Source organism: Ixodes scapularis, unplaced genomic scaffold (assembly GCF_016920785.2).
Source record: "Ixodes scapularis isolate PalLabHiFi unplaced genomic scaffold, ASM1692078v2 PGA_scaffold0__279_contigs__length_252992795, whole genome shotgun sequence".
Lineage (NCBI taxonomy): Eukaryota > Metazoa > Arthropoda > Arachnida > Ixodida > Ixodidae > Ixodes > Ixodes scapularis.
Window position 1 is genome coordinate 44253870 of NW_024609835.1, and position 72089 is coordinate 44325958.

Here is a 72089-nt window from a genome sequence, read left to right on the forward strand (position 1 = left end):
CCAATAAAGCGCAGCAAATGCCCTTAACCTTGCGCCATTAGTGTGTGTGTTCGCGATTGTATGTGCTTGAGTCTTCGACTGTGCTCTGACATAAGATGAAACAAACTATGTGGTCGGTAGAGACGTTGTGAAATACATGATTGTACCATTTTCGCTTCCGTCCTTCTCTGCATGTTAAAATCGAAAAAAAAAAACATTTTTTTTTTTTCTCGGCGCAGGTGTGGGACAGTTTTTAGCAAAACGGACGCTTTGGCGCAAGATGTAGCAGACTTTCCTTTGTGGCGCAAATGGCGCAGCACTTCCATCACTGCGACTATTGTATAGTAACTATCGGTGCAACAGCGACAGGCACGCACCGACAAAAGAATTATAAGAAACGTAGAGAAGTCGAAGGCTTTGTTGAGGTCGCAGAAGCACGGAGGTATCCCTGCACGAGCACGATTGTCTGCAGACGACGTAGTCAATCAACTTTACGTTCGCTTGCCTCGCCCCTCTTTGTAAATGCCATTAGACGTTATCCTAATGCATATCCAAAGTATAAACTTGCTTACTTAAATTTATGTAAATAATAAGTAAACTAGGCGTCACTTTCAATTACCTACGTTCGAGCACTCGTGCCACTATTACCTCACGTACACCAAAATTCTACTTCAGGCAAACCTTACAATATGTTTGTTCTAATTTTAAACAGCAGCAAAACATTCGTGCGCTCTCTTCGATCGCTCGGGATCTGTTCACAAAATGTTTACAAATCCACACTTTACGCGCTCTCTGTTAGCTTACACAAAGAAGTATGAGCAGCGAATACACTTGTTTCATACATTAAACAATCGTTTCATTACTGGCATGATTCAATATGTAGCCTAAACTTTAAAAAAAGTCACATAGGGTGTTATTTTTATTATAAATACCTATAGGGAATTCAATTTAGACACAAAAGTATTTTAAAGGAGCTGTGCAACAATTTCAGGGCTTTGCTTAAATTATTGTGGAAGTTGATGCTTGACACGTCTGAAGTGAACTACAGAAAACAGATTTTGCCTGGATACCCTAGTTTTTATATTTTTTTTAAATGAAAAAAAGATCCAGGTTTTTGCCGCCTCTGAACTCGTACGTCGTCTTCCTAGAAGAAAAGAAAAAAGCTAACGCAAAAAGAACATTTCTGGCCTCAAAACTCAACGTCCTCCCTCGATCTTTCTGGTCAAGGCATTCAACGAGTCGACAGATAAACAATCACCTGATAGCCGATTCAACAGATCATTCAGTCAAGGGATCGAATATGGGTCAAGAGTTCCAACGGAGGTCAAGAGGTCCAATATCGGTCAAGTGGTCTAACGAGTCAAGGTATCCATGGATGGTTAAGAGTCAATTCCACGGCGGGTTCTGTACTTCAGACACGCTCACTATCGGATAAGTGCGATGAGTCAGATTCATTTCCGCTCGTTTTATTTTTTATTTTCTTCTTTTGGAGTCTTAAAAAGCAGTGCTGTAAAACGGTGTTTCGAGTTCTCATTCGCAGCTTTTGTATTACGATACACGCAACTGTGGATATGTTTTGAATTATATTTTTTAAGCACTGCAGCCTGTCATCTGTTCTACTCTCGGAGCCTCGAGCGCGACCTCGCTGGCTTCCGCAGTGCTTTGGTTGCGCCTGCCAGCGCGTTCACACTTGTGTTAGCCCAGGCAGAAAGCTCGCACTGGAGGCGGACCTTCTAGTCTCAGTTAGGCGAGTTTTGAGACGCATCGGGATTTTACGTGTTACACCCGGCTCCGGGAATATTTCTGGTAAGCTGATAAAAAAATTCGACTTTGTTACTTGTTGCTGTTTGTTTCACCAATTTGTATTTTTCACGTATCACTTATGTAATGCCCTCGATAGAGGGCCCTTAAAGGGGTAGTGAAACGAAATTTTAGCGCAGATCTTGTTGCATAAATATGGGCTAGGGACAGGCACCACCTCGGAAATATAAATATTGCGCTGCAAAACACAGGAGAATTAATTTTAAACATAATTAAACGATTTCAAATTCTCATCTGGTGGATGGGGGGAAGTTCTCGTGACATCACTTGTGCCAAAATAGCAGCGCCGTTCTGCGGCAATACGGCGTGCCGGCAGAATTCGCCTAGGCCTGAACGCGTTTGCAAAGCCTTGGCGGAGAAAGCCAAAGCGTAGTTGGCCACAGTGAGCTCGTTCTCGTTGCGGCTCTTTGCACGACACGGCCCGAGCATGCTTCTGGCACGGCCGGTATTATACTATGTTTCATACTTAGCGTGCAACGCTGTCAAAGCTACTGGCGCGAGCGCGTGGTTTCATCCATGGTTTTGTTTGCGCGAGATCGCGTGCAAATGATCTGTGAGATCTAACCTCTTGCTCGCGCCGGCAGCTTTGACAGCGTTGCACACTAAGTGTGAAACAGAGTATAGTTGCTGCGAGTCGCGAGCTGCAAGCCTACGTTAAAAAGGATATGTTTGAACTACGAGGGTGTCAGCAAGAGCCACGCAAATGCCAAATACCTGTTCACACTCGGAGCGGACACGCGCGTTTGATCGAAGTGCTGGATTCGCTCTGTTAGACCGCGTTTCGGTAAGCGCTTCTGGACCGATCTTTTACGATTGCAACTCGATACTGACATGACACTCGGCAAAGAAAGGTTAGACCGACATCGCGTAGCTCCCACGAACTGCTATAGCTCGACACTGACGTAGCGTCGAGTCAGAATAAAAATGGCATACTAATAACAGAGTGTACATACCGAGTTGCCAAGGTAATCCGTATGGCGTTTATTTGAGTTCTATATCACACAAAAAAAGGAGATAGAATCAATGAGAGTCCCTTTTCGACGACAGCGTTCGTCACCGCTGTCTCGGAAAACAAGGAGATCGAGATGACAGGGGGGAAATATTGACCTCTGAAATTTAGTTCAGGGATCAAACTACTCATCCGGTAAGGGTCCACAAGGGTCGCGCGGGCATATTCCATTCAGCAGGCCAGCCGGTCATGGACAGACGGTCTTGGCCAAGGACCGCCGGAGCAACGGTGCGCCGAGTCGATGTTGCTGCTAGGCCTACTATATTCTGCCGAGCTCGCTCGGTCGGCAGAATCGTGGCTGTTGTGGCTCTTCTCGTGTGTTTGTGGATCCTGCGTTCTTGATCGTCGTGGTCTGTTTTAAGTACTCCTTCCTTTTTTCTTGCTGGTTGAAGTCGGGACGCACGAGAAGAGCACGAAGAAAAATAAATGTCCGTTGGTGGCCGATACCAAGTAACTGAGCGGCGCTGTCGGCCTTGTTGATTTGATCGTAAAAAGTGCGTAAGACAGCTTCGGAGCTGTCGTAGGATTCTGTCGTAACCTGAGCAAAGGTTACGACAATTTCGTTTCGAGAGCACGGGTTTTCTCTCAAATTTGTCGTACGCACTTTTTTCGTCGTGAATTCGCTTTGAGAATCCGGCCTCAGAGCTGGTTTTGTCAGTGCTGCCGTGGTTGCCGACTTGCCGTGGTCCCGTGGTGCAGCGTGCGTGCAGCCCTTGCACATCTCAAACGGCCACGTTGTCACAGGTTGGATGGATGGATGAATACGGCTGAGCCCTTTGGATCGGGCGGTAGCTTACGCCACCTAGCCATTTTGTTTTACAATTTAAGCTTAGAATATTTAAATGTGAAATCTATATTCACTCCGCAGTGCAAAGAAAGTGAGGCTATGAAACCCCCTTGCCATCAGTGAATAGGAAAATACCTAGTTTTCTCTCGATTTCTGCCACCATTCACTTAATCTTTGCTTGGTAATCTCTACAGTCTTGAAATCCACTCTCCCTTCGCTGTCTCTAAAACCCAATGACTTTATTAAATCTATGTTGTCTTCGGTAGGCATAGGGTGAAGCCCTTTACAGTAGAGTATCAAGTGCTCAGCCGTCTCGTCCTCCTCTCCACAAGCAATGCACACTGTATCCATTTCCTGGTACTTCACTCTGTATGTTCTGGTTCGCAGAACACCCGTTCTTGCCTCAAACAGCAATGAGCTTCCCCTAGAATTGTCATAAATGCTTTCTTTGGCAATAACTCTTTTGTTTAATCTATAGCTTTCCAGAGCAGTCTTTGTCTGCATTCCCTCTAGCCACCGATCCCTTTCTGTGGCCTTAACTTTCTTCTTAACTGAGACTTGCTCTTCCGTATCTTCGCTATAGCCCAAAAACTTTCCTCTTAATTTCCTAGTGCGCTGTCTCCACTTTGTGTCTACACTCCTCATGTATAAATAGCTGAAAACCTTTCGTGCCCATTGCTCCCCATCCATTAGCCTCAACCTATCCTCAAATTCTACCTTGCTCACCGCTTCCCTGCTCTCAAATGATGCCCATCCCATGTCTCCTTGTACTCCCTGGTTTGGCGTTTTGCAATGCGCCCCCAAAGCCAGTCTACCTACTCCGCGCTGTTTTATTTCTAGTTTCGCATGCACTTCGGATTTCATGCATAGCACTGCGTTTCCAAAAGTCAAGCCAGGCACCATGACCCCTTTCCAAATCTCTCTCACCACCTCATACCTGTTGTAATTCCAAAGTGCTCTATTTTTCATTACAGCTGCATTTCTGTTGCCCTTACCTATTATATACTTTTCATGGTCTCTGAGATATTCTGCACCATCACATATCCATACTCCTAGATACTTGTATTTACTAGCTCTCTCAACTGTAATATTCTGTATCTTCAGCCTCTCAACTTCATCCTCGTTAAAAATCATGACTGCCGATTTTTCGCTACTGAATTCTAAACCTAATTCCTCTCCTTCCCTACCACAGATGCTCATTAATTCCTGCAACTCTGTCCTGTTGTTAGCCATTAGTACAATATCATCCGCATACATCAATCCCGGTAAGGATTGCTGAATTTTTTGGCCTAGCTTACTGTAAGAAAGGTTGAACCCAAGCCCACTCTTCTCTAGTCTATCCTCCAATCCTCTCAGATACAACATAAACAGCAAAGGCGATAACGGGCACCCCTGCCTAAGGCCTCGTCTTATCTCTATTTTCCCTGTCGCCTTTCCTTCCCATGTTATAATCACCTTGTTATCTTTGTAAATGTTCCTTAATAGTGCTGTTAGTCCTTCATCTAGGTTTAAGTTCTCCATTATGTCCCAGAGGTTTCTTTGGTTCACATTGTCATAGGCACCCTTGATATCCAGAAATGCCAGCCAGAGCTGTCTGTTTTCTTTTTGCGCTATTTCTATACACTGTGTTAGAGAAAATAAGTTGTCCTCCAACCTTCTTTGTTTTCGAAACCCGTTCTGTAACTCGCCCAGTATGCCCTCGCAATCTACCCATTCCTCCAGTCTGTTCTTTATAATCTGCATTACCAACCTGTAAATAACCGGTGTCACGGTTATAGGACGATAATTTCTAATATCAGACTTATCTCCCTTTCCCTTAAAAGGTCGTAAATCGTCGACGCGCCACCAAGTGGCAACGCTCGTAACCACAACATTCACGCCGTAGCCTTTCCCGACCGGCACAAGTGACGTCACGAATGCGCCCAATATCCCAAGACGCATCGCGCTCTCCGATGGCCGATTTTTGAGCGCGCGCCCAATCGGGCCCATCAGGGTGAAAAATATAGCCATCCATTCAAAATACAAACGCGCGATTATGATTTATGAATATCATTGATCATATTGAACCTATTTCTGACCATAATAGGTGTATTTCAAGTTTCGCTTCAGTATCCCTTTAAGAATAATATAAAATAAATGGAATGAAGAAAGAGGAGCTGAGACGTTAGTTTGGACGTAGGCAAGTACGGAACTCATTCTTGTGTTAGGTTCTGCCAGCCCGTTTCACGCATTTATGGCGCTTAGACTGCATTATCCCCCGAGCCATTCCCTCGTGCTTAATCTGGGTCACACGTCAACAAATCCCGCGAAAAAGAAAAAAAAAAAAAAAAAAAAAGAGAGAGAAAAAATGTTTCGGGCCGGTTGTGTTTTTAGAAGAGCGAGGCTACACTGCCCGTCAGCTGCAGCCTACCCGAGCTATACGGGCTATCTCGGAAAGTGTAGATCATGTTTCGTGGAAATGCCCCAGATCGGGTCGCGGATAGGACAAAACCGCCGTGGGCATGCCAGCCTTCAATGGCGGAATGAGAGCTGCCACTACGAGTTTCGTTTGTGCCGCCTCCAGCGCGGCCTTATCCTGCCTCGGCGTCTCGTGACGTGAGCCTCGATCGAGAGTGCACGCGCAGCCAAAGCACGGTGGAAGGCAACGAGCGCGTGCCGGAGCTCCTGTCACCTTCATCCTGTCAATGACCGTAGTCATGGGAAGACTCGTCGCGGGCCAACTGGCCAGAGCGGGCAACTTGTCATTCGTAAACCAGTAGCAAAAAAAAAAAAAAAAAAAAGTTAAAAGGTATGTTTGGGTTAGTTGGTTGGTGAGCATCTTGGTTTAAAACAGCGCGAATAGACAAAGACAAAGTAGAGATTCGGATCCGAACTCACTCGCACTTTGGGCGCTTTTAAAGACAGTCTTGCACCCTCGCAACTGACGCACGAATCGACAGTCGACAATTTCATCAGTCTTTTAGACCTAGGCTTGTCAGCCGGGCATGTGTGAGCTGCCAAGCCGATCCTCTCGTTCGCTTACCTCTGCACATTCAGAGACTGTGAAGACAGGAATCGTGAATTCATTCCGCCCTTTCTAGACCGTGGGCACCACCGCATGTCGAATGGCTTCTTAACACAAGTAGAGAGACTTGCGAATGCCGTCTACCCACAGAAGATCCCAATTTCAGTGGCCGAAAAACCGCCGAAAAACTTGAAAGCGTCCAACAAACGACGAATGCCCAAAAACCCGTAAAAAAAAAAAGTGTCCGTCATTTTGTATTTGCGCAAGATATTCCACAACTTAAAGAGAATAGGAAAAAGAGCAGAAGTTGAAGTCGCTTTCTCTGCTGCATTGTCTGCCCTGTGCAGGAAAGTGAACAAGATCGGGGAAGAGAGCAAACATTACACAAAAAAGCACCGATAGCCTTTCGTTAGCTGTCGAGAATGCGTCGTGCATTCTATTCCTCTGTCGTGCGACAGGGTCTGCGCATCGGACAGACCAGACGGTCCAATAATGATCGATTAAAAGGAACATTAGTATAATGTAACAAAACAAATATCCGGTCATCTGGGAATTCAATGCCGTGACTGTGGATGCACCCCCGACTACCAAAAAAGAAAAGTATACTTCAAAGGAACGGTGACAAACTAACTCGAGATACAATAGAAGCTTACGAAATAAATAAACTCAAAGACAGACGAACGAAGCGTGGCCTTCGATGGTCTGTCCGACGAAGAAATTTGTTTCCTTACTGGTGCATGTTAGGGACGACCACGACATCACTGTATAATCTAACTAATAGGATGCTAAAGCTGTATTTGTTTTTTTTGTTTTTTGTTTTCAAACTTTGTGTATTTGGCTGCTGCCCATGTGTATAGTATATACAGGGAGCGGTGGAAATAAACTTCAAGTTGATAGTCCGCGCTATCGTCTGTCTCGTCTTTAGTTTATCCTTGTCTTGTCGCGCTGTTTTAAACCAAGTAGGAAGAAGTGGTCTCATGTTTTTCTCTCGTTCGCAGCCAATCTGTATAACCGGATTTAATCCGAACACGACTTACAAGGGTCTCTTTTGTTAATGTCAATAAAAATTTAAAGAAGACGCCACTGTTTTCCTTAATTCTGCACTTTGTCAGTCCACCAAGTTCAGAACATATGGCGGGCCATCACGTGGCACAAGAGCTCGACCAGCGCTCGTACACCAATACGTAGGTTGTTCGTACACCTGTAACCATGAGGACCGCAACGTTACGTGCTGGGATCGCAAAAGATCGATAAAAGTTGTAAAGCAAAACTGATGAAAACATTAATGCGAAACTTGTACGGGGGAAAAAAAAAGGGGGGGGGGGGGGGAGGGGGTGAATACGTTGCAGTTGTCTCCAGTTGTAACGGGCTTTCCTCTATCATAAATCACACGCCGTTCCATGTACTTCATCGGCCATTCCCAGTCAACTTATTAAGTTCCAAACACGGAACGGGCGGGCATTTTGTAGTTCTTGATAAATTCGTGGGGTAGCTCAGTTGCCGTACTAGCCACCGCCCAATGCAATAACTCTAGCTTGTCTGCCCTGCATTATTAATCCAACACTACGGAAAAAATATTTTAAAAAAAGAAGCACACATGAGGTTTAAATGTCAAACAGAAGTCGGTAATTGTATCCTTGTCGACCGGCTTGCAAGTTGACATACTCTACAAATGTCACGCAGACACAAGCTCGATCAGGAAGCGAGCAAAACCCGACACGGTGACGGTGTTGTAATTTATACGTACCGGTAGGCCGGTTACGGAATTTATGTTCCGCAGCCAACCTACCAGGATCCCATCATCAGTTGTTCGTCAGTTTAAGAATTCACTTTGCCATCGATGATATAAAATGCAATCCAAATGACCTTAAAAAAAGAAAACGAAAAACTTTGCGAAATCAACTATACCCGTATCTATGACAAGCTGGCTGTAACCAGTTCATTTCTTTATTTAACAAAACCGTTTCCCTCCACTGTAACATCATTACAAGATATAAAAGAAAATTAAATACGTATAGTCGCACCAAGTTATTACTTTTAGCAAACACCGCTCAAACCCCCCCCCCCCCCCCCCCCAAAAAAAAAAAAAAAAAAAAATCCTATACAAATTTGCACAAGTATGCAAGAACGTCATATTCAAAAAGTAACACCGACGTATGTATTCATTTTATTATTATTATTTTTGAAAAAATAACTCTAAAGATTCAGAACGAAGCACATTTCTGAAAGGGAAATCCGTTTGACAAAATATGAGCATTTAAAAAGACGCGTGTCATACCGTTATACGCGGTTGCATCGTTTTATCGGGATTTAATCTGCACACGCGCGAGATCGTTTTATGCGCGTCTTTTAGATTCAGCTCTCGGGTTCAATTTTGATTGTCCGTTATAAACTGAGAAAAACATGTTCCTCATAGTATATAATGGCTGAAGACCAGACTAGCATTTTAGTCACCGAGTCTGTTTGCACTTGGAGAGTTTTTCTACAACCATTGGACCGAATTCGCGGAAGCGATAAGGAAATACCGAGAAAAGCCCTCGACCCACTGCCGACTGCTTCCACGAATTTAATCGGACGATTACTCCGTCAAAGAAACGCCCGCTCTTACGCTGCCTTCATCTCAAACCTTTCTGGGATCTCCAAGGGACCAGTGATGGTGGAGACAAGAAGATTCTTCGTCGAAAGAAACTTTAATGTAAAAAAAATATTTTTAACGAAAAAAAGAAAGGTTCTGTAAACAAATAAACAGACCACTTCTTGAAAGAGCAAACAAAAAAGTATATATGTATATATAGTTTTCTAAAGAATAACTGTCGTCCACTAGTAAAAAAAAAAATTGTAAACAAGAATAGGTTCTCTTCTATGAAACAATGCAGAAGCAGCTCCTCGATTAAATTGCCACCAAAGGCACCTTTGATAATGGAAACACCCCAGAAATACGAGCACTCAGACTGACAGGAGATTCTAGGAATAAGACCAGTATCCTTCCCGATAGCGTTCCTTCTGCAGGTTCAACTTCGCACGCTAGGAGTCGTCGGCCTCGCCGAAGTATGAAGATGTGATCCGCGATACGGTAATACCGTGCCGTATGACGTCACCTGAGAGTCACATGTACGTGACGCAAGGAGTGTGCAACTATGTGAAGAGAAGCTTGGCTGCTTTGGCCTGGCTGCGAGCTCATCTCACCAAAGTTGTAATGGAAGACCGTTAGTGTATATCATGGTGATCACAAAGAAATCATGACTACGGTTTCAAAATGATGTATAAATACTGTAAATAAACATTTGGTGAAGTGTGCGTCTCTTGGTGATTCATTTGAGGTGCGGTGCTCTGCAGCTTCGCTGGCCAACCACCTCCACAGATGGCTCGCAATATTTTTCCCCCTATCGCAATTTTTTTAAACATTTCTGGGGTAGGGAAAAAATCCTTTCCTGCAATTTTAGATAACTATTCAGCTAACAGCACCAAGATGGCTGAAGTGGTGTGTTCTTCCAAAGGACCCAACAACGTGGAACCTGCGAGTCCCGCTGCGGCTCGTGCCCTAGGAAAGGGCCGCCCGGGGCCTATCCGTTCCCCAGGTAACCGGCTGGCCCGGTGCCCGCGGGGCACCCACGGCATTCTCCGGTCTAGACGGCAACAATTAGCCGACGACGCAGCCCTTGAAACAGCCGGGTCTCGGCGTCGCCGCCGGTGCCTTCCCACGGTCCGCCGGCGCGGAATGCGCCCTTCCTGTCCGTTATTTACAAGGTACCGGTGGCCCAGTGTGTTATACGTCCGGACGCAGACGACGCAACAAGCTGATGGGACCGCGTCAAAAGCGCGACGACACGGTGTTCTTTACGCGTCCGTACGTTTTCTTTCCTCGCCGAACCGATCACGTACAGGGAAGTGACTCGCACTTTTGAGACTTGAATTGGTCTCATCAACTCGTACCGCCGGCTGCGTCTGGGCATCAAGTGAAACGAGGCACAACGCATTGCAGCTGGGAACACGTGGAGCGAAAGCTCGCGCTGCCGAGCACTCGGATCCTCGGTTCACTCCCCACTGTTCACCCTCAAGCTGAGACTACAGAAGCTCCGCCTTCAGCGCAAGCTCGCTGGCTTCCGCAGTTGCTGTGATTGCGCGTGCCTGCTGCGCGTTCGCAATTGTGTTAGCGAGGGCAGAAAGTTCGCGCTGAAGGCAGAGCTTCTCTGGTCTCACTCGTCCGGGCCGTAAGAGGTTTTTCACTGGCGTCCATAGCTGTGTGCGCGACTGCTGAGCGCGTGCTGATGGCGAGCTTCCACATTTCTTTTGTAACGTGCATTCCGCAGCCTCAAGATTGCCGGTCTTAGCAGCCTATTAATGTGGGCTCGTTCAGAGCATGCGCTCCAGACATCACCCACAAATATGGCTCCCAGTGAATACTCCTTATAGAAAAGGGACCGCGGGCTCATCTGTGGATATAGAGCGGGATACTGCTCTAATGGCGGCGGGAATGTGGAACGAAGTTGCCCAAATCATGCATTCTCTATTTCGTGAATTGGACGCGACGTATATACGTGTGCCAGTTTGGGAAAATTCAGTCTCCGCCCCCCGCTCCCGGGGACGTTCAGTTGTGGCGATGTGGAGAAGCCGCTGTACGCTGTACCTGGAACGTAGATTGGACTCGTCCCTCTCTGAATAGAGAAACTTTTAGAAAAGAGTTCATCGCGGAACATACCTGCCTTCCTCTAAAATGTATTACTCTATTGCAACGCGTAGTAAGGTCTTTTATTTATTTTTTTCTTTTCCCCTCAAATCTTAGAGGTAACAAACAACACGCACGATGTTAGGACGCGCTCGGGAAATACGCCTGCCAATTTGACCATGTTCGCCCAAAATAGACATTAAAAACCAACGAAAAGGCGCTCGATCTGTCCATTCCTCCCTTTGTGGACTGTTTGCGCGCTGCTACCAGGTTGTAGTTATAAACGAACTCAAAAAAAAAAAAAAAGAAGAAAATAGACACCTTTCCCGTACAGCTCTGGAGCGCTGCGCAAAGCCAATCCCCCCAAAACAACTACGCAAGCAAAAAGGGGCCGCCACGAACGTCTCATGAAATCACATTTACCGTAAGCAATCAATTTGAAAAGAAACAGGAAATAAAAGTACGTGTATGTACCAAAAAAAAAGAAAGAAAAACACCTCACGATGAAAGGAGGACAGACATTCGCCTTTTACGTCATTCGTAAACGCACTCGCGCTTGTCGCGCGTAGACGTGGAAGTCTTCCGATGAGAGACGCCGGCTTGCCTTCTCCCTTATCGCATTCGCTTAGCGGACGCGCCCTCGCTGTCGGAGTTGGGCAACATTTTTAATCACCGAAGAACACGCGATACGGTCATTGTGCAGCTAGGCCACGACAGTAACGTTTCAATGTCGGAGTGTCGTCTTTCGGTGGCGTTGATTTTGGTTTGTGTCAAATCTCCGTCGAGTGCGCATAAGTCGATAATATATTACGAAAATTCTAAAGACATGTTGCTGACCAGTTTGCCGCCTTGCTTTTGTTTCTTTGGGGGAGGCGTATACGTGCATGCGCGAGCACGCGATGCTTGCGCTTTAGTTTCTTATTATTAGGATAACAAACATTCAATAAGTGCCAATTAATTCATGTACAACATGTTAAAAAAATAACGGATTTAAATATAAAGTGGGTTGGGGATGTGGGAAATAGCAGGAAATATGATAAGCCGAAGCCGAGAATATTCCTTCGTATTTATATCAAACTATCTTTTTATCGATTTCCTACAATTTTAAAGGGGCCATGAAGCGAATTTTGGGCTGGGATGAATGATTTTAAATTGGGACTTTACTAATCGCATATCGTTTAGCTGGCCAAAAGAAAGAGGGTAGAAAGTCAAAAGCCAGCTTTTCGGTACGAACATTTGAAAATATAGCGGACTATTTTGTACCTTCTTTCCTTCGGAAGCTCTCCGCCTTTTTCCTACGATATATCCGCGGTTCCCAAAGCGCGTCAGCGGTGCCAACATGACGTCAGCCGGGCCCAGCTCACGCATTGGACACGAGAACTGCGTCACTCGGACGTATGCGCTCGTCAACAATCACGATATATTCGGATTCGCGTTCGTGGTTCAATAAGTGCCCTGACGGAAGTTATCGTCACTGGGGAATGACAAGTTATAAAAAAGCACGGTGGAAGCTAGGAGTCATCGCACCGGTGACGAAGAATGTCACGACGACGTGATTTCACAATTTGCATTTGAGTTGAGAATTAAAGCTAAGGAGGAAAAAGTAGGGAAAACCGTTTCATAACCCCTCTCAAGTCAAAGAAAACGTCACTGACTGTAAGAAATGAATGATCCTGAAAGTTACGAAATTTTACGGGTAAAAAAGGAAAAATAAAAATAAGCTTAGAAAACCATGGAAGCTTCCATCGAGTCAGACGGACCATAACGGTCATATATAACCGATCGCTCGTGCTGTCGTTAGTCACGGAGTAGTAGAGACGCGGATAGTTGCAGCGGCAACGAACACAGGCAAGGGGCTGCTTTTGTTCATCGCAAATCCTGACCAGATTTTGCGGTAAAGGACCAGGTAGCAACTGTAATCGATCGCAGTTAACCGTGCCGACTCCTTTCAATGTAAGTTTTACGCACGAAGCAGACTTAAAATCAATGCCCGAAATAGAAAAGGGAAAAAAAATTACGTACCTGAGAGTTTATCAACGTCGCAGTCAGACTCTGCATCATTTTCGTCGGTTTCTCTGCCTTCTAGCTTGGCGACGTTCATTGCCTGAGACAAAACGCCAGCGCTGGCGTCGTTCATTGCAACGTTGCGGCTATCCTAACGAAATAACCGCACATACAAAAACGCTCCGCGAAATTACTATCAGTTCACCAGAGCAACTTGGCAAGTACCGAGCACGAGTCCGATACACCTAACATCTGTAGAAATTGGCACTGCTGCAAAGACTGCAAACCCGCTGTTTATGGGCGGGCTTGAGCGAACGTTTCAAGTTTCGCCGCTTTGTGATCGGGGGCGGTTCTGGCGCTGTAAGTCAATCGGTTATGACTGTCGTACTTTGTCGTGTTTTTTTTAATATACATTTAATTTTTGTAAAATCTGTAATACTTAAATATATCACAAACTTTTATACGTTTCTACAAAGTATTGCGGCACTTCTCCTGTCTTGTTTGCATGCACCCAGGGCACTCCGAAAAAAAAAAAAAGTACCAAAACGACCGATTTTGATTTGGTTCGGTTAACCCTGTGCAATCCAATCCAGAAGTCAAATTTTGTTTTCTGGATTTGAAGCCAAGCGCCAAGCCTTTCTTGCGTTGGACGCTTCTCGTGGTTGTGGCGATTTCACGTGTTGCTGCTGCTTGGGGTCTTCCATCCTAATTGTAGTTGCGTCCTGTAACCCGGCGAAACATGGGGAACGCCAAAACTACAAAGAAAAGAAAAAACCGCTACAACTACAGCATAAATCGTAAGAAGAAGCTGAAGAAGAAGGCCAAGCGTAGGATCAAGATCCAAAGTGTGCCCGTGAAAGAGGCCTGGGAGGAGACCAAAGGCGTCTACGACAACTTGCGGGACATGGGTCTGGCCGCCGACCCCAACGAAGCCCTTTCGATCGCGGGCAGCAGAAAAAAGGTCAAAGCACCCAAGCGAATCGTCGTGAAGAAACTCGAAGAAGAAGCGTCGCAACCGACGGCGAACACGCTGCGTCTGTCTGGCGACAACGTCAAGTTCTGCGTCTACATGCTGGAGAAGTACGACGAAGACTACGTGGCCATGGCTAGGGACCGAAAAAACTATTTCCAAGAGACGCCCGCACAGATCCGGCAGAAGATCCAGACGTTCAAGAAGATACCGGAACAGTGGAACGCTTACCTGAGGGCGAAGGAAATGGTGTGAGGCGGAACGCAGTGGCTGAAATACAGGTTTTATTCTGGGGCTATCTGACGATTGCTGAAACACCTTATTTAATGACTATCTGCGCGTTAAATTTTGTTTTTATCTAAGGTTTCTTTTATTAGACGTTACGTGTTTTTTAGCGGTGTTCTGCAAAACATCGCGGTCTTGTGCAGTTTGTGCGATTGCCATGCTGTTGAATGAACAATGGCGAACTTCTGTTTGGATAGCGAGTTTTATAGAATGCAAAAATATTCCATAGAATCGATTCGTCGAGGAAGCACTCCCATAAGCTGAGAACCGATTTGGTAAAACTTGCTATCCAAAAATTGTGATTCCATTTCAGTAAGAAAATAACAAACAAACCTATCCACAAGCTCGTGCAACTCAACTGGAAATGGCTAGTTGTCTGATGCATATGCAGCGAACCCAAGTTCAATCCCGCAAACCTTTTTTTTTTTTTCTAACATTTATTTTTTTAGTTTTTGGTCGAGCATTTAACTATATTTACGGCATTTCTTTTTTACAACCATCACTGAACAAAACAAATGTTGTCGACGAAACTTCGCAGAACTAAATTAAATGGGACTCCCTTTCCGGAGGTGCAATGAAGGACAGCGGGGCTTGGTTTGCCGGCTGGACGCCGCGAAGTGGCGTCCATAAGAGGCCAAGTGGGTTAATAGGTTTGTAATTAGCAGTTGCAGACTATCGCTGCGAAGCGGCGTGAATGCAGGTGGGGGTGGGGGGGTTAAACACGCTCCCCAGTGATACACGTGCCCTTCAAAAAGGGTGACCCATACGGCATGAGCTCTATGTGTCGTGCGTATAGCCATTTCCAGTCAAGTTGCACGAGCTCGTGCATATAGCTATACTCAAAACAATATCCTCTTTCTTGCTGAAAACTTTTGTGCTCCCACAGTGTCCTTTCTTAACAATATTAGGCTTAGGTGGGTGTCGGCTCATATTGAAATTTTGTTTTTCTCAATTATCTTTTGATCAAGGCAACATCATTTTCTGAAACTTCGGCGTTTTATCCCAACCGCCAGCATCACATTCTCACGGAGTTGGAGCCCTCTGCGATACATAGTTTATTTACCCTGGCCAAAAATCATGGTTCTGGCTTCTCGGAAACTCCCTGTACTACTTCAAGTAGGTTCATAAAACTTTTACTTTATTTGAAGTATAGGGTGTATGAAATAACCAAGCCCGATCTAAGATGGGCAGTAGAAATCGGTGCCTGCACTTAGCAATCTAAATTTTCGTCAAATGTCTATTTCATAGGTCAGTTTAATCTTGAAAAATTACAAAGCGTAGCTCCCTCTCTGTAAAAAATGGGGCTAAAAACGTGCCAGGGTCAACGGCAGACGGCGACGCAGACAACTAAGTCAATTGGCGGGACACGTTTGGCGCACATCAGAACGACACCGAGCTTTGATTGATCGATTTGACATCAGTGCTAGATGCCCTAAGGTCTACCCACTATTTTTTCCAATGAGCCAATAAGAGCTCAGCGTTCCAACACCATCACACACCCTGTACAAGCAGACGAATTTGCGCTCCACATGAGAGCGTGCTTGCAAACGGCAGTGCATCACCGGCAGCCACAGCGGACCAATGTGAGTGTGCGTGCCTGGATGTGGGATATGCCATGAGCCAAAAATGGCGACGCGTAGCCAGCATCCAATAGGAGCGCCCGCGACATGATCAAACGGTGGCGGTACTTGGAATAAGTCAGGATAACCCAGCGCTTTATTCTGATGGTACTCCCAACGCCATCTATCCATAAATGTGCCCTGCCCCTCGACTCTGTTGTCTGCATCACCGTTGACCCTGTCAAGGAATTTGGCCCTATTTTCTACAGAAAGGGAGCTGTGCTTTGCAATTTCACAAGATAAAACCGACCTCCAAAATACACCTCTGTCAAAAGAGCAAATTCGGAAGACACCTAAGCACTTCTTACGAGTTGTGAATTCGCCAATAAAACGCCGCGAGTGATCCACTGAGTTTTGTGGCACGAGTAATGTTTTCGAGTTGTGGCAGAAGCACCGGTGACGATGTGGATGCTAGAGGCGGCGCCATGTTCGTCGGCGGCGAGATAAGCAGAAGCACCGCCGATGACGTGGATGGTGGAGGCAACGGCATGTTGGTCGGCGGCGAGACGAGCAGAAGCATCCGAGCGCGCACCAACGTGTTCGTTTTAACCGGCGCGGGTTGGCAATTACTTTTACCGGCACGCTGGCGGCACGGACATGCAGTGGTCGTTGAAACTGACAGGCGCAACGGCCAATGGAAGCCTCGTTGCCGCGCACCAACCAATGGGACCTTTGGGATCAAGGAAACTAGGTGCCGTTTTCACGCTTCAAACTGATGACATCGGCCTGCTTTATATGACCCCCAGTTGATGCTTTCGCATTAAAAAGTTTATTGCTACGTGCAGGCGCCGATTTTTATGGCCCATTTTAGATCATACCTGGTTATTTCAAACACCCTATATATTGTCGCAGATGGAAACAGATCGACAAGCACATAACAGAAAATGAAGATTTAATCGGCGAAATTGTGCCTAAAAACGAAATGATAAGCGTCGACGGCTGCAGCAGCGAGCGATGATGCACCAGGGTGACAGCTCTCTGCAAGTCGACACAGCCACGCTCAGCTCCTTATCTTCTACACTTGACATCTTGAACATTAGACATAGAATGTTTGCTAGTGATCTAGGGCGAGACTAACTAGTGTCGATGACAGGTTAAGAGATCAGGGCAAGGGAAAGGAAGGCTGGGAAGAAAGAAGCAGGTGGAATGATGAAGCGAGAGGGATGTTTCCTCCTCTCCTCTTGAGCAATCCATCTGCTTCTTCCTCCCCAGCCTTCCTTTCCAAATATGGGCATGGTCATTTTGGCCTCCTTATTTTTGACACTCGGGGTAAGAGTAAACTCAAATCTTCTAGACACTAGAGGCACGGAGAATTGTTCCCTCTGTCATGCACTCTTGGGGTCTTACTCAGTGTTGCCAACCTATTTTTTGAAAATACTCCACGTTAGCGTCCAGAAAACCCTACATTACCCTACGATTGTTTCTTCTTAGCCTACATTTTACCCTACGAGGCAAATATTTGCTTAAATAATACTGTTGCATGGATTATGATGATACAGGGTAATATTAATACAGTACAAAGCGACAGGGCACGCATACACGCGCATACCTACATTATCCTAGAACACCAGCTTGCATGTGCGCTGTACAGCATCAGCACAACAGTGATGCAGCGAGCGCACAGACATCACCAACCAACATGTTTAACCAATTTGTCGCAAAATTAAAAACTGGGCTACGTGGGACCAGCACTCGCGGTGACAGACAAGGCGACTCATTGCAAAAGAAAGCTAATCCGAGCGGTATATTAGCTTCTTTGGATGTCCCGCCTAGGGATTCTATTTCGACAAACTAGGCTATTACGCCAAAAGGAGGATAGGAAAGAGGCGACTCTTCCGTATTCGCTAAAGTGTCATTCGATGAAACGTCATGGTTTCGGCTTCGTTCGCTCAAGTGAACGCCTCCAGTCCCAATTACTTCTGCAGTCGGTAAACGGTCTTCAAACTGCCTACCGACTGCACAACGTGCCGAAAGCTCCGCAGGAGCTTTGAAATCGGTCTCCGTACTTGTCGATCATCCGTGATCGACGCTCTATGGGCGTGGTAAGGAGAGTTAATTGCAATGCGCCATAATGAAAAAGCGCCCAGAACGAGGGGTAGTTCCAGCTATGGTTATTTGCAGCAAGCACATCTTACGTCAGCGCGTAAAAAAGCCCACAAAGCCCAGTTGAACAGGTGGCTGCCGTTTCTGGTGGGCTCGGGGTGGTTCCGCCCGCGGTTCCACGTGTTTCGCAGGTGTAACAAGGACCACTGGATGGACCAGAGTTATCAGAGAAAAATTAGCAGGACCATTTCCACTGGGAAGATACCTCTTCTGGCTCCAAACTTCCTAAGTGCAACTCCACGTCCTCCCACCTCTCCCACTTGCTCCAGCTCTCCAATACTCTCAAACTTGATGTGTGGTGCTCTTTGTTAGCACGTCTTGCAACTTGCATACTTTCGTTTTGCATGATGTGATGTGGGAGCACACCGGTTGTAAAGCTATGCAAAGCTTGCACGGAAACTTTTTTTTTTTTTTTATATTATTATGCTTGTTGTTGAAGAAGCAAACTCTGAAAATACCCTACTTTTGGCGGGGAAATGACCGGACGGCCCTACAACCCTACGATGTTCCAAAAATCAAGGGCCGGCGTTGGCAAGGAGGATAGAAGGGTAGGAGAGGGCATGACGTCGGCCGCGTTGCCTCCACAAGCCATGCTCCCTTGACGCCTCGCCTCTTTCTCATTTTCCTCCTTACTCTCCTCACTTACCATGCCAATGTGACCACATCACGTGACCGTAGCTAGCCTTCATCTTGCTATGGGTACTATAATACACCACAGTGTAGCCTTCGATCTGATAAAACCTACCGGACGGAGCGCGCGCAAGCCTGCAACGAGTCTTTATACAATCAACCATCTATCTCACACGTGACACGTCACGCGCACCAATCGCCAGAGAGACCTGCGGTCACGCTGGGCACAAAATCGTTTAAACTTTTTATGACTAGGCTTCACCAATATTGCAACGTGCCCCCTCCTAGTACTTCTAACCTCCTTGGGCGTTGGGTCGACCCGGTCGACGCAACCATAGAGTTATTATAATGTACGCTAGAGCTTCAAGTGGCGCTAGTGTGCTGACGCAAATTGAAGCAGACAGCAACCAGTCGGAAATTGACTTCCGGTAATGCATTTCTATGGGAAAAAGTGAGTGCATTTTCTCTCTGCGCTCAATCATAAGAGCAAATATCCCGAATAATTCATACGTACTAGGTAGCTTGGAACATTTCTCAGTCAAGCCGACGAAATAATTGGTCAGTTACGGTGTTTTTCTTTCAACTTCATCGCATTAAAATATGGTGCTAAAACAGCTTCGTACGTGTATTTATGTGCCTGTCGGACACTGTTAGCGCGAACACGACGTCGGAGCTTTTCAGCGTGGGGGATATACGTGCCAAACGAACGAAGAACATCTGGAAATTAAGAAAGACGGCAAGAACTACGCAGTAACACCGGTGCATAGGTCGGTGTTGTGGGCACAATAGTGCATGGGCGTCAGCCTTCCCCCAACACCAGCACGCTTGTACACTTCTACTTGTCAAGTGCAATAAATAATATCAATATCAATCAGTAACTACATGTGCATATACGATCAAAATTAATTGAAGGCCACGTAATCTATTCCTATTTTAAATAAGTAAGTACCGTTTTATTCTTTCTGCTCTGAGCGAAGCTGCTTGTTCTACGTTCAAAATATCACTCGCACGCTTGAAATCCTTGAGAACAAGTGCCCGATAAAAGCTGCCCGGCAGATAAAACAATACGAAGAGACAACTTTTATAGCCCACGGACTTTATTCTCTACGTTTTGAATGTTTTTATCCACTCATGCACGACGGGGTCATTTTGGGAGGCACTCACTTGATCGAATGACGTTTTAGCGAACGCCCGCGTTTCATCGAACGACACTTTAGCGAATAGTCGAACGCCGCGAAGCGGCGTTTTCGGGTGGGCCAAGTGAGTTCATATTTTTGTAATGAGTTGCCGCAGACTGTTGCCGCGAAGCGGCGTAAAGCGCACCGCGACGGATGGGTTAACGCGCGCCCCCGTTATTCGCTAAAACGACCATTCGCTCAAATGTCGCCGTTCGCTAAAATGTCATTTGCTCTTGTGACATGGACCCGGTCATTTTTATATAGTGACAGGACTGGCATAATATCAATATATAAGCGTCACCGGATTGCTGGCGAGCCTTGAACACACTCTACATTCCTTTCGATTGTAATTTGGCTTCGAATCGTCGCTTGTTTCTACACACCTGCTGCGGAACACACGTTTGGGACTGAAATGTAGCGAAGTTAAACATCGGTCGGTGATGAAGAAAAATGCTCTAACTAAAGCAATCACACTTTTACAGTGTTAATCAAGGCACATACTATTCGGTACGACCCAAATAACCAAAGTGTTCTGTGTTATTTTCCGGCGAAGAGACAAAATGCACGCGCGCTTTCCCATAGGAATACACAGGAAGACTGGAAAAGTAGACTGGTTGCTGTTAGGGGTGTCGCGAACCGGCCGAGGTTCGAGTTCGACCTGGTTCGACTTTTTCGAACTTTTCTTGGAAATTTCGACGAACCTTGTATTGAGGTTCGACTCGTGTGCGCATGCGCGACAGGCTGGCCAGTTGGCTTCGGATTGGATGGTAATGGCTAGTGGATGAATTAAGGGCACCGCTGGTCGGTTATTTCAGTTATTACAGTACAAAAAAAATTAAGTTATTAACGTCTTTAGTGATTAATAGTTTCTTTTAATTCTAACTGTTCATAAAATAAAATAACCATTTGCATAAAAATAAATTCTCCAAACCTAGACATGCGTCTATCAAGGTCTGGCCACACTGTCTGCAAAGTCGAACCGGTCGAATCTGTTGAAAAGTTTCGAAGGTTCGTTGACCGGTTCGACCCAGTCGAACCCCGAAAGTTCGACCTAAAAATACGGTTCGACAAAAGTTCTCGACACCCCTAGTTGCTGTCTGCTTCAATTTGCGTCACGGAAGTCGCATAGACACTAGCGCCAGTTGAACCTCTAGCGTACATTATAATAACTCTATGGACGCAACGCTAAACGTTGCGACGACCCAAAACGTCATATCCGGTTTTTTACAACGCCTGGGTCGCAAAACGTTTACGTACTATATTGCTAATAAACTGTTTTAATGTCAATATATTATTAAGTCATCAAGAACCCATTAGTTGTTCAACAAAATAATATTGTTACTCTGATGTCATATCCGGCTTTAGATTTACTGACACTTTGCTTTACTTCGTAATCTTTTTCTGGAATGAATGAATGAATAAACTTTATTGCAGGTATGGGTTCTACAACACCCAGTTGGAGCCCCTAGTCCAGGGTGTAAGATGAACAGGTGGGGAAACGGCCCATAGAAACCTACCGCAGTGCCGTGACCCGATTGTGTACTCGTCTGCTAGCGGGTGGCTTGCGGGTACCCCTGATTTGCGACAGATGGCGCTGCGGCGAGAAGAAAAAAATTGGAATCGAATTTGCATGGAACTCTATGGGAGAGTGCGAAAAATAAACTGAGAGCACGACAGTCCTCCATTGAAAATCTATGAGAAACCTTCTCCGTCAGTTTAACTCACTGATCTCTATGACAATTGCTGGATCGCGTTTGCCCGCTCCGCGAATGCGGTCACTGGCGGCCATCTTTAGGTAGAGTTATATCACCTCTAGCCAATGTAAGCTGCTGCAGCCGCTATCATCCATCCATGGCAGATAGCGTTTTGGCAGGTGGGTTGGCAGGCTGCGGTCAAAATAGCGTGGGTGATATTGCGTGCTTGATTAAAATTATTTGACGAAACATGTTTTAAAACCCGGCGTGAACAGTAGTCCGGTTTTTGAGGACCTGGTAAAAGTTTCACGAAATCGCAGCACCGGGAGAAAAGCAGCACAGCACGTATCGAAAGAAGCATCGAAAGCAGACGACGGTACGGAGTCTGCTTTTGATGCGAGCTGCGCTGCTTTCCCCCGGTGCTGCGCTTTCGTAGAACTTTTGCCGGGCCCTCAAAGATCAGGCTACCGTTCACGCCGGGTTTCAAGAATCTGCTTCGTCGAACAACTTCAATCAAGCACGAAATGTCACCCACGGTACAGTGTACTAGATCTACGGCTATTTTTATGGCAGCCTGCCGCCATTGCGCTGTCCGCCATATTACTATGATGGCTAGATATGATATAACTCTACCTAAAGATGGCCGCCAGTGACCGCATTCCGGTCCATAGGAGGAGCTGGTCAAACGCGATCCAGCAAATAGACATAGAGATCAGTGGTTTAACTGGTCGCCAGCGTTCGCCCACCCGGAGTGAAAGTTCGCGGTGCTCCACATAGATGGCGCCACAGAAAAAGAAAAACCGCGGGGGACGCAATTTGGTCGCTCATTTGGCTCTCGTTCCCCCCCCCCCCCCCCCCCCCCCCTGTCTATCTTAAGGCCCGTTCACACTCTTGCGACTGCTTGCGACCTCTTAAACCTGGGTTCCTTAAAACTTCTTAAACCAGAGAACACACTGGCGCCATCTATTGGGAAGCAGTGTAAACTTGGCGGTCCGGCATGTTTTTTTTTTTTATTTCTCGCGCAATATCCTTTCTTTTTTGGCTCGAAAAGCTTTTGTCAATGCTATAAACGAGCCTTTCTATGGGTATTACGCACATTTGACCTCGGAAATCCCGCAAAACCTTCGCTATTGTGAAATGCAGTTCTAGGGTCACCGCATAGATGGCGCCACAATGGCAGTGTGTCCCCTCATTCTAGAAACATTTAAGAAGTTGTAAGAGATCTCGTCTCTCTCAAGGCCCGTTCACACTCTTGCGACCGAGTACGACTGAGAGAGGCTCTGGGACGGGCCGGCGTAGCACCGTGCTTTGTTTGCACAAAAACGCGGCAAAAGAGCACCTGAAGCTGCCCGTTCGAGTCCGTGCCTTTCGCCAATGCTGCATATAACTGGAGTGTAAACGTATATATAATCATCACCGTTGTCCATTCAGTGAAGACGGTTGTCTCCCACCGCATATGCAATCGCGAAGGCAAGGCAACAACAATCGTGCGAAGCAGACGAATAAAAAAATTCCGTGTTCTCTCGACAAACGTGAGATTCCCCGAGACGACGCCGCCCTGGGGTGGTCCTGTGTGACTGCTTCGTATTTTACGACGCCGGCGTCGACGTCGACCGCAACGCGCGTTTTTTGCTGAGTGTGAATGCGCCTTGGTACGTTTACACTTGCGGATCCGCCAGCGGATCCGCCAGCGGATCCGCCAGCGAATCCGCCCAGCTTTTGCCGCTGGGGCGAAACGCTGGGCGGAAAACGCGGCGGCGAGGCGTACAGATCCGGGATCTATTTCTGCCGCCGAACGAGGCGTTTCGCTGACCGGAAGTGACAATCTTGCGCGGCGCGACGCTGCCTACGTCACGAGTACGCGTTCTTCCGGGAAAAGCGGGAAAAGCAACGCCCGGGAGAGAGAGAGCCGAGGCGGGAACTCTCGCGCCTTCTCGTCATATTTGACGAGATGTTACGGGAACCGCTGCCGCAGCCGGCGCTGCCGCCGCCGCTCGAAGGAAATAGATGTAAACGCAACCCGCTCGTCGCCGCCGCCGCCGGGAGCGGATCCGCTCCCGCGGCAGCGGATTTCTTCTCAGGTGTAAACGTACCATAGGCAGTGTCTGCGTCGACCCGGTGTCCGCCAATTCCAGGGCGCCGCCATGTTTAGCTAAGCTCGCGCCACCACGCGGAAAGAACTGGCAGGCAGGGAGGGGGTGCTGCATTGGCGGCGTTGCTTTGGGTAGCTGGATGCGGCAGGCTGTCCGAATGCACCGACACATCGTGAAAGATGTCTTCACCAGAAGCCTCTGCGGCCCGTTCTTCAACAGGCAAGATGTCGTGAACATTCGAGAACACATCTCGATCAAGGAAAATAAGGGAAAACCTTTCTTGTCTTAGATGTTCTCGGCAGAGTGTCGAACCGATATTTTTATCGGTTCGATTCGGGTTCGGGTTCACGGCTTTCGGTTCAGTTCCGGTTCAGTTCCGGAGCGCAAAATATAACGGTTCAAACCGGTTCGAACCGGTTCGAACCGGTTTGAACCGCTAAATTGAGAATATATTTTCCGCGTTGTTCTGTCAATAGGCACTATTTAAGCCGTGAAACTAATTGCTGTAAACGACCTGATTTTTGCGAGGATCTATTTTTGAGAATTTCACTAATCGCCTACAATTCGCGAAAAATGGGTCCCGCGAACAATTTCGGTAAAATGTAAACACATCAAAATTTATATTGAGATTCCACCGCGTCGAGAAAATTACAACCCGCGAATTATTCCAAAACTTCAGCTTTGACCTAAATCGCGAAATATTGAGCCCACGAAAAAATAAGTCGTTTACAGTACAGTAAAACCTCGTTATAACAAAATGGGATATAACAAACTAATGGATATAACAAAGCAATCATAATTCCCCTTGCTTGCTAATAGTATGGAGAAATGGACATTGGCTATAACAAACTAATGGTTATAACGAAATAACTACGACCGCTCCTTCAACTTCGTTATAACGAGGTTTTACTGTATATAGTTTTCGTTTCTTTATCGTTTGTTCAATCCAGTTTTATTTTCAGGTACCAAAATTATAAAATTCTGTTATTTATTCCTACACAACAAGAAAATAAAATCTAGATTAACATACAAAACGTCGTGTTTATACGACTCAACATCCCTTCGTTTACCAGAGTCACATACATTGTACCTGAATCGAAATGTTTTCGCGAAATGAAGTAGGTTGCCTGAAATACCCGTGATTGGTACAACTTTGTATCGCAGTATTAGATGTTGAATCGTGGTTTTTCCCTTGAACTAAGGAATTAATTACAGTTAAAAAAATCATGAAATGGGCACCTCGGTGTCATATCTACCATAAAATGTGTTTTACGGAATACGTTTCACAATATATATATATGATGACGAGACGACTGAGGTTAAGGCAATATAATTTTCAAAATGTCAAGAAAGTCACGGGACAAGTCCTTCCAGTCTATATTTTATGGAAACACTAAGCGACAATCGCAATGCTTGTTTTTCTAACTAGCATTGTTTGCTCTCAGCACCATGATGCGGGCGACGAATCATGCGAAAAGAAATGGCTGAAATGGTTCACTCTAATCTATGAGCACCTTCGTACTGAGATCGAATCTCACCTAAAACAGTGCTTACCCATGTGAACATTTTCTTATATTGGATAAACTGGCATAGCCTGGATGTTGAGGTTTGCTCTTCACAAAATGCCGGTCCATTTAATTTGCAAATAAGCATCACCCTCGCTAACTGATGATTTTTGTTAAATAGAACAAAGTGGGATTTCATGCTCTACTCAATTCGGAAGCTACTTAATCGGACACTTTCTGAGAGTTTAAGTGTGCAATCGTCATAGTTCCACCATTCGTTCCAGTGAAAAAACGCGATAATAAAAACACATACAAAACGCGATAATAAACTTCTATATATTTGAGAAGTTATTTATGCATGAGGAGCACATAGTTATTTAAATTAGCTTCAAAATAAAAAAAAAAAAATATTGAAAGCTTTTCCAAATCACCTATAACGTGTCTATAGAGGATAAAAGCGCCGAGAAAAATTTGCAGAACATCTTTCAGATAATTTAAAAATGCACTTACTTATATATCTTTGAGGTGAGGATCTTCTATTTATGCTGCCAATTCTTCAGACAGGAATTAAGTATATTTTTATTATCATCGATAAATTTGACTTTATGAAGTTCACATAAACGCCTGAGACGGACACGGAAGGACGATACTCGAAAATACGCCAGCTGTTGAGTCTTCGGCAACGTGCTTTTGTTAGCTGTTTTGCAGTGTAAAATACTGGGTTGCAGGGTATGCGAAAAAACACTGTGGTCACACGATATATCGGAAGGCAAATACACGAAAGGGGCAGAAGTAAGGAGATGACACGCAATTTTTTTCTAAATAATCCCTTACACAACGCTTTACTGCAAAAAGAGATGCATAGAAATGCAGAAAATGATATTCCTAATTAAACATAGATTCCGCGCAGGGCAAACGAAGATTTTTAGAACCGTAATATAAATCACTTTTGGGCATCAGCTTGCCTCAGCTCGAAACGTCGCGAGATACTACCTCGGGAGGCTAATGTTATCTTAGGCTTTACGTGCACTTGTTTTGGGACCTTACCTCACGACTCTGTTATCAGTCATGTGCTCCAACATTTCATTAGACTGCCGTATATCATGGCGAGACTGCTATAAATACTACAGAACTTTACACCTTGGACGTCTACTGCTGGTGTTGCGAACGTCGCACTTCACCAGAAAGCTGAAGTATTTAACATGGTTTGCACGTGACGTAGTCACACTCTGGTTGTCATTGCGAGTTGTTCTTGCTGAGAAAATCAAATCCGGTGGGGCAAAATGCACGCTGCAAAAGTTTCGCGCTCAGTGCAAGCTATGTATTTGAGAGGCACACATTTTTCTTGTTGGTGCATCGTCGTTAGGCACGGCGCGAGTATCTGGCACGACAAAAACGTGCTTTCTGGCAAGAGTGTTTTTACAAATAAGAGTGTTACCAACTACCGATCTCTCACTATCGTTTCCAGGCCACGCTTTCTAGTCTGCGCCGAAAATGCGTTCCAGAGGAATCTACGACACAGAATGCTTTAAAACTACCCCCCTCCCCACTCCCCCTTTTTTTAGTTGCTCCTCAAGATACTTTTTATTCCTCAGGGATTGCCTGCTCCGTATTGAGTGGTGTTCACTCGACAATTATATTTGTGTCACTTGTTAACAGTAATTCTTCCTTGCTTTTCCTTTGCACCAAACTGTGAAGGTTAAACAAAATACAGGGCGGTCGAAACTTGGAGAACTTGAGAACGACGCACCTGTGAGACTTAGAGCGGCTGCAAACGTTCGGCTATCCCCGTGAGGCCACTAGGACCTTTCTTCTCAAGTATCCCTCCCGTACACACTAATAGTTCCATGTAACGTCGGACTAATACGTCATATTTAGACCCTTTAACACTTCTATTCTCGGGACAACTTTCTGATGCAGTTCAGCAATAACGAAAACATGTTTGGGAGCCTCAATGGTGTGCATACATGTAAAATGGGTCGTGCAGCATTTTTTTTTTTTTTTTTTACCTTAAGTTAAAAAAATACCGCTAAGATGTAATCCCTGACGTTGATATTTTGCAAAAGCATCCATTAGTTTGCCCCTCGGCGAAATGGCAGACAGTCGAAAGAAAGAAATGAAACAGCTTTCCCCTCCTCAACCCGCAATTAGAACTATCAGCCACGTGATCTGATCCTAATATATACACCGTCAGTGTTTATCATAGTCGTACGCAGGGTTGGCAAAGCAGAGAGCATGGGCTGATCTTCAGATATAGGTAGTTTTAGTAGGGCTATAATGCCCGAGCCCCCCTAAAGCGACAAACAGAAACAAATGACAGCGGCTAGCCTTAAACCAGAGTATTTCGCGATTTGACAGGCTTTGTAGAATAAGGGAGGCTATTCTCAAACACGAGTATCATGCACACGATGGTACCATTTGCAGGCTTTAAACGCTCGTGCAAACTTCGCGAGCACCGAACAACTCAAATCCGTATAGAGGTACCATCGCGAACATGCTGCATGTGTCTGAGGCTTATCGCTGTTGTTTGTTTCTGTTTCTAGCTCTAGTGGGACTCGGGCCCATCATAATCTTTGAGTTGGAACACGAGCCGTTACCCGAATGTTTGGCGATGCTGGTTGTCATGAACCAGAGCATTCAACTCGGGATCATGACAATAGGGTACATCATGGTGTCACGTTACTCTCAGTGCGAAGTTGTGATGTCATGTGACGTCACGGTATCAACAACGTTAATAGATCTAGCGACGTCCTCAATTTGAATCGACTTAACGCGGTGAGTCACGTGACGTCACGGGGTCACGTGATGTGACATTACTTGACAGCATGCCTTGACATCATGACGTCACGTGACGATGTGACACATGGCTAATCATAGTGCCAATAAGAAAGCGCCGCAGAAAACCAGGATTTATTATACATTGCAATACTGTAAACGACGATTTGATCAATACGTAGAGGAATACACGTGCCAATTTTTTATTCCCAAATAATAAATTTGTAATACTAACAACAAAAAACATACCGTGAACCGTTTTGAACCGGTTACCGTTATATTTTTTTCCGGTTCAGTTCCGGTTCAGTTCCAAGATGGCGGCGAAGATTTCGGTTCGGTTCAGTTCCGGTTCGGCTAAATATAACGGTTCTGTTCCGGTTTTCGGTTCGGTTCGGTTCCGGTTCGACACCCTGGTTCTCGGTGTCTGCTGACCCTTGACACCCGCGTTTCAGTCCGGGTTCATTGCGTAGTAAATATTTCGCTACCGCTTTCTTGTAGCTTTCAAATGCTTGATTGTTGGCTTCTTGTATACGACATTACATTCGTGGCACGTTTGAGACCGATTTTCGCGATCTGCTTGCCTTTCTGCGGCAGCGCGGCTCTGCCGAGCTGAAATAAGTGGGAGGCGTTCACTTGATCGAACGCCGTTTTAGCGAATAAAAACGAGACGACGACGTTTCATCGAATGACTATCGAATGGGTCTAGTTACATAGACAGCTCGGATTAGCTTTCTTTTGTAATGTGGCGCCTTGTCTGCCGCTGCGAAGCGGCGTAAACGAGGGCTCCGAGTAATTTAGCACGCGTCCCCCCCCACACACACTGCGAGCGTCTGGGTTCGAAACTATTAATTGCCAGTTCTAAAGGATGGTACTTACTTGAAGTGGAAGCTGGAATTCTACGAGGCACTAGGAGACACTTACTATCGGGCAACGAAGCACGGTGCCTGTGGGGGCGGAGTCTAGGAACGCTACTGATTAATATTGTGACAGGCGATCAGTTACGATAGCAGACGAAACTTCGACTCGTTTGTTCAGAAGTTCGCGGTGATATTTTATTAGCCCTCGTTACAGCACACCAAGGATCTTAGGCAGTGAAATTCACATCACGCAGGCTCGTCCGTCGTAGTCAAATGAGCGCAGTCGACGATGAGGTGTAATGAGCTACTAAGCTTCACAAGGAAACTGCGCGTGAGAAAGAGTTTTGAGGAAGTCCAAAACACCGATCCAGCAGACGCACGTACGTACGTTTACTCCGGACTTCATGAACCCAACGGCGCAAGATCAAAGAGCACCGCCGCCATCGCCACCCGGTTTTCTCTGCACTTTGCGCGACGACGGCACTGCAACGGAGGGCACTCGCCTCGGCGTTAACAATCCGCGAAATAGATTAATTTCCCACTCTTGAAGCCATTCCAAATGATAAATGAAAATACCTCGGCGTTGTTGAACATCTGACGACACAACCAACACAACTGTGCCGCTGGCTGCGTGAGCCTGACAACAACGGCGCCTGCTCGGCACCGTTGTTGCTCGTGAAGCATGGGCGTACCAACCGGGGGGGCAAGGGGGGCACTTGCCCCCCCAGTTCTCAGAGTGGGGGGGCAAGGCATGCGTTTTGCCCCCCCTGAAACGGCCGCCACTGGGCAGAGCAGACACAGGCCGGCGGCGCCCAAGGCATACCAAGGGCACTGCCCCCCGACCCGCGCGGGCATATTTTTAACGCGCAGGCGATACAAACCCTAGCAACGGTGCTCACGCACGCCGGATTGGCTGGTTTGTGGAGCCTTGCCCCACGAACAAGGCTACACGGTAACCTAACGGAATCCATCCGCGAGACATGGGCCGGACGGGCCGTCCAGACCAGGACGTAGGCCCTTACACAAAATAAAGTTTTGCTTGCTTGCTTGGAGATAGGCGCTGCCGCCGTCAACATAGGCAGCGGATGCAATGCGAGTTTCCGAAGAGGTAGCGTAACTTAGTGGTGAGATGTCTGCCTCATACGTGTCAGACCCGGGTTCTATTTATGGTGTGGGCCGGCTTACTTCTTTTTATTTTTTTTCTCGAACATTTTGTTTTGTCGAGGCATTTGGCGATATTTACATTTCTTTTTTACCATTAACACTAAAAAAACGAATGTTGTTGACGAAACATCGCTAAACTAAATCGTATCGACTCTATTTACGGAAGTGCATGGGGGGCAGCGGGGCTTGGGTTGCCGACCGGACGCAGCAAAGCGGCGTGTACGGGGGGTGGGGGGGCTAGGTGGGTTAATAGATTTGTAATTAGCAGCCGCACACCGTCACCGCGAAGCGGCGTGAACGCAGGCGCGGGGGTGGGTTAACGCGCTTCGAGTGATACACGAGCAGCCCATCCGGCGTGAGCGTCGTTGTTAGGGGTTCTATCGCCTGCACCGTAAAAGGAGCAGTGTGTGCACCTCCTGTAGTGGGCAAGAATTCCTACATTGGAGAGAAGCGGGGACAAGCCCTTTCTTTAAATGCGTCAAGTCTCCTTGAGCTTCGGAATACAAAGAAACGCCACTATTCGGAGCTAATCCCACAGTTAGTCGACCTCTCTTGCGTCGTGTCTGTTCGCTCCCCGCGCCTCGTAGCAGTGTTGTTGCAGTAGGGGGGCTCGTTAAAATTTTGGGGTTTTTTGGACTATCTAAATCACTTTCTTCCTTCCCATCCCCCCCTTTTCTACTCCGCATGCTTCCCCCTCTGCAAATATCAGCTGACCTTCCGACATCTTTTCTGTGTTGATAGGCAAAACAACCACTAAAATTAGAAAGTAATTTGTAATTTGAGTGGAAGTCACTGGGAAAAGTAGTTAAAGTAAACTACGAATTACTAGAATATAAATGTAATTAAAAGTTACTAAACTACCCAGAAAAGTAGTTAAACTACAGTAACTTGAGTAAAGTAGTTGAACTACGTACAAGTCTGGCCCGGCAGGCGCTCTGCGTAAGGGTTTTCACCTATCTGCCTAGCCCCGCACACCATCACATGGGCCAAGAAAGGTGTAGTTTTACTGCAGAGGAGAAATCAGCAGGGTCCAAGATGGTGACAATGGAGGATGGGGGACTGTTCCAGTGGCTGATGGCTTGAGAAAGGAATGACCAATTGAAAGCGTTAGTAGAGTCAGAAATGTGCTTGATGGTGCAGACGTTGTTGAGGCGAGAAGATGTTCGGTCGGGGGGTAATAACAAAGTGGTTTTGAGGTCGGGAATGTGGTAGTAGATTTTGTAAATAAAGCACAGCTGAGAGACTTTTCTGCGAAGCTGCAAAGAGGACATGGTTAGTTCAGTTTTTAGCGCTGAGACACTGAAAAAAAAAAGTCATAAGTGGATGAAATGAAGCGAGCAGCTCTGTTCTGAACTGCCTCTACAGGGTATTGATGAGGTACAGTCGATGGGTATTCCAGATGGTTGAAGCATATTCTATTTTTGGTCTGACGTACGTGTCCAAGGTTAGCTTACGAACAAAGGGTGGAGCCATTTTTAAGTTACGTCTGCTTAGTCCAAGAGTTCCAGATGAATCGGCAGTAATGACTTCAATGTGGTTATTTTAGGGAAGGTCAGATGTTAGTCTTACACCAAGGTATTTATACACAGTAGCGGTCTCAATCAGATCGGAGTACAAGAAGTAATTAAATGACAGTGTTTTTTTTTCTTGGTGAAGTGGATTAGTTTGCGTTTATACTTGTTTAATGACATAATCCACTATTTGCACCAATTGTTAATTTTCTCTAGATCTTCCTGAAGCTGGTTATTATTTTGCACACAAGTTACTTTGTTATGGATGACGCAGTCGTCGGCGAAAAAGCGGTTTTTTGAAGAAATCCCAATGGGGATGTCATTAATAAATATTAAAAAGAATAAGGGCCCAAGTACGAACCCCGGGGGAACACCAGGAGATACATTTATTAAGGAAGATTCATGATCATCAGGGACGTGACCTGTACACGGGAAAAAAGAAAGTCACGAATCTATGCAAACGGTTATTTGGTCGAGGCAAAAAGATGATAGCTTAGAAAGAAGGCGTTAATAAAAAACACGGCCGAACGCTTTGAAAAAAAAAAAAAAAAACTGCGTCAGTTTTTTTATTTTAAGGTTCAAGGTTCAAGGTTAGTGTGCAAGTCATGGATGAAGTCGCAGAGTTGTGTTTCGCAGGAAAGTACAGTCTCCGGTGATATGAAAGACCCACTGGGAGCGCGTGGCCGAGGCGGTGGCTGGTGGGGGCGCTGCGAGCGCTCCGGGCAGTTCCATTCTGCTTCGAGGGGAGGACGCTCATTCGGCACTCGGCACAAACTGATAAGCGCGTTTCGCTTTATCGGAGCCCGAGTGAGCGTCCTCCCCTCGAAGCAGAATGGAATTGCCCGGAGGGCTCGCAGCTCCCCCGCCAGCCACCGCCTCGGCCACGCGCTCCCAGTGGGTCTTTCATATTGCCGGAGAGTGTACCTTTTTGAAAACCGTGCTGCTGTTTAAAGAAAAGAAATGGGATGATAGGTGCCTCATGATATTGGAGTAGAGGATATGCTCAAGTAGTTTGCAAGAAATTGAAGTCAATGAATTAGGGCGATAATTAGATGCGGAAGAGCGGCTGCCCTGTTTAAAGACTGGGAATTACCCTTCCCACCTTTTGGTCAGATGGAAGGCACCTTTGAGATAAGGACTGAATAAAGATAAGTTTTAAATACTCACTCGAAATAACACTGGTGTTTCTTTTAAATTTTAGAGTTGATGTTATCGGTTCCAGCGGACGAAGTAAGTTTTAGTTTATCAATCAATGTTATAATACCGGCGGAGTTAACGTTAATAGGATGCATGCGCTCGTAAAGCTCTTCAGGCAGAGTGGGGACGGAGTCCAAGCACTCGTTAGTAAACACTGATGAAAAATATTCGTTAAACACAGAACTATCATGGTCGACGTTGCACATCCGACCATTCCTAACTCTCCCCATCTTCCTAAACGTCCGTGTGTGTCCGAACACCAGAAACCGGAATTTTAAAGGTTAAAAACGGCACGTTGCGAATATGGAACGCGCACTTTCATGCAAAGCTGACGTCAAGTGACTCAAATCGAAAAACATGCATATTTACAATATTATTATCTCTTCTGGTGAAGGCTCAGCAACCGTTGCATCCGTTTTCGCGCACGAAACGGCGACTACCAGAGAAAGTAAGAACGCAGTGATTGCCTTTATTTTAACAATGTAAACACACTTGCAGGCGTGCGCTGATGAAGCCTCAAAATCAAAGCTCTCGTAGTGTGATTCGTGACTGTGCCGGCTACTACCCAACCTCGTTGTCACGCCACTTTGTGGAAGCATACACCAAAATTACAAGTAAACACACAAAAGCGACATCGATACAATTATCTTTTAGAATATCACCTTATTTAGTCATAACTCTTTCAATAGGCATTACAAGTTGTATTTATTTTAAGAAGAAGAAGCAAAATTTTTTTCGTGAGAAAAAACAAAATATCAATGTTAAGTCTGGTAACGTTGTAATTTTGCCGAATCATTGCCAAATCTTTAGAAAAGTTGGACAAAAGTTGCGCCGAATTTTCGATTTGGGGGGGGGGGGGGGGGGGGAGAGGGTCTGGTTTGCCCCCCCACTCAGAAACAAGTTGGTACGCCACTGTGTAACGTGAAGGCCTGCTTATTTGTAGTTGAGACGATGATTCCACATCTTTCGTGGTGCTTGCAATAACTTCGAAGGGCAGGGGAACCTTCTCACGAGGACGTTGAAGACACTCAACACCGGAGCCACCAAAGCAATCGCACAAACCATCGCCATGTTTGCTTCTTCTTCGTCACTCGCGGCGCGGTCAACTCGTCGCGAGATGTTTTCTGGCTCGGCTAGATGGAAACCAACAGCGGCGAAGTGGCGTATGGACACACGGCTCTCACATTACGGGCACTATGCTCACATACCGCGGTAAACAGGACCGATGCCGGCGAAACGGCAGTCGGCACACCAGCGAAGAAGCCCTCAACGGGAAGCGGCCGGCGGCGCACGCCGACGCAGCCCCCCTCCCCGTGAGCGCCTGGGTTCGAGATTATTGTTCGCTTTTGCTCCTTGCGGTGCTTGCGGTCGAGGCTAAAAAGAGCACTTCCGGACAAAGGTCTATAGGAAGAGTCCGCCGGTTAGTCTTACTACGATAACATGGCGACAGCGTTTACACTCTATGTATTTACGCGAGGCTCGAGTATTTGGGGATAATGCTGCCGGTTGGTGTGCCCCTTTGTGCCTGATATTATCGCCCGTGACGCCAGCGAGTGAGATGGCGACAGGCATGACTGCTCAGTAAACAGGCGTCGGCGGCCATGTTTTTCTGGTTGAAGCGAACCCCCTTGTCCTTGACAGCGAGCGGGGAAATGCGAAAAAAAGATTGTATCGGCCGTTTTGCCAGAACTAGCGACGAGTGTCGTCTGCGGTTTCCGGCAACTATTTTGCCATAATCGTAAGCTTAGCGAGGAAATGATTTTTGCTAGCCACAGAACACTACCACGCAGAAAGGGAATGCTTGAACATGTTTTTGTTCTGGATATATATCAGGGATATATATGAGAGAGAGAGAGAGATGAAGGTAGAGCGGAAGAGGGAATAGCATATAGTGTCGCAGGAGAATAAAGTAAACAAAGTTCCTAGTGGCCGATGGCTGCATGATCTTTTCTCGGATCACTAGTCCGTAATATGATACCTCTTTGTACACAGTAGTTTCTCCTTAATTTAAGTGTGTGAACGATTTCTTTAGTTATCATTGGCCTCATCTGAATAAAAATATATAAAAGATGTGTGTTGGTTTCATGAAACTGGAACTCAGAGTCAGTTCTTGTATAAAACACTGCTAAGTGTAGGCTTTGAAAAAGGACCCTACTTTGGGGAGTTGTATCTTCTTTCTCAATAAAATGATGCAACATGTTTTTAATGGAAATGAATTCCGAAATAGAGTATAACAGGTTACCTAAATTTAAAAAAAATCGAGGGTGGTGTTTTGTTTTTATTCGCATCGCAATTTTTCTTTGTTTGATTTTTTTTCTATGTTTGACTAAATATATCTTAACTATTGTATCACACAAATACCTTAGTTATTTTTTAAATATTAGCTATATATTATTAGAATAATATCTGCAAATTATATCATAATGATTAAATTATTTCATGAGATACAGACCTCCAAAGTTTGCGATTTGTCGTTCGAGCAGGCATGTTTGTCAATTTTTAGAAAAATAAATAAATTTTAAATAAATATGATTACTTTATATTACAAGCAAGCTATACCCATAGTTTGCGCTTAAAACGTATTAGAGTTCTCCTAATGTTATCGCTTTAGTTATTCACTCTCAAACGGGCCCCCTCCATCAGTGCGCGTTAATGCAACTGTCCACCACCTCATGCCTTACGATTTTTCCTGTCCCCAAGTATTTTTTTTAGTCAAAACTAAGTTTGGATTCGTTCATACCAGACACTAGACAATAACATATAAAAACATCAGTTGATTTGAAAATGTCGACTAGCCATCCTTTGGTCGATCTTATCTGAAATCACCCATATGTATGTACGTGTGCTGGCATTGTATAGTAGAATTTGTGCCAACTTCCACAGATAACATAAGCAAATATTTCTTAATTTACTGAAATACATGTCATCTTCACGTTTCTAGAAAGCGTGGATGGGTTGTAAGGTCTCTTTAGACACGTTGGTTTTCGGTGAAAATGAGTGCATGCTGTTGACATAGAGCGTAGCGTACGCTACGGGTGATCCCAGTCAATCCAGCTGCGGCCCATCGTAAGGTCAAACGGAGTAGACTAATTAATTGGGACGACGGACATCTCGCTTTGTTCAGCAAGCCGGCGGTTGGACAAGAGTCAGAAATGGGTATATACATATATTGTCACGGGTGGTGACCAAAAACAATAGATGAACAGGAAGAAATAAACGTTTAATGTGGCGAACCTGTGCCAAAAATAAAAGAGCACAAAAGATAATAACAAAGCGTCGCGGGCGTCGAAGTCGGCGAAACCGCAGGATCGAGCGCTGGGGCGAGACTGACTCCGCTCGCTTTGCGGAATCCCTTATGTACACCCTCGTGGGTTTCTGGATCGTTCGGCGTAGAAGGTTCGGCGCGTGGAAGATGCTAACCTCGAATCAGCAAGACGGTTCTCGAATTCACCAGAACCTTACATTACAGTGTCAACAAAAATGCGTCTCCGCGGCCAGGAATCGAACCCTGGCTTTCAGCGTGGGAAGCAAGCGCGATAACCGTTAGGCCACGCGCGCGCTGCCTGCTTGGCCAGCTGCGCGCGCGGCATTACTCCCCCCTTTAAAAAGTGCATCGTCCCGATGAAATCCGAAAACAAAACAAATAAAAATAACGGAAAACTAAAGAGTCATTTGGAACACATAAGGTCCACAGTCCTATCGAGCGTAGTATGGCTTCAGTCGCACGACGTGGACGACTTCCGGACGTGGAGGGCGGCGTGACGAAGTCCGTGTTCCGTCGGGCATCACTTCGTAGTTCAGATCCCCGAGTCGACGAAGCACTTTGTAGGGTCCAAAGTATCGTTTCAGCAATTTCTCACTGAGGCCGCGGCGACGGATGGGCGTCCATACCCACACCCTATCTCCGGGCTGGAAGTGGACGTCCCTGCGACGAAGGTTGTAGCGGCCTGCGTCGACGCGTTGCTGGTCTTGAATCAGGAGTCGGGCGAGCTGGCGAACTTCTTCGGCGCGTTGAGCAACCGCCTGGGCGTCGTCGCTCTCGTTGTCAGATGGCTCATGGGGCAGCATGGCGTCCAGCATGGTCGTTACCTTCCGACCATGTACCAGCTGGAAAGGGGTGAATCCAGTGGTCTCTTGAACCGCCGTATTGTAGGCGAACGTGACGTAGGGCAGCACCTCGTCCCACGTCTTGTGCTCTACGTCGACGTACATAGAGATCATATCGGCGATTGTCTTGTTGAGTCGCTCCGTCAGCCCGTTGATCTGCGGGTGGTACGCAGTTGTACGACGATGGCTGGTATGACTGAGTCGGAGGATTTCTTGGGTCAGTTGTGCCATGAACGATGATCCGCGATCTGTAATCAGAACTTCTGGAGCGCCGTGCCGGAGGACGATGGACTTAATGAAAAACTTGCAACTTCCACAGCAGTCCCCGAAGGAAGAGCTTTCGTTTCGGCGTACCGTGTGAGATAATCTGTGGCGACGATGATCCAGCGGTTCCCCGACGTCGAAGGCGGAAAAGGACCAAGTAGATCCATTCCGATCTGCTGGAAGGGTGCAGTTGGAGGAGAAATAGGCTGCAGGAGTCCGGCCGGCCTCGTCGGAGGTTTCTTGCGTCGCTGGCACTCGTGGCATGATCGTGTGTACAGGTGGACGGTCTTGGGGAGCTTGGACCAGTAATACTTTTCACGAATACGGGCCAGTGTCCGGCTGCATCCAAGGTGTCCGGATGTCGGGTTGTCGTGACATGCTTGAAAGATCTCCCCTCGAAGGTCGGTCGGGATTACCAGCAGCCACGGCGAGTTGTTGTCCCCGAAGTTCTCTTTAGAGAGTACACCTTGTCGAATGGGGGTCCATATCACAAGAACGAATGACATTTCAGCGAACGGCGACATTTGAGCGAATGGTCGTTTTAGCGAATAACGGGGCCGCGCGTTAACCCATCCGTCGCGCTGCGCTTTACGCCGCTTCGCGGCGACAGTCTGCGGCAACTCGTTACAAAAATATAAACTCACTTGGCCCACCCGAAAACGCCGCTTCGCGGCGTCCGACTATTCGCTAAAGTGTCATTCGATGAAACGTGGGCGTTCGCTAAAACGTCATTCGATCAAGTGAGTGCCTCCCGTCGAATGGCGAAGGTCGACACGGTTCGTGAGAAAACACGGGGTACGGTACCGCCGTGCCCTTCCAGGTGCTCGATTAAGGCTCGCAGTTCCGGATCGTCTCGTTGACGTCGTGCCATGTCATCGGTGTTCCCTGCCCCTAGAAAGCACTCGTCATCATCGTCGTCGCTGCTGCCGGAAGGTGTTTCGACAGGGGCCCTGGACAGGCAGTCAGCGTCGCTGTGCTTGCGTCCTGACTTGTAAACCACAGTCATGTTGAACTCTTGTAGTCGGAGGCTCCATCGAGCGAGGCGTCCTGACGGGTCCTTGAGGTTCGCAAGCCAGCAGAGCGAGTGGTGGTCCGTGACTACGCGGAACGGGCTTCCGTACAAGTACGGACGAAACTTCGTGATTGCCCAGACGACCGCAAGGCATTCTTTCTCAGTCGTGGAGTAATTTCTCTCTGCCTTGGACAGTGTCCGACTTGCGTAGGCGATGATTCTTCCGGTGCCTTCTTGTACTTGAACTAGTACCGCGCCAAGTCCTGCGTTGCTTGCGTCAGTGTGAATCTCGGTGTCCGCATCCTGATCGAAATGTCCAAGAACCGGAGGCGTCTGGAGTCGTCGCTTCAGCTCGTCGAATGCCTGCTGCTGTTCCTCGGCCCATTCGAACCTCTCGGCGTCCTTCGTGAGGTTTGTGAGTGGTGCTGAAATCCGTGCGAAATCCCGAACGAAGCGACGATAGTAGGCGCAAAGTCCAAGGAATCTTCTCGCGGCCTTTTTGTCTGTCGGCGCTGGAAATGACGCGACGGCGCGAGTCTTCTCAGGGTCTGGGCGCACGCCTTCGTTGCTAACCACGTGACCTAGAAACTTCAGTTCGTCATAGGCGAACCGACACTTTGACGGTTTGAGGGTGAGTCCACCGGTCCGTATGGCTTGAAGAACAGCTCGGAGTCATCGCAAGTGCTCGTCGAAGTCGCTGGAAAACACCACGACGTCATCGAGGTAGACCAGACAGCTCTGCCACTTCAGTCCTGCCAGTACGGTGTCCATAACACGCTGGAAAGTTGCTGGAGCCGTGCCCAGTCCGAAGGGCATCACCTTGAACTCGTACAGCCCATCTGGCGTGACGAAAGCTGTCTTCTCTCGGTCCCGTTCGTCGACTTCGATCTGCCAGTAACCGCTCTTCAGGTCCATCGATGAGAAGTATCGAGAGTGGCGCAGCCGGTTTAACGTGTCGTCGATTCGGGGGAGTGGGTAGACGTCTTTCTTCGTCACCGTGTTCAGCGGCCGGTAGTCCACGCAGAACCGAAGCGTTCCGTCCTTCTTCTTAACCAATACGACTGGAGAGGCCCACGGACTGCTTGATGGTTGGATTATGTCGTCGTTCAGCATCTCTTGAACTTGCTGCTGGATCACCTCCCTTTCTTTAACAGAGACTCTGTACGGTGATCTATGCACAGGGCGCGCGTCGTCCTCGGTAAAGATGCGGTGCTTCGCAACGGCTGTTTGGCGTACCTTCGACGACGTCGCAAAGCAGTCACGGTATTCGGCGAGGAGGTTAATCAGCTGCCGTCGTTTCGGGTCCGGAAGCTTAGGGTCGATGTCGAGTTGCGCTGGCGACGTACCGTCTTGCTGAGGTGGCGAGGATTCATCAGTAATGGCGGCGATTTCGGCGGAGTTTCGGAGATCCTCGACGTGGCCAACGGCTGCACCTTTTGTGAGGTGTTGCGTTTCATTCCGGAAGTTCGTCACGAGGACCACAGTGCGGCCATCCTGAAGTTCAGCTACTCCTCGTGCGACGCCTATTCCTCTTCCCAGGAGCAACTGGAGGTTACCTTCCAGAAGAACTTCGCTACGGGTAGCTGCATCGGTCACGACGGGTACGACAACACTTGATCGCGGCGGCAGATTCACGTGGTCGGCAGCGACTCGGATGGCGGCTGACGCAGTTTGGAGTTTCTCTGAAGGCGGAACAGGCGTCCGCAGCGTCAATCTGTTTTCTCCAAGGTCGATGACGGCGCCGTATTCACACAAAAAGTCCATGCCGAGAATGACGTCTCTGGAACAGTCTTGTAGAATGACGAATGACGACGTCTCTGGAACAGTCTTGTAGAATGACGAATGACGACGCGCCGTGAATTTCGACGCGAGCGGTGCACCTCCGAACAGGTGTGATGAGGTGTCCTCCTGCGGTTCGTATTTGGGGTCCATCCCACGGCGTCGTGACTTTGCGAAGGCGGCGGGAGAGCCTTCCACTCAAGACTGAGTAGTCTGCTCCGGTGTCCACCAGTGCCGATGCGTCGTGGCCGTCGATGATGACGTTTAGGTTTGTTGGACACCGTTTCAGGAGCGTCGTTTCGGTCTCCGGTAGCGTTCGAGTGGGGGCCCTCAGACGTTCGTGGAGGATCTTGGCGTCGGTCGTCTTCGGCAACTCCACCTCCAGGGGTTGCCGCGCCTAGTTTCCCCGGCGTGGAGCGAGGGGCGACAGGCTTTCACGTCGGGGTCGGTGCATCGGCGAAGCTGGACGTCGTGGTGAAGGCGATCGGAACGCTCGGCGGGACGCAGGCTCGGGGGACTGAAGTCGTCGCAGATACTCGTCGATCTCCCGAGGGCGTTCACCATGCCTGGGGCGCGGGTCGCTTGGGTGGAATCCGCGCAGCCCGAGTCGTCGGTATGGGCATCGGCGGTACAGATGGTCAGCTTCCCCGCAGTGGTAACACAGCGGGCGTCGGTCGGCCGTCCTCCAGACGTCTGTCTTCCTCGGCGCAGGTCGGTCTGGGTGAACGTGCGCCTGATCTTCCTGTCGTCGGGGATACTGCGGCGTTGGGGCGTCTCTTCCGGGTGGCGCCGCGGCTTGGCGGGGAGCTTGCGGCAGTCGTCGGGCTATGGCAGCGTAGCTCAACGTCGGTTCCTCCGGTGCCACCGTGGTGACGGGAACCTCTGGTTGGAGCGCCCATTTTACTTCCTCGCGCACAGCCTCGGCAATGGAGAGTGTCGCTGGACGACTTGCGGCTGGCAGCAACTGGCGGAGTTCCTCCCGGACGACCTCCCGGATAATTTCGCGGATGTCCGTACCAGGAGCGTTCTCGCCGCCAAGCAGCGCGGTTGCAGCGACACTTGGATGTCGCTGGTAGTGTGAAGCGCGCGCTTGGAGGGCGCGCTCGATGTTTGTCGCCTCGGTGACGAAGGCTTCGACGGTGCCCGGTGGGTTGCGCACGAGGCCTCCTAAGATGTCGTCTCTCACCCCGCGCATGAGGACCCGCAGCTTCTTGTTGTCTGTGGCTCGTGGGTCGGCATGGGCGCTCAGGCGGAGGACATCTTCTACGAAGCTTGTGATGCTTTCGTCGGGGCCCTGCGTTCGAATTCGGAGGAGATCTTCTGCCTTCTCCCGTCGGTGTAGGGTGGCGAACGTCCGCTGCAACTCGGCCACACAGATGTCCCACGACGTAAGCGAGGCCTCGTGATTCTCGAACCAATGCCTCGCAGTACCCTCCAGCGAAAAGTAGAGGTTCTGGGGGCACTGCTCCGCAGTCCATCCGTTGTGCCGCGCCACACGCTCGTAGTGCTTGATCCAGTCTTCGACATCCTCATGGATCTCGCCGTGGAGGGGAGTCGGCGTACGGGGAGCGGCGGGCAGGTAGACGACAGCGGCGGGGGTCGGCGACTGGTCGGCCATCGTCGGCTTCGTTGGCTGCTTGGTCCTGGGCGGCAGAAGTCCGAATTCCGGGTGTAGGCCTTGGGTGCGACGACTGAACCAAATCTCGGTGTGCCTTCGTCGGTTCTTCGTGGGCTTGGCGTCGGACTTGCATTGCGAACCCTCGGAGGGGAACGCTGCACGGGCATGCGTTACCCCGCACCTCCACCAATATGTCACGGGTGGTGACCAAAAACAATAGATGAACAGGAAGAAATAAACGTTTAATGTGGCGAACCTGTGCCAAAAATAAAAGAGTACAAAAGGTAATAACAAAGCGTCGCGGGCGTCGAAGTCGGCGAAACCGCAGGATCGAGCGCTGGGGCGAGACTGACTCCGCTCGCCTTGCGGAATCCCTTATGTACCCTCGTGGGTTTCTGGATCGTTCGGCGTAGAAGGTTCGGCGCGTGGAAGATTCTAACCTCGAATCAGCAAGACGGTTCTCGAATTCACCAGAACCTTACATTACAGTGTCAACAAAAATGCGTCTCCGCGGCCAGGAATCGAACCCTGGCTTTCAGCGTGGGAAGCAAGCGCGATAACCGTTAGGCCACGCGCGCGCTGCCTGCTTGGCCAGCTGCGCGCGGCAATATATATATATATCAGGGTGTCGAACCGGAACCGAACCGAACCGAAAACCGGAACCGAACCGGTATTTTTTCCGGAACTGAACCCGAACCCGAACCGTTATATTGTTATCGCGATGAACCCGCACCGGAACTGAACCGGAAAAAAAAAAATAACGGTTCCCTGCTCATGTCAAAACGGTTCGGCCACGCGCTGTTGACAATGAATGTGCTATCAATGCCATTTGTTTTTTAAGTGCCGTCAACTGACACACACCTCGCTTACATATTTTTCTTCTCCACTCAGTCTTAGGAATATAAACGCTGCATCCATGAATCTTGACAAACGCTGCATCCATGAATCTTGACAGAACCAGTATTGCGCTGGTCGCGGCTTGCACGAAAGAGAATTGGAAGGCTGTGCAAAAAAAAAAAAAATCGCGTCACGGGATTTTGTTTTCCTACAATCTCGTAAATCCTAAATGCTGCTCATTTCATAACACGTTTCTAGAACGCGCGAATTCTTGAAGCTTGCTTCCATCGGAATGAGACAAGAAAAGGCTGTTGTTGTTGTTGAAAAACTTTATTGAGTTGAAAGATTTAGGAAAGGGAAGGGGAGAAAGGGGAAGAAAAAGGAGAGAGTGGTTGTGTGCCCCTATTCCGGGGCTCCAAGTGCGGAGTGAACTCGGAGTGCTCGGGCCACGAGCAGCCTCTGCTCGCTAGCCGTCGCGTACTTGAGTCCCACTTTCCACTCCTCGAGTTTGGGCTCCTCGACTGGAGCCAGTCCTGGGAGGTTCTTGCATGCCCAGACAACGTGATAAACGCCCACCCAGGGCTCACCACAGAAGCGACAGTCCGCCGTGGCGTACCGCTCTGGGTACCACAGATGTAGCTGGATCGGTGTGACGAACGTGTCCGTCTGAAGTCGTCTCCACGTGAACTCTTCTTCTTTGCTGAGACCTTTGGCCGGCCCAGGATATTCTGCCCTATGTGTTCGTAGAGCCTTTAAGGCCTCACTGTAAGTGAGCGCACTGTCCAGATCCCTCTGGGGCAGAACCGAGTCCCGGTATAACGCACCTCGGGCCGCAGCATTCGCCGCCTCGTTTCCGACTTGCCCCATATGGCCGGGGGTCCAGATCAGATGTACTCCCTCTACTGCGGTTTTGCGGAGGAGCCTTAGAGCTGGTTGACCCAGGACCCATCGCGCAAAGTTTTGACAAGCTCTTTGTGAATCCGAAATTATCGTCGCACGAGGATTGCAAACCACCGCCAATGCTATGGCCGCCTCCTCCACTTGTTCAACCGTGTGCGCTCGTATGGAGGCGACGCGTCTGATCTGCCCTTGCGCACTGGCCACCGCTACTGCAGCCACCCCCAGCACCGGACCGGCCCCATCCACGTACAGGGTTCCCTCTCTGCTGTCCCAGGAACGCGCTAGGGCCACCGCTCGCGCTTGTCTCCGTTCCGCATTCCTATCCGGGTGCATGTTGCGGGGGATTCTACTGATCGTGAATCTCTGCCGGGTCTCAGCCGGCAGCTCTTCCCCCGCGTCTCCGGGCCCGTGAGAACCGCCGGGTACTGCCATTCCCAGTTTGTCCAGAAGCCACGCTCCATTCACTGTGGAAGAGAGTCGCTTCAGCTGTGACACTAGTTGAGCTTCATGAAGTTCTTCTATGGTGTTATGCACCCCAAGTTTAAGCAGTTTCTCGGTCGCCGTACGCTCCGGTAGCCCCAGCGCGTTTTTGTACGCTCTCCTTATCAGTACGTTTAGCTTTTCCATCTCCGCCTTGTTCAAGTTCAGGTACGGAGTGCCGTACGTCAGTCTGGCAATAATGAAGGCCTGGACCAACTGTATTGCCTCTTTCTCCTTTATACCGTGTCTACGGTTCCTAATTCGCCTCATCATACCGCACACCTGCGTGGTCATGGCGTCCAGTCTGTCGATAGTCGACTTGTTCCCCCTCCCCTGTTGTAGAAGCTGGCCCAGAATCCGAACCTCCGCTGGTTTTGGGACCCGGACCCCATCTATCACCACGTCAATGTGATCGACTAGCTTATCGCGAGGGTTTCGGAAGACAAGAAGCTCAGATTTCTCCGGGGCGCACTTAAGCCAGCATCTCATAACGTATACTCTCCGACGATATCCGCCGCCGCCTGAAGCTTCTCTTCTATTTCCGCGTCACTGCCCTCCCTGCACCACAGGGTGATGTCATCCGCGTAGATGGCATGCTCCACGTTCGGAACCGCCCTCAGCGCTTCTGGTAGACCCCGCAGCGCAAGGTTGAACAGGAACGGGGAAAGTACTGCCCCTTGCGGCGTACCCCTGGAACCCAGTCTGTATGTCCCAGATTGCATACTTCCCAACGTCAACGTGGCTGTCCTGTCCGTCAAGAAACTGCGGACATATTCGAAGGTTCTTCTCCCGCAGTTAACTGTGCTGAGACCCCTAAGTATGCTTTCGTGCGAAACATTATCAAACGCGCCTTTCAAGTCTAAAGCTAGAAGGCATCTCGTTTGGCCGCTCCTCGGATTCTCCAGTATATCCTTATATATCCACAAGAGTATGTCCTGCGTCGATGTGTGAGGTCTGAACCCGAACTGCGTGTTCGGAAGGAGTTGTTCCTTGTCTAGATATTTCATAACCCTGGAGTTTATGACTCGTTCGAACGCCTTGCCCAGGCAAGATGTAAGCGAAATCGGCCGCAGATTTTCTAGCTTGAGCTCCTTTTTGGGTTTTGGAATGAAGCGAATGTCAGCAACCTTCCAACTATCTGGAGTAAGCCCGCGCTCCCAGAAATGTTCGTTGAAATGGCGTACCAGCTCTTTCAGGTCCCCTTCCCCTAAGTTGTAGAGGAGTTTCGCTGTGAGGGAGTCCGGTCCGGGTGCTGCGCCCTTCCTCATAATCCCGAGCTCATACTCCAACTCCGCGACAGTAATTGGCCTGACTAATTCAGGGTTTTCCTGCCCTTCATACTCCACGATTTCTCCTATGGATTCCAAACACAAATACCTTTCCGCCAGCCGATCCATGATCTGCTTGCGGTTCCCGGGTAACTTATGTATCAGTTCCGCTAAAAGGCGGTGACGGGCGGCCGCTAAACGGCCGCCCGTCACCGCCTTTGCCCTACTCGGATCGATTAAGGCCCTAAGCATCCTCCATGCCTGAGCCGTGCCTAGGCTTCCCCGTACAGAGTCACACAGGCCATACCAGTTCTTCCTAAAGAAAAGGCTGTGGAGTTTGATAATAATGCATCCGGTTTCGTGAAGGCACTTAGAAGCTAACATATTTGTGAGACAGCGAACTCTTCTATTTTAATATTTATCCTATTAAGTCCTTCTGGCGTTACGTTCGGTGAAGTGTTTTTCTCCTTGTTTAATGAAAACTTCTTTAAGGGTCTAATTTGAGTTACCGAAGGCTAGTTCAAATAAAGAAAGCTGTATTTTCTCCCCACTGTTCCTTCAATTGCTTACACGCCGAGGTGGCGGGATAGTTAGCGAGTTCTACTTGTAAGTGGGTTTGTAAGGAGGTCGCGGATTTTACAGCTATTGCGTCGGACCCAATTAGATGAAGTCCGAATGAGTAAACGTCGGTGAGGTAACCTTTGAGTGCACATAAAGAAACCATTCCTGGTAGAAATCCCTGAGCCTTACACTACGATGTATCCCGTTTCGTATGTGCTGATTTCAGATGTTTTATTTGTAATTTAGTTTGATGTTGGAATTTGTCATTTATAATTTCCGAACCGGTTCGCGAACCGGTTCAGCGCTCCGAACCGGTTCGCGGATCGAATTAATCGAACCGGAACTGAACCGGAACAAAATTAATTTACCTGAACCTGAACCGTAACCGAACCCGTATTTTTTTCGGTTCGACACACTGATATATATATATATATATATATATATATATATATATACCGGGTGTTTTTGCGAAGACTTTAAAAAATCCTAAAAATTAGGGCGATTGAAAAAAGGAGAAACTCTCTTCGGGAACAAACTACCAGCCACGGCGGACGTCAGGAATTGCCAAAAACCTACTAATTAGCAAGATAATTAATTAAAACTTGTTAATTAACTTTTTAATTAGGGAAAATAGACATATGGTTCCAATTAGAAACTTGCTGAGCGTCAACGAAAACCACTAAATCAGTCATTTTCAGAAAGACTTTGAGCGCGCGAGACGAGTAGTAGTGCACTAAAGTTACCACTCGTGGAGCAGGTACAAAGCTAGCGGTTGCGGTAAGGCGCCCCGCGCGATTTTTCCGTCCCTTATCTAGCCCCAGCCCTGTACCTGCTCCACGAGTGGTAATTTTAGTGCGCTACTACTCTTCTCAAGCGCTCAAAGTCTTTCTGAAAATGACTGATTTAGAGGTTTTTGATAACGCTCAGCAACTTTCTAATTGGAACCATATATCTATTTCCACTAATTAAAAAGCTAATTAACCAGTTTTAATTATCTGGCTAATTAGTGGGTTTTTGGCAATTCCTGACGTCCGCCGTGGCTGGTAGTTGGTTCCCGAATAGAGTTTCTTCTTTTTTCAATCGCCCTAATTTTTAGGATTTTTGAAAGTCTTCGCAAAAACACCCGGTATATATATATATATATATATGCAGCCGTTAGCCACTCCGGTCTCAGTAAGGTAAGGGCGCGCGGACGGTAACAACAACATACCTGGTTAGTTTAAAACGTTTGTTCTATATGAATATATTTCAGGTCGAAAAATATACGGGGGCTCTTTTCGACACCCGAATTATACTTAACAATTACCGCGATATCGGATGATTGATGCACTGAAAATAAAATCCGATATGAAATTTCAGTTTTTTGTGCCCTTTTTTCAGCGTTTGGATTCTGCAAGAATGATGAAGTTAGAAACAAAAGCGTATTATGCATTATCCACACCAGCGATTACGTCGAGTCTGCATTATTTAAAACGAAGAAAAACGTTCCATGGTTCCCTTGGGCGTACTTTCCCCGTCGCGCCGGAGAGAAGCCCGACTACGCGGTGCACGGCCGCTGTATGGGAGCTTTCTGGATTTTCCTAATTACTAAACTCACCAACTCAGGCAAGAAACATAAAAAAAAGTGCAGCTACACGCGCACGTTTTTAATTTAATGGGGACCAGCGGGATTGGGACAATAACGGTGGAGCCCCTCTCCCTGCTACTTTCCCGCACTGCTTGCCTGCTAAGGGAGAAGCTCCCTTGTAATTATGCAGGCACGTAGGGTTGGCAATCGGGTCAGCTGAACACGAAAAAACGGGACACCAAGGAAATGACTGGACAAATGGACCGATGTTTGTCCAGTCCTTTCCTTCGTGTTCCGTTTTTCCGTGTTCAGATGACCCGATTGTCAACAGTATGTACCAACTAGCCCAACTGAAACCCATAGCACGAAGGGTGTCCGGTTTTATTTTCCTCCCCGACTTAGGTCAGTGTTAATTTTATTGAAGGCGGCTAGTGTGTAAAAGAGCGAAATATATTTACCTAATTAAGCAAGAAAGTAGGAAACGGTGCAAAACTGCCTAACTAAATTTGGAAAATGTTTTGATCGTTTCAGCCTTTGCACATTATCAAAAAGGCAGCAATTTGAGAACTTGTATCTTGTCTGGTACTTGCCAATAGAGAAATAAAGGCTGAATTAACAATGGTGGAAATCCATACTTAAAAAAATAAAAAGTGCAATATTTGTATCCAATTTTTTTAAAACTCGATCTTGAGTTGGCCATTTCACACGTTTTCTATTTTTATCCGTTTTCCTTTTAAATACCTAATAGCCTAGGCATGTGCTGTGAAGCCTAAGCTATATGTATTTTGATTTTTTTAACATACATCTGTTAATAAAAGAAGCTGCAGGTACTCTAACCAACTGTGTTTATATAGCCCAACGTTTTGTGGCCTGCTTGTTCACGGGCGACTTATTTGGCTGGGAGTTTGTATTTCTCTCCTCCTTGTCGCTGCCGTTTAAATCAATCTCCTCGCTTTGTTGCACCCTGAAGCCCGTGGATATAACTGCTTGGGATGGTACCGATCAACCTGTTCTGGTTGTTCTTTGTATGCTGAATAAGCTATAACTATAAAAAAGTCGTTTTTTCAGTTCCTTCCGAACCTGGAAAAAATGACTCTTTTAAGAGTCATGGCATATTCAGCATACAAAAAACCTGAACCTTCCCAAGCAGTTATATTCACGGGCTTCTAGGCATCACAAAAAGGAGAGATTGCTTTAAAGGCAGCGACAAGAAGAAGAGAAAGACAAACACCCAGCCAAATAAGTCACCCGTGAACAAGTAGGCCGCGAAACGTTGGGCTATTTAAAAACTGCTGGTTAGAGTACCTGCAGCTTCTTTTATTAATACTCACCTAACCAGGCAGAATTTTGCCAAAATGTTTACTTTTCAAACATACATCTGTTGAACGTAACTATTGTTATTATACTGGAAGATGAAAACCTTAGTCCTCCCAGTCCCAGAAAGCAACAGCTTAAGGCTGAACTCCATAGAGCGAGATATGCGACGAATAACTGACGAACGTCGCCCTACGGCATGCTCACTTTGCGCGGGACGTAGCAGCCACTCTGCCGATTCCATGCGCAGAACAAAAGCCGCCGGGAAAAATTAGATTTTTCACAGCATATTCGTCCCATGGAGTTCAGCCTCTATGGGTCATAATGCATATGCAAGTACAAAAGTTTCCTTGTAAATAAAAATAGGCTATCCCCCTTCGACTTGAAACTGACCTCCTAAGTTCTCAGGCGCACAAGGGACTAGGAGGAGGTTCACAAAGCAATACATGTAGTTTACAGGCGTGAGCCCTCACAATTTTCCATGCCAGCGGCAGCTGCCAGACTGTCAAATTTTACTTTGGGAACAGTACATACTTTATGGCATGAAGGATCATAAATGGATGGATGGATGGGATCTTTCAATGTAAATAATTCTCATTACCTACAAAAACAAAAATACTGTCACAACTTCAACAGTTTATTTACACAAACACACTGCACCCTTCCAACTTTTATTCAAGTGGTGACTAGCAGGCAGGACCAATGCCTTTGGTTCCGAGATGACGATAAACTGGGTGACAGAAACTTTGTGCTACAAGTCACAACTGAAGCAGCTTATTCAGAGTGGTGCCCAGGACGCCAATGGTGGGGTTCAAGCTGAGCTGCAAGAGAAAAGAATCGTCACAGTACAAGCACCGTAACCATCAATTTTAGACCACGTGGAAAAGACAGGGACTAAGGAGTTTGTTACTACTTTTAAAAACAAGAACTCTTGGATAATGATCCCCTAAACAAAGCGAATTGACAGCAAGGAGCTTTACAAGTTAGTTTGAACATTCAACAAGTAATCAAAATTGTTGGGAGTAAAAATATTCGAATATAGGTCATCCCTAATTTTGAAGTGGAAGGAAAGGAAATTCATACAAATATTTAACTCGTCGCATCATTTGTAACCCAGGTTAAAATTCATCTGTTGATTATGCTGGCAACGTCATCTTATGAACATTAAGAATGGCAACTGCATGCTTTTGTATCGAGCGAAAGCATTAAATATTGAACAAAATAGCACATTAGTTCACATAAAAATAGTGCTTGAGGCATTTTTGATCATAATCACAGACCACTGTTGTAAATCTTTTTTTATTAGAAATGTCACTGAAAACCTGTTCATTTTTGTTATAAATATTCACTCTACTATGAAAAGGTAAACTGGCACTGCAATTGACCCTTTAGCAGTGGTATGCCAGAGTAGTTAACATTACTAGTCAGGAAACAGTGCTTTGCACTAATACATTTTGCTTCACATATACTAGCTTGCAGATATTAAACACAAAGGCGCACAAACTGCAGTTGACACAAAAATAACATAAAACTACCTCATGTAAAAAAAAAAAAAAACACGGCTTATTGACGTCTTTCACGATTGCAGCCAGTGCATTGATAGTAGGGGAGATGGATGTATTTTTGGATCTCGCCAAGCATTTGATTGATTGTCCCGTCATCTAGCTGTTATGTAAAATTGCAGGTATCATTAAAGGGGCCCTGCAATCATATTTAAGCGTCTACCTTTTTTTGCGGTTTCCACATCTCTTGGGGTTCAGGCAAGCCAGTGGGCACGGAAAGAGTAACTAAATATCAGTGCGTCCTATTTTAACCGGACGACGCGGACACCTTCTCTACCTACAAAGGCGACCCACGGTGCTGAAAGTGCATGCTACGTGTCGTGTTTGGTCCTGGCCTTAATACTGGTCAGAGCCGCTAAAAGCTTCCTTTCAAAAGCCAGAGCTCATAGTGTTGGCAGCCACTCTTAATTAAGTCACGAGAGCTAGTGCCGCCGAGATGTGCCCCAGGGCAAGGAGCTCGTGCTTGTAGCCTTTCCTGCGGTACATCATAAGGTGAATATTCGCGACTCCAGCGACCTATAGACCGTTTTATCGTGGGTAGCGCCATTTTGAGAGCGAGAGAGAAAAGGGGAAAGGGCTACCGGCGCTTTCCCCCTTTCTGATTGTGTAGAAAGAGTGGAAGTCCCGGATGAGAGGCTTGGCCGGTGTTGGGCGTCTGCAGTGCCCCAACTTCGTTCGCGCTTTCTTCTACGTTTCAAACTCCCAAACTTAATTAGAGCCATGGTCTTCGATGGTGACAGTCCCCCGGTCATCGGGACACCGTTCCTGGGTGATAGGGTGCACGAATAACGACAGAAAGTGTCGAATACTGTCCGAGGACCTATGTAGCTTGCATGGAATCCGGCAAGGCAAGTACGGCTGGAATGTTTTTAAGCTCCATTGTTTTCCGCATGACTGGAAATGATGAACCATTTATACATTTTTGCTTGCAATGGGCCTATTTCAACGTAGCCGCTTTTTGTTGTAATCAACAAGCGATACACGAAACGGGAACCTCAATTAACTTTGAAAACGCCCGGAGCTGCTACACATCGTCTTGCTGTGCTGTTTTTATCTTCGTGTCCCTGTTCTTATATTTCCTTTTGAATGAACGACGAAGACGCTGTAGATGTACTTTTATCGAACCGCAGAAAGCCTCGAAGCAGCCACGAATTATTTTACTATTTGATGCAATATTTTGGGTACTCACCTCCAATTTTTATACCTGGCACGCGTTCGCTGCCGCTGTTCCCTCTGTCGCCACACTGGCGGATGCCATGACTCAAAGAAAGAAACGTGCACACTGGGCTAGAAAACGCAGATCGCAACACACGAGACGTTCCCTGCAGTGACTATCAAGCGCCTCAAAGCGCCTTAGTCAACGGAAACAAACCACCAGCGGCACTCCAACGAGCGCTTTTGCCGGCTTTTTAGTATCGCGCAGGAGATCGCAATTAAAAAAAAAAAAATAATAATAGAACCACGTTTTTAACAATTTCCAGCCTCAGCCGGCGGCGGAAAAGAGCCTTCAACTAAGTGTTGTAGATGATAAAATCGAGTCAGTCACCACTGCAAATTATCACTATTAAGATAAATTCAGTTATGAAATTTTACAAGCTGAAACAGCAGTTATCATGAGAAAACTCGCTCGCACATTGCGATTGTACCCCATGTTCATCGGCGGTACAGCGTTCGATGCGCTCTCCATTCACGAAATGTTCCGAGCGAAGTCGAGAGGATGGCGTTGAGGAAACGCCTTTTCGGTTTACGGATGCAATCCACTGCCACCGGAGACAGGGGTCATGTGGAAAGCGATGGGGCTCAAAGACATTGCAGCCGCTCTCGCCTTGCCGGATTCCTTGCAAGCTACATATGTCCTCGGACAGTATTTTATGATTTCTGTTTTTATTCGTGCACCCTATGACCCAGCAATGGTGTCCCGATGACCGGGGGACTGTTGCCATCGAAGCCTCTGGCTCTAATTAAGTTTGCGAGTTTAAAACAGAAAAGAAAGCGCCAACGAAGTTCGGGCACAGCAGACACCCAGCACCGGCGAAGCCTCTCATCCGGGAATTTCACTCTTTCTACACAATCAGAAAGGGGGAAAGCGCCGGTAGCCCTTTCCCCTTCTCTCTCTCGCCCTCTTTCAGTAAAACGGTCTATACACCAACTCATGTTTACAAACAAACCGGAGCGCCCCTAGCGGACGCCACCGGCGCCGCGCATGCGCGGTGGACGGTGGGCAAGAAGCCCGCCGTCGCCCATAAACAAACCATTGCATTGCGTTGTTTTCGGCGTCGGTGGGAGTCCCCGTGCTCTTTCTCGCGTTGGAATTGTTGATTTTACGTCCTCCTAACAATGTCTGACTACTTGAGCGGCTTCAGCAAAATTAACGAGGCAAAACTTTGCGTGAATAATGTGACTTGCGGCGATTCATTTCACGTGGACGCCGCAGAATGGGCGCTAAAGCCTGACTCCCACGATGAGATTCTGCTTGCTATTTTCAATCGCGACGTCGCTCGGGCTGCAAAAGCGTGGACCCTAGCTGAGATGGTGGACGTCGATACTGAAAACCGCAAGTAAAATCGGGCATTACAAATTGGTGATGGCCACTGGTAACAATGATGAACATCTTGTATCTACTGTTTACACTTAGCTCCCAACCAACCTTCAAATGTTTTTTGAGGCCTGCACTTAGTTCTTATCGCAATTACCGGGTCAACGTTTGGTTTACGGGCCGCTGTCGTTTGAACGCGCTGAAGACAAAAAGCAGACAAGTTTGAAAGAGCAGACGACAGTTCGAACGCATGCGAAATGGAGTGCGGACTAGAAGCACCGCGTCCCGCGTCCACAAACCTTTGGAATGTCACGTTGTCGGCGTCTGTTTGAGTCTGCAACTCTTTTTCGCGTTGGAATTGTCGAACCTACGTCCCCATAGAAATGTATTACCACTTTAATCGCCTGAGCGAAACTATGAAGGCTCGTTACACCGATAAACTTTGCGTAAATAAGTTGACGTGCGGCGATTCATTCGCGTGAACGCCACAGAATGGACGCCAAAACCACGATGAGAATCTTCTAGATATTTTCGGTTGCGACGTCGCTCGTGCTGCAAAAGTGTAGAAGGTAGCGACGATGATCGACGTCGATACTGAAATTCGGTAGCGGAAACAGACCAAGCGTAACAAGTCGGTGATGGCCACTGGTACCAATGATCAACATCTTGTATGTACTGTTTGGCACAGACTCTTTTGGCACAACCCCCGTCGCAGCATTTTGACGAGAACGTAGGTTTTTTGTCTGGTTTCTCCGAAAAGAACACAAGAATGATTGTCTTGCACGGCGACTTCTGCCCACCGCCCCAGACCGGAAGTGCGTCCGACGCGCCACCACCGCGGCGTGACGTAGGAGAGTTGAGTTGGTGTATACACGTTTGCAAGTCCGGCTTCAGGGAGCTGCCATCTTGCCTGTCTGGGGTGCGCTTGGACCAGTCATAATCCGATTACGAAGCCTTGCTAAGGCGTCGTAATCGGATTATGGCCTCTCCCGAGAGCGCACCCCACTGAGGAAGATGGCGGCGCCCTGAGACCGGACTTGCAAACGTGTATAGGGGGCGCCACCACCAAACAAACATGGCGGCTGAGTCCAGGTCGCGGCGGCTCGGCCGGGCCGCCTGAACAGGTGGCGCGTTCAATTTAACAGATTTTATTTTCTTTAACGCCCAATTTTATAGGTATTTGAACTGAGACGGTTAAGTGTAGCCGGTGCAGATAAACTTGCAAAGCATAGTTTTGTTTTGCCGGTGTTTTTTCCTTCTTTTCGTGTCAAACTTTCGTTTCGGAGATTTTGTTCAAAACCGAAACTATGGGCTCCGGAGAGACGGTAATATACTAATCAGTTTTGATCATCTAAGGAAAGCGGCGATGACTATAGAATTGTTCCACAGAGAGTAACTTTTCAGCTAACTCGCATGCCTCGACCATGCGACTTATCTGTCCGCGAAATCGAGCTTTTGTGCATATCCGCGTTTAAAGCGCGAAACACATGTACGGCGAAACCTTCCGATCCGACGTGCGGACTGCCGGAATGACCTTGGGCGGAGAGGGTGTTCGTAGCATCGGAGACCGTTGAAAGCCCTCGCCTCCGACCGTCGTATTGCGCGGTCGGACGTCGGATCGGACGGTTTCGTCGTACATGTGTTTCGCGCTTAAGAAACAGCTCCAGTCGTCTGCTCGGCCAACAACACAGGCTGCAGGAAAATTACGAAAATTGAGCAACCGCTTCTTGAGCCAAGGACCGTGTTAACCCGCCGGCGCCCCACTAAGCAGCTGATACTCGTATTTAAATTCAGGTTTTAGTAGCAATCGAGAAGTCATTTTGACGAGCGGGTTATGTATTATATTACGCACTATGGGGGGGGGGGGGGGGGGGGGGGGAGGGGGGGGGGGGGTCCCACTAAGGCGATATTAGTGTTTCCTTCGGGTTGAAAGATGAGCTTAGTTGACTAGCTATTAGGTGAGCTGCTGAATAAAAGTATATTTGACAGACGGAGACATACTACTTAAACTTAGCCAAATGGTTCTATAGCCGGCAGCACGGAGACAAACTCAAGAGAGTCTTCATTGAAGATCCACGCAGAACCTCTCTGCATTGAACTTTGCTTCGAATCCTGAACGGAGAAAATTAGTATTTTTTTTGTGGCCGGTCAACCTGACCAATGTAGACGTATATTGCTGCTGGCTTCGACGTCCTCGTAATATAAATATTGGAGGCGCGATAGGTCAAAATGCCGTGACAGCATCTAACGTTGCGAGACTTGTCTCCCACCTTTTGAAAACAGATAATTTCCCTTATTCATCATTTGCAGCGAGCAAGTTTTCCTGAATCAAGTAATTGCGAAATCAACCCAACTCCTTCAGTGTGGTCCAGAGGCTTTTTCGGCGAAAAGCAGCCAAGATGAATAGCCAACGCACCGACCGGCGTGGGTGGCTTAAACTTGAAGCTAACCGAACACAACAAAACTAAAAAAAAGCAGCTATCGAACCTTCCCATTCACTTGACTGCAACATTGATGTTCCCTCCAGTATCAGTTATCAAGCAGTCGTCACTTTGAATGTGATTCGAGACAGACAAGAAATCAAAAAGTTTTTCCGTGATTCCTCCCCATCCAAGAAATCGAAAGCACGCGACCGTGTGCTGTGGAGTAAACGGGCTTTCAAACACTTAATAGAAGAAAACAATCTACTGAGGCTTCACCACACTAATGATCACTCAGGCAAACTAAAGAAATATTCGGACCTTCGTCAAATTACATAGTTCGCCACCGCGCCGACAACATGTCTCCGCGAAAGCTACCAGAGACGCGTAGGGGCGCGGAGCGAACTGGACCGGCTGGTTCCCGGTTTTCCCGCTTGGCGGCGTCCGTTTTGCTGGAGTCACGAAAGGTCCCGAATGTACCCGGCGCCGTGCGGTCGAGGATCCGACCGGTTCCGAAGGCTTTGGGAGCAGGTTTGGCAGTATGGCAGCGCGAAGTGGCTGCTGTATCGGTGTTGCGCGGGCGCTCGAGCAGCAGCTCGGAGCCTGGCGCAGGCTCATGACATAAAGCACGAGAGTCAGTTCTCTTCTGGTACCGAGATGTGTGGACTCACAATCAATACATGGTGCCGAAACCCGACTGATATCTGACCGGGCGAACCTTGAAGTCTAATATGGAGTTGCTGAAACCACCGGAAGGTTTATCGTTCTCAGGGAACGTCGCAGACAACTGGAAACGATTCCTTCAACGAGTGGAGCTCTTCCTTGAAGCGACCGGGTCTGATCCAGCGGTTCGAACAGACAGGCAGAAGATAGCTATCTTGATGCACGTCGCGGGACCTGAAGCTGTCGACGTCTTCAACACATTCACTCTCACGGAAGAACAAAGGGAAAGCTTCGAGGCGGTAGTTCACAAGTTTCAAGATTATTGTGCACCGAAAGCTAACGAAACATTCGAACGCCACGTTTTCCGCAAGACGATCCAGATGGAAGGTCAGTCATTTGAAAACTTTTTGAGAGACGTTAAACTCAAAGTGCGCTCGTGTAATTTCGGCGACCTGACAGATTTTCTTGTGAGAGATCAGATTGTCGATGGCGTCAGAGATCACAAACTGCGGGAACGTCTGCTGAGGGAGGATGACCTGACCCTTGAGAAAGCAACGAGAATCTGCAAAGCTGCAGAGAATTCGTCGCAACAAGCGAGGATGTGGATGGATCAGCACCCGACACCAGTATAACAAGTAGACGCCATGCAAAAGAGTGAAAAAAGTGCGTCACGTCTGCGATGTCGAAAGTGCAACCGATTTCACGCACCACGCCGATGCCCAGCTTTCGGCAAGAAATGCAATTTGTGCGGAAAGAAACACCATTTCGCGATATGTTGTGACGCAAAGCCTCGAGATGACCAAAGCAGTCGGCGGGTGGAGGAAGTAGAAATACCGTCAGAAGATAACTTTGAGATACTCCAGGTCGGCGAGTCCAGGAAAATCGCTGAGAAAGACTGGTTAATCAAGGTAATGATTGAAAAGTGCCTCTACAGTTCAAGGTAGACACCGGCTCCCAAGTCAATCTTCTCCCGCTGTCACTCTTCCGAAGCGCCAACTCCAGGCAGCACCTGATACCAAGTCCGGCAGTGTTACAAAGCGACAACGGCAGCGCTATCGGCCACCTTGGAAAAGCCAGACTCAAGCTCAAGTTCCAAGGAAAAGTTGTTTCCGCAGAGTTTTTTGTCGTTAAGAAGAACAGGCGTGCACTTCTAGGATTGCCTACTTGTGAAGAGTTAGGCTTGGTGAACCGTGTGCACGAGATCGCCACCATCACGAATACTCAATCCCAAGTTCAGCGAGAATTTCCAGCACTGTTTGAAGGCATCGGGAAAATCCAACGTCCATACAGCATCTCTTTTAATAAAGGCACAGTGCCTGTCGTTCAACCCACCCGTAGGGTACCTCAAGCCCTCATGGAGCCGCTGAAGCAAGAACTGAACCGCATGGAGCAGGCAGGAATTATCACAAGAATGAAGGAACCCTCAAACTGGGTAAGCCCCCTAGTCTTGGTGAAAAAGAAGAACGGCATGGACCCACGGTATGCATGGACCCACGAAGAATCAATGAGTGTCTGAGACGTGAGCATTTCGAAATACCGAGAAGGGAAGATATACAAGCTGGGCTTGCTAGCGCCACAGTGTTTTCAAAGCTTGATGCGCGGGCAGGCTTTCGACAAATCCCGTTGACTGACGAAACATCGCGAGTTTGCACATTCGGCACCCCTTTTGGACGATACCGAGCCATTTGGATTGGCTTCTGCGCCAGAGGTATTCCAGCGTGCGATGTCTGAAATTTTTGAAGGACTGGAGGGGGTACGTGTTTACATTGATGACGTGCTGGTCTGGGGAGCTACGCAACAGGAGCATGATGATCGGCTGCGATCAGCTCTGCAAGCTGCACACAGCGCAGGCCTGACGCTAAACTCAGAGAAATGCCAGTTTAGAATTCCAGAAGTAATTTTCCTTGGGGATGTAGTGAGCAAAGAAGGTATCAGGCCTGATTTGAGTCTTTAAGAAAATATCGTGAAGATGGATGCACCCACAAACAAGAAAGCTCTCCAGCGCATGCTTGGCGTTATAAATTACTTTGGAAAATACTTAAAGAGTTTATCCGAACGTACAGCAAATCTTAGACAACTTCTTCGCGAAGATGTACTTTTTGAGTGGACAGCGGCTCATGACAATGAGTGGAAGCAATTAAAACTCATGCTGACCAGTGCTCCAGTCCTCGCACTTTTTGACCCTAGTAGACCCACAAAACTGTCGGCTGACGCGTCTACAGATGGACTCGGAGCGGCCTTATTGCAGCTCTACGACAAGTCGTGGCGCCCTGTAGCGTATGCCTCCCGATCACTCTCGGACAGCGAATCACGATACTCTCAGATTGAGAAGGAGGCGCTTGGGCTGGTATTTGGATGTGAGAGGTTTCACTACCTCACATATGGTAGACACATCCTTCTCGAGACTGATCACAGCCCGTTGGTCGCTTTATCAAAAAAAAAGACTGGGTGATGTTCCCCCTCGCCTACAACGTTTCTTTTTGAGACTGATGAGGTACGACTTCACGCTACAGTTTCTACCTGGCAGAAAGCTTGTGCTAGCTGACGCTTTGTCAAGAGCTGGGCAGCATAGTCCTCATCACAAGCAAGGCTTAGAGGATGTTGAAGTACACGCTGTGGGAATGCTTGCCACACTTGTGAGCGATACAACACAGGACAGACTCAGGACTGAAACACAGAGGGACCCTGAGTTACAACATGTCCTTCACTGTCTAGAGAACGGGTACCCACTGCAAGGCAACTTCAGCTCACTAGATCCTGAACTGTCGGTGGTCAATGGAATCATTCTTAAAGGAACGAAGGTGGTGATCCCTTCGTCACTCCGGCGAGTTATGTTAGCTCGGGTCCACCAAGGGCACTTAGGTGTAAACAAATGTAAAGAAAGGGGACGCCAACTCATGTTTTGGCCCAAAATGGCGCAGGACATTCACACCTATGTTGCGGAATGCGCGACATGTAAGAGGTTTGCATATCAGCAACCCCGCGAACCACTAATGATGCGCGAGCCCCCTCCTTACGCATGGTATCGTGTTGGCATTGACTTGTTTGCCTATGGAGGTTACTCTTATTTAGTTGCGTTTGATGCGTATTCAAACTACCCAGAGGTTGAAAGACTCCAGGACACCTGTTCGGAAACCATCATCCATACATTGTCAGGCTGGTTCGCAAGGCACGGCATTCCAATAGAAGTTTGCTCAGACAATGGGCCACAATTTTCATCTTCCGAGTTTAAACGGTTTTCCAGGGTTTATGACTTCCATCACGTGACATCAAGCCCCCACTTTCCGCAATCCAATGGTCTTGCTGAAAAAGGGGTACAAATTGCAAAGAGAATTTTAAAGAAATGTGATGATGCAGGGGATGATTTTTTTCTCGGTCTCTTGAACTATCGGTGTTCCCCTTTGATAGGAGGACAGTCTCCTGGAGAGTTGCTGTATGGAAGAAAACTGCGAGCACAACTTTCTGATTTCTCATCGCACCCGAGGAAACCTGTGTGCAAGAGGCAACAAAACAAGCCTGGAACGTCGCTGAAGGACCTGAAGAGCGGTGACGTCGTCCGCATGCGAGGAAAAGGCGGTTGGTTTGAGAAAGTTAGGGTAACAAATTGTGCCGGGCCACGCTCCTACACTGTCCAAACCGAGCGGAACAGGATCTACAGGAGAAACCGCCGTCATTTGTTGAAAACGTCGGAGGCATTCAATGATTGCCTGGATGAAGATGCCGCTTCACCACAGCAGCACTCCTACGCCCACGACAATCCGCAGCCTTCACAGACTTCGCAGTTTCCACAGCTTCCACAACCACACTGTAACCCAGCTACAGACCATCGTTCCACACATCCATCCCCAGCATCCGGTGAAACTTTGACAGATGAGGCTCCAGCACTGAGAAGATCATCACGAAGCAGACACGCATCACGTCGACTAACCTACGACAAAACATTTGAACAGTTTCCATAGTTTCTTTTGTGTGTTTATTTTTTATTTAATGCTATCCGCATTCTTTGTATGTTATGTTATTTTCGTAATTATTTTCTTTGTATTTCTTTTCTTTAAAGAGCGGAAGATGTATCGGTGTTGCGCGGGCGCTCGAGCAGCAGCTCGGAGCCTGGCGCAGGCTCATGACATAAAGCACGAGAGTCAGTTCTCTTCTGGTACCGAGATGTGTGGACTCACAATCAATACAGCTGCTGTTCTGATCTGATCTTTATCCCGTGTTTGCTGTCGTTCGTGGCCAATGAAGTGTCATACCAAATTACTGTTTAATCTCGCAGGAAATGCAATGCGAGCCGCTTTGGCTGCCCGCTTCATACAGCCTATCCAGAGCATGCTTTAGTGGTGCCCTCTCGAGCCATTGACGCGGAGTGCAGCAGCGGTGAGCGCTCGCTGAGCTCACTACCCCTCCTCTAGTTCACGGCCACCCAAGCGACCAAGGACGTCACGAAGGAGGTGTTTTTTTGCTTGTTTTAGTAATTTGAATTTGCTTATAACTTTTAGAATAAAGCGAGATTCAAATAAAAGAAAAGTTTCATTAAGTTGCTACGTTCAGTGCGCTCAGGTTCGGTGCGAATTTACAACTTTCAGCCTTTCCACTCTGATGAAGAAGGAAAGTCAGCGGCCGCCCATTACAAAATGCCGTATGAGGGAGAGGGGAGGCCCCCTCCCCCTCATCTGCTTTTCATCGCCTAATGTTGCTGTAAAGGTAGAAGAAGAGGAGTCAGTGAACTGATGTGATAAACTACAATGCCTAGAAGGTGCTATGGGAGGGGCTGTCCCGGTATTTCAGCAACTGAAGAAGAGATCGCACTGCATGCATTTCCGAGGGACGGCAGGCATCCTCAGCCTGGAGAGTATACGATGATTCGACGACCTTGGTGTCTGAACCTTCAGCAATGCAATTGGGCGTGTCGTACGCAAGCAATCCTAATTTCTGCGAGCGTTCTAAAATTTTTTTTTCAAGACTTGATAGCTTCTTTTGCGCCCAGTATAGCTCTGTATCATCGGACTGATGGCATGCACTCGTACGCTGGCTTGTACTCGCAACGCTTTCATCATTGACCTTACTGACTCTTCGTCCTCAACTTTTACAGCACGCAAACTAACCAAAGGTGCACCGATAAAGAGCTAGTAGAACTGAAACCTCGTTTTCTACAACTGCTCGTACAAAGAGCAGAAAAAAAAATGTCTTAGGCACGGTAGCGGAGAGCACGAGGAGTGAAACTCGCGCGACTTTCTGCGAACCCACTTTTAGTGACGTAGGTCGATGCCTCCCTTCTGACCGCCCCGACACCTTGCGGTACACTGTTACGTCACAGTGCACGGCGGGAACTTTGAATTGGGCCTCCTATTTCTATTTTTATAAAAAAAACTACGCAACTCTTTAGTGAAACAATTTTTTTGTAATGTCCTGACATGCCATTTCAACGCCTAGCATTGAAAAAAAAAAGTTTTTTTGCGTGTTAGAGGGCTTTTAAACATGTTTGCACGTCGCCAGTTTCCTAAAGACAATACTTTGCATGCTGCGAGGGAGCATGCTGTTCGGCGGGGAAATGATTGGTTGCGCAAGAATACTGTAGGGATGGCCGAAGGGGCTTAGCCGAAAGAGCTCGGGGAATTGGCGGCGCGGTCACCCGAAGCGTCCTTGGGAGGCGCCCGATGTCTTGTCTTTCCCTTTGGCGGCAAGCGGAGGCCAGCTCCCGAAAGTGGAAGCAGATTTCCCCGCGTGGGAAGTAAACAAACCTCTGTTCGCGGGTGGTCGCCCTTGCCGCCGTGGTAATTGGGGAGGCGACCTTGTCGGGGCCATGTCGGCGACTTCGGGGGAGGGAGGGAGGTCCGGCCTCCCTTCGGAATGTCGGCGTGTCTCTTTTTGGAAAAAGTTGAGTTTCAACGAGCCCGTGCGCGGAGCAAGTCGTGATCTCCCGCGGTCCCGAGGGCGTCCGATGCCCGTCGCCAGGGATCCTATGTGCCAATAGGAAAGTCAAAAAAATATGTAAAGAAAGAAATAATAAGGAAAGGGAGGGAGGTTTGGAATGAGAACTGGAATATACAAGGGGCAACAAAGGAATTGTTTCAGTGGATACCCTCAATTTCAAGTATTCCATCCTTTTTCCCTTCCACTTATATGCTAACCCAGGTGTTAACTGGACATAGAAGGTTTCCTTTTTACTTTCAACGATTTAAAATAAAGAATCATAACTTATGTTTTTGTGGGGCAGAATGTCAATCAATAGATCACTATCTTTCTACATGTCCTTCTACAAATAGTTATAGAGTAAGACTTGGCCTAACACCTAACATAAACTTACAAAAACAAAAAGCAATTCAATCTCAGAATAAAATGGAAATATTAAGAGAAATGGCCCAATTTATAAATGACAATATTGAATAGAATAAGGGTATAATTTTTGTTTTTCATTATTTGAATTGACATAGCTGGGAGGCAGAAAGGCTATCACAAGATGTCAAAAGAACATGTACAATTTTCTTTCATTTATTAAAAGCAAATGAAAACCTTCAAATGAGACCCATGCTAAGAAACTCGGGTAAAGTCACTACAATGTCAATGGGGAAAACCTAGAAAGGTGCCCACAAAATGGAATTACTTCGTACAAATAAACAAAGACAACTACATCAACTTGAATCCCTGGAATGACATACCCAAATGAGTTTATTCTACACAAACAAAAGCTGGGCTCATTGCATGCAAAATGGAAGACCTTAAAATTTTTTGTGACAGGAAGGCACAGACAAGTTCTGTCGTCTTAGGCTTCCAATTAGTTACCCGACGGAATGCATGCCACAGAAGACCCGAATAACATCTAGGAGGGAGCAGACCAGTGCTGCGTCCCTGGGCTTCTGTTTAGATTTTAGAAAAAGCAAAAATGCTTTAAACTTTTATTTTTGTTAGGAAGCTCATTTATATGGGCAAAACATCGTACATGTGTGTAAAGTGAAAGCCAAAAGCCAACTAAGAGATGTCAGTATTAATTAGAAAAAAAAAAAAAAAAACTTAGTAGTTTGGGAAATGGGGGAAGGGCTCATAAATGAGGGTAAAATAATATAACTAATTAATTAAATAAAATGTTTTTTAGATAGAGATAGTGGAAGGTGAAAAAGTAATAGTTATCACTCTTAACCTAGAGTAAGGCAAGTTAAAACAATGCTGAAATCCGTGGCACTGGGTGATCTGGCACTGTGGCTGTAGGGGGTTTAACTTGTACATTGTTGGACTTCACATTGTTGAGCTCAGCATTGTTGCATTGGCATTGTGGAGGATAAAGCGGACGGGCCTCTGTACTGCATTTTCAACAATGGAAAAGAGAACACCATTAAAATCATAATTCATATCAGCTTGTAGCTTTCCTTGCAAAACACCAGCAAAGTTGTAATTCATAACTTTGAAACAATGTAAAGCAGTAAAAACCGGTAAAATTGTATTTCTATCTACTGATGGTGCAACAATGGAAAGAGAACACCATCAAAATCATAATTCATAGCAGCTTGTAGCTTTCCTTGCAAAACACCAGCAAAGTTGCAATTCATAACTTTGAAACATTGTAAAGCAGTAAAAACCGGTATAATTGTATTTCTAAGCTCTAATATAGTCTCAATAGATAGAATTTTGACACTCAATCAAAAATCAGATCACGGAAACACTACACATACACACATTAGCTGGATAGTTCACATTCACGGACTTTTGGTTCGTGAGTGTGTGTTCAAACTTGTGGAGTTTGAACAACTCTTTTTAAGGGAAAACTATTCAAGCCACTAAATAAAGATCGCTCCCTTTAAATGAGACTCGCATATATTAAATATGAGAGGCAGACTTTTTAAACTTTAGATTTAAGGGTGAAGTTTGAGGGCGTGTTTGCGGTGATGGTTAGTAAGGGTAATTTTTTTTTCTCTTCTTTCTTCTTTCCCCGTGTCCTTGTTAGAAAGATTACTGATAATATATAAAATAAAACATATATTAAAACATACTTTAAACTGAAATAAATAAAATCTTTAATAAACAATATTTATCCTAACCCCTGGTGTCCGCCCTGGGCTCTGTTAACTTGCTTTAATAGGATATAATAATAGTTCAATGGAAAAAGTAAGGAAGAAAAAAAGATAGGGAAAAAATAGAAAAACCAGAACCAATACAATTTAATCTAATTCATATTTTCATATCCTATTTCTTCATAGGAAAATACATGAAGTATCATGGATCCTCGTCAATTCTTCCATCAAGACATTGAAGCAGAAGATCAAGAAGGACAGGAAATAATACTTAAAACAACAGTCACTTAAAAAGAAAAGAAAGAAAAAGAAAAACATTTGAATACAAAATAAAAGCCCGCCATTACTTTCAAGTTCGTTCCTAATCCTGTGGGTTTTGTTGCTTCCCAGTTTTTCTTAATAATTGGCTTTCATCACAAAAAATATTTTGGTCAATGACCCTATTTATTTATATTCAATTGGTTTAAACCTGTTATGCCCTTTGGCGGTGCAGGTTGAGAGCATAAATATTTTTTAATTCCTTTTATAAGCTCTCAATTAGAAATGGTCCCGAGGGCTCCGCGTACTTTGTCCTGCGGGGCAGAGAACTTGCCGTGCGCGGCAAGGGATTTGGCGCCGAGGCGCTATTGTTGGCGCTGGGTTGCCGCGGCATCAGCAGCATGACAATTGTTTTGTGTTGTAAAAAGTTGTTCATAATCTGTAAATATATATTTATTTAATCAACCACCGAGTCGTGAGCGTCACTGAAGCCACCGGAAAGAAGCCACCCTCCAGCCAGCGCAGCACCCCACGATCGACGAAGAACATTACTGGCGCAGTCGGCAGGATCGTGGACGTCGTCGGCCACTTCGACAACATCGTGTGAAAGGAAGACAACGAGGCCAGTGCTGGCGCGGAGTGTGGCGGTGTCCAGGACTTGCCGAGACAACGAGCAGCTGTCAACAAGCAGCTTGGCGACACCGGAGGCCTTCAGCGGCGGCAGCCGGGTCTCACTGAACAGACTCTGCGTGCGGTGATCGAGGCCGGGACTCGCGAGTTCGGCGGCGTCAACGACTTGCGCGGACTCTACAGCACCGCCAGGTAAGTGGTCGTTTTCCCTTCCGTCGCCGGCTGACACCCGCGCACTTAGTTGCATGGCGAGGTATAACTGGCCCATTGGGGAGAGCCTCAGTGACGGAGACGACGAATGGTCGGATGGGGAAGCGATTCCGCTAAGCGTTCAGATAGCTCTCGTGAGGAAAAGAACGAAGGAGCTAGAGCTGGAGATACGACTCGCGGAGCTCCGGGCGGAGGAGCGGAGAGCAAGGGCTCGCCTTCTGGAGGAGCACAGTGAGGAGTCGCAGATTGATGCAGTGGAGGGCGCGGAGTCCGAGGCTCACTGCGTGAGCGAGACAGGACCGGACGCGCGAAGCGACCCGGAGGCGGCCGTTGGGTCCGAGGCCGATCGTGTCTTTCGGGAACCGGGGACTGCCGTGTGTTCCGAGGCCAGCCGCGCTGTCCAGGAACCAGACACTGCCGTGGGTTCTGTGTCCAATTGTGTCGTTCAGGAACCGGACACTGCGGTGGGGTCCAACGCCGATCGCGCTCTCCAGGAAGTGGGCTTTGAGGCCGATCCAGCCGTACCTGTACCGCAGACTACCTTGGGGTTCGAGGCCGGTCATGCCGTGCTGGGTCCGGAGACTGCCGGGGGGTCTGACGCCGATCGCGCTCTCCATGAAGCGGACACTGTCGGGTTCGAGGCCGATCGCGCCATACAGAAACCGGAGGCCGCCGTGGGGTCCGAGGCCAATCGCGCTGTCCAGGAACCGGACACCGCCGTGGGTTCCGAGGCCGATCGCGCCATACAGGGTCTGGAGACTGCCGTGTGGTCGGAGGCCGATCGGGCCGCTTGCGAACGAGGGTCTTCCTGCGTCCGGGCGGCTGGAGGGGAGGAGCTCCCGGAGAACCAGGGGTCGGGCCCGACACTGGAGAGGCTGGTAGAGGCTGACGTCGCGAGGGGGGCTACTGCAGTTGTTCAGATTGGACTTCGGTGTCCCCACGACGGGCCTTGTGGTGAGGGTGTGACACCGTGGGTGCCACCAAGTGGGCGGCGCGAGGAGGTACACGTGCAGGAGCACGAATCGCCGTGGGGCGACAATGGTGGAGCGGGGACGGCGATGGCGCGCCATGGGCGCAGAGTTGGTCCTTCCGCTGACCAAACCGACTGCGAAGCGAGTACCGAACACGGTTCCCGGAGGAGACCAAGCCGAGCACGCCTTCGGGGGCCTAATGAAGCTCTGGCGAGCGACACTGTCCTCGCGACACTCGACACGGGTGCCCGAGTAAGGGTTGATTGTAGGGTGGCAAGTGAGCGCTTTGTCGCGCTCATACACGCGGTGTCAGCGGGCGTGCATGTGGGGAAGCGATCACTGCCGCGGCCCTTGCGAGGTGCCATTGAGCTCACACTTACTGATAGCGTTTGCCGCGCTTTTCGAGTTTTGTTGTCTTTTTTTTTTTTACGGCAACGGCTTGCAGCGTTCTTGGTGTCGCTGGAGTCTAGCTGAGTGTGTGATCAAGGTTCTGCCTCCACGAGCAGAAAGAAGTGTTGTTCCTCTTTTTAATTTTCATTTAGCAGGTCGCGCTAGAGGAGCGTGGCTGTGTTTTATTTTTCGCTCTCTCTATACGGGAATGCTGTCAGTTCGGGAGGCAATCACTGCCGCGGTTCTGTGCAATCGAACGTTCCTGCGTTGTTCAGTGTTCACCAAGCGTTTTCAGTCTTTCGTTTGCTGTTGGTTTGCCGGGATTTATTGATGTTTTTGTCTTTTGGTTGCGGAAGCTCTTGCGGCACCAACGGTGTCGTTGTTGCGAGCGGTCCAGGTCCTCGAGAGGCCTGCTGAGAAACGGAGTGTACTAAGAAGTGTTGTCCTTTTTTTTTTTTCTCTCAGTTTTATATAGCAATTGGTGCTAGAGGTGCCTGGCTTCGTTATTTCCAGCCATATGTTTTGTTGTTTTTATTTTTCGCTTCAGTTTAAGCGGGTTGTTTTTGTGTTCTTGTTGGGTTTTCGGCCATCCTGTTTTTGTAACTGCTGGCTAGTCCAGAAGTCCTAGCGCAGTTTTCGGGGGGACGTGTAGGGATGGCCGAAGGGGCTTAGCCGAAAGAGCTCGGGGAATTGGCGGCGCGGTCACCCGAAGCGTCCTTGGGAGGCGCCCGATGTCTTGTCTTTCCCTTTGGCGGCAAGCGGAGGCCAGCTCCCGAAAGTGGAAGCAGATTTCCCCGCGTGGGAAGTAAACAAACCTCTGTTCGCGGGTGGTCGCCCTTGCCGCCGTGGTAATTGGGGAGGCGACCTTGTCGGGGCCATGTCGGCGACTTCGGGGGAGGGAGGGAGGTCCGGCCTCCCTTCGGAATGTCGGCGTGTCTCTTTTTGGAAAAAGTTGAGTTTCAACGAGCCCGTGCGCGGAGCAAGTCGTGATCTCCCGCGGTCCCGAGGGCTCCGCGTACTTTGTCCTGCGGGGCAGAGAACTTGCCGTGCGCGGCAAGGGATTTGGCGCCGAGGCGCTATTGTTGGCGCTGGGTTGCCGCGGCATCAGCAGCGTGACAATTGTTTTGTGTTGTAAAAAGTTGTTCATAATCTGTAAATATATATTTATTTAATCAACCACCGAGTCGTGAGCGTCACTGAAGCCACCGGAAAGAAGCCACCCTCCAGCCAGCGCAGCACCCCACGATCGACGAAGAACATTACTAATACCGACGTCCCTTTTTCGGTGGGGGGATGGTTGGCGCACTTCGAAAATGACTGCTTTGACACAAGCGGTCAAGCGAGAAGACTTCGACCGGGTAGCATTCCAACTATGGTTATGTTTCCTTCATTTCCAGCATACCTGCGGAAAGCAGTGAGTATCATAGTGACTGTGAACACTTATTTTCTTTTTTAGCTAGTTTCAGCTATAACTCGAGACGGTGCGCTTAGAACAGCCGTGCATCTGCAAAAACAAGTATTATAAACAATTTTTGCGAGCTTGATATTTCTGTAAATTCTCAAAGTGCCAATTTTGGTGATCGGTCACGTGCACAAATTTCCGCAATTGTGAGTGGGACTTATATTCATTATTATAGGTATAGGTAATACAGGTATTCATTACCACGGCGTGGATTATTTGCAATAAGAAGATATTTGAGAAAAAAGAATCCAACATTAAGCGGCTTTCGAGTCCTTTAAAACAAAAAAATAATTGTTTTGTTTTCGTTGTAATACGCAGCCCCAAAAGCAACAGACGCTGCTAGCACCCCTATCAGCGCAGCCTCTTTTTTTGCCCTAAACAAGATGGCCGCCGATTTGTTAACTTGGTGGCACCCGGTTGCATGGGAGAGTGCAGGAGACCGCCACTCCAGAAGTCTTATATTTCAACTGACGCAGTAAGGCCATCGCAGTCGTGCTTCTCACTGCATGTGCGCGCTCGTTTCCGTAAAGCCGACCCGCATGTAAGCGATTTAGCGTGCGACGAGACGAGCGACGGAGATTTCTCACTGTCGCCCCGTTGCATCGCTCTGTTTTCGGGATTTCTATAGAAAACGTCGCTCACCGTCTTGGTCGCTTCGCCGTCGCTTTTATGCAGTTTGCCTCGTCGTGCGACTGGACGAGCAACAGCGAAGCGGGTTGCCGTTGCTCGCCAAAGCGCTTACATGTGGTTTATACTCAATTAATTTACAAGCACACAACGTTAAACCATTGGCGCCTCGATTTTAAGTTTAAACTGCATGCAAGCGATTTGGCGAGCAACGAGACAAGCGACGGTGACCCGCTTCGCTGTCGCTGGGTCAGTCGCGTGACGAGGCAAACCGCATGGATATGACGGAGCAAGCGACCAGGACGGTGAGCGGCGTTTTCTAGAAACCCAAAAACCGAGTAACATGACAAGCGACAGTAAGAAATCTCCGTCGCTCCCCGCTGACTCTTGTCGTTGTCGCCACCGCTCGTCTCGTCGCAAGCTAAATCGCTTACATGCGGGTTGGCTTTACGGAAACGAGCGTGTTTCCGTAAAGCCAACTTCGTAAAGCAATTTTTAAGTCAAGAAATTTGCGAAAAATTAAGTTGTTTACAGTAGTCGGGTACGCTCATTTGCCTCCCAAGCCTTTGTAGGGCCTGACAAGTCAATCTCATTCACCGTGCTATGGTGTACTAGAATCTGGTACACCATAACCTTGCAAATTCACGCCGCTGTTCCATCAAGATTTAATTTCTCGGAAGGAAACCGAAAAAAAAACTCGTCCCCTCCCCCGGCCGGTGCCGATCCCGTCATCTGAACGCAACACAGCGCTTTGGCATCGCCACTGGGAATCGCACAGTGCCCTTGCTTCAAGCAAAATGGCAGCCTTGTTTCCACCTAGCCTAGCAACACATGCATTTTGTACTCTCGAACCGGAAAACAGGAAAAGGGTCCATTCTCTACAGTGCTTACTGGAAGCACCCACATTTGCAAAATCGTCCACCGACAGTGAGAGTACTTCCCATATTTCGACAACTATAGCATCAATGTGTATTTTTGCAACAGGTCTACATTCTGTTTCACATCACGTCCCACCGCAGCGGATGCTCCGAGCCATCTCAGCCAACCCAGCTCTGCGAACGTAGCACGTAATATGCTCTACGCATGTCACCCTCTTCAAGGACAAGTAAAGGCCTGGTCACACATACAGCGGAGCGTTAAGTTAGCGCTACGTGAGCGCTCATGTGGTACTTGCTTGCGCGTGATTTAGTTCTAATATAGCTCGCAATCAGCGTTTTAGTAGCGCTCCTTGTACGACCGTTATTGCTGCAGATTAGCGCGTGTACTGATGTTCAGGTTCCTGTGGTTTGGTGTGCATCAACAGTACGTACCATGTGGGATGCTGAAATAGAAACGCGACAAATGCCCTTACATACGCAATTAGCGCATATGTGTGTGGACGACTTAACGCCCAGAAGAGCCTTCTGAGTGCGCGAAATCTTTCGCCACCGAGATATCGACGGGTATCCGGTGAACCTCGTTCCCAGGCCGAGGGACTGAGACACAGAGCTCTTTCGAAGGTGATTATTTTTTAACTGCGTGTTTTTGAAACCAGGATCACGCATGTCGAATAGAAAGTGATAAGGTCGTACCCAATCAATTAGTCGCTCAGAGTCCATGACTCTGAATCATCTGCCCGACCCTGTGCTTGGAGAGCGGCTCTTTTACTTCCTCTTCTTTCAGTGCCAAAGGAAAAATAACAACGGAATCGCCGTGCAGGCGCTGTTTCGCAGCAGCAAGCACGGCACAAGGAGCGCGCTTACACTGCGCTGCTAAAGCGACAACCGAGCGCTGCTTCCAGCGCTCATGAAGCGCTAACTGAGCGCTCCGCCATATATGTGGATCAGCCTTAACACTCACAGGGCCTTGGATTGGCTCCGATGGCTCGTAGGTGGTGTAAAGCCCCTCTATCCGAAAAGCGGCACCATTCATTGTTGTGGAAATGCTCGAGACTTGTGCCACGCACCACCTTCTGGGAAGAACATGGCGTCTGAAATTTAGCTCAGTGCTGCGCTGTGCTGCCATGATCTTCCCAAGGGCTGCACGTAGCACGTACCTCGTGCATCGGCGCACCTTGCGCTACTTTTGAAACATAAAGGGGCTTTGAGGTGGTGCAGTTGGCAACGGTTGCCCCGTGGCCGCTGTTGCAAGAGCAAACTGTGGTTCGAGCACAAAATTGTGAAGGTAGGCTTGTTAGTCATTAGATTAAGGGCTTGGGGAAAGGGATCTATGTGACTTCGCCCATTACCTGGCCCACCCTTCTGCTGGGGCTTTTGTAGGGATGCGACAAAGAGTATGTTAAGCATAATAGCTGTCAACATAAGAAAAATATAATAACAACGTCAGCATGCAGAGCATTTTATGCTCTTAACTAGACAAGAGGCTAGACCTACCACTGCAAATATTTTATGTTGATCTATATAGCACACAAACTGCCTCTGCTTGCCAAACGTTTACCCCTGCATCCAATTATTTTCAGAACGAGGCTGGTGTGCCGCAGTAATCAAATGACAGATGAAGAAATAAACTTCACCATATCGACTGACCTCACTGAGGTGAGCGCCGCTATCCTTCAGCATCCCGCTCCGTTCCCGGCTGTTCGATGAAACCATGGCCTGCCTTGTGGCTCCTGCAGAAAGTGTTGGTCTCCCGGTCATCCTTGCTCTTTCCCGCAAAACCTCGGCACGTCCACCGCGGGCTGCTTTGCCTCGGGAGGATGACCGTCAATCCAGCAGTCATGACGAACAGACGCTTAATCGCCGCTAAAGAACGAATCGACTGAATCTCGACAGCCACGTCTGGTTTCAATAGGCAAATGCCGAAGGTCTTTCCACAAGAAACCCCACTTGCCCCAGTCACGGAACCCCCAGATATCAAAGCACGTGGTACACCCCCGTTTTGGGCTCAATACACAGGCAATCGGAATCTCGCGACAGAAATACATACGTGAAAAAATCAACAAGGCACCAAGAAGGGAAAATCAACGCTCAGAAACGAGGATTCACGACAAATGGAGGTGGACTTGCGTAGGTTGCAGGAACACCACCGAGCCGAAGAAAGTAAACAACGGTCAAAACGCGGGAAACGAAGGGATTCTCCCGCCTCTCATCAAATGTAACACGTGACATTACACATAATAACTATCTCAGAATGCATTAAATATATCTAATATAATTTCATTTCTACTAATTTAAAATTTATATAAATAAACTTAACAAAATAATTCACTCAATTTATATAAACACGTGACTTTTTCTTAATAGCCAATCAGAATTCTGGGTCTACCGAACGCTGGGCGTTGCGTAGACCGGGTCGACGCAGAGTCGCAGACATTGGGCGCGTTAAGTTAGTGAGCTCCAGACTCCGGTTCCGGTTCCGGCTTTCTGGCGCGCGTAAACATGGCTCCCGTCTCGTCAAAACTGCAGTACAGCCACTGTAACTGCAGTATATCGAAACGTCGAAAACGTGTTTCTTCGACGACGAGTTCGATGAACGGCGGCAACAGCAACAGCTTGTATTTGTGCTGCACGCTGTTGGTGCGGCGATTAAAGGTACGCCGAACGCACCCTGAATTCCAAGAATGGCGGCTGAATGCCCGAATTCATTGGCTCGCCTGATCGTAAAATTGCGGTAAGGTACATGAAGAACTTTGACAAGCATTTGAAGGATGTATGCATACCTTTCTACACCAGCACCATGCTTTTTTTTATTTTTGTATTTTCCACGATGACGGAACGATTGCACGAGCTGCCACGCGATCGCCGTCGAAGTATCCACGCATCCAAGCAGGCGCGACTTGGCGTCCGAGGGAGTCCCTAAA

The 72089-nt window shown here is 47.7% G+C and overlaps 2 protein-coding genes across 2 annotated transcripts; one reads left to right on the top strand and one right to left on the bottom strand.

Moving 5' to 3' along the window:
• The first annotated feature begins 13926 nt into the window (after positions 1–13926).
• LOC121833022 (nucleolar protein 16-like) lies at positions 13927–14543 on the top strand. Its single transcript, XM_042286075.1, has one exon. The coding sequence runs from the start codon at positions 14010–14012 to the stop codon at positions 14493–14495; it is 486 nt and encodes a 161-aa protein (XP_042142009.1). The 5' UTR covers positions 13927–14009; the 3' UTR covers positions 14496–14543.
• A 28528-nt stretch (positions 14544–43071) lies between these two features.
• On the bottom strand, positions 43072–45245 carry LOC120836538 (the record flags this gene model as incomplete). The annotated part of the gene is made up of 2 exons (XM_042291787.1): positions 45226–45245; positions 43072–43981 (listed from the first exon to the last, which is right to left on the bottom strand). Coding segments are annotated over exons 1-2 (930 nt in total), but the record flags the coding sequence as incomplete, so codon positions are not given.
• Positions 45246–72089: the final 26844 nt, after the last annotated feature.

Bases quoted from the DNA above. Each gene is read 5' to 3' on its own strand.
- LOC121833022 (XM_042286075.1), top strand. From the start codon at position 14,010: ATGGGGAACGCCAAAACTACAAAGAAAAGAAAAAACCGCTACAACTAC.